Source organism: Mytilus trossulus, chromosome 9 (genome assembly GCF_036588685.1).
Source record: "Mytilus trossulus isolate FHL-02 chromosome 9, PNRI_Mtr1.1.1.hap1, whole genome shotgun sequence".
NCBI lineage: Eukaryota > Metazoa > Mollusca > Bivalvia > Mytilida > Mytilidae > Mytilus > Mytilus trossulus.
This window is the reverse complement of record NC_086381.1, coordinates 48,477,595-48,549,683: the sequence shown is the minus strand read 5'-3', so window position 1 is coordinate 48,549,683 and position 72,089 is coordinate 48,477,595. Positions and strand designations below refer to the sequence as shown.

At 32.2% G+C, this 72,089-nt stretch overlaps 1 protein-coding gene across 7 annotated transcripts; it reads right to left on the bottom strand.

Annotated features, from left to right (window-relative positions):
• Positions 1-24,296: 24,296 nt before the first annotated feature.
• Positions 24,297-56,476, bottom strand: LOC134683042 (uncharacterized). Of its 7 annotated transcripts, none has more exons than XM_063542071.1 (4): positions 56,212-56,476; positions 37,714-37,932; positions 28,192-28,257; positions 24,297-25,645 (listed from the first exon to the last, which is right to left on the bottom strand). In XM_063542071.1, exons 2-4 carry the CDS (start codon positions 37,910-37,912, stop codon positions 25,509-25,511), a joined length of 402 nt encoding a protein of 133 aa, XP_063398141.1. In that variant the 5' UTR covers positions 37,913-37,932; positions 56,212-56,476; the 3' UTR covers positions 24,297-25,508. The 7 variants fall into 7 exon arrangements, with proteins under 7 accessions (XP_063398141.1, XP_063398137.1, XP_063398136.1 ...); XM_063542067.1 differs by lacking the exon at positions 56,212-56,476 and adding an exon at positions 47,947-48,150; XM_063542066.1 differs by lacking the exon at positions 56,212-56,476 and adding an exon at positions 47,847-47,938.
• Between the last annotated feature and the right edge of the window lie 15,613 nt (positions 56,477-72,089).

Genomic DNA, 72,089 nt, shown 5'->3' with positions numbered 1-72,089 from the left:
CATGATTTTCTTGATAGAGGGTTACTGCTCACTAGGAAGCTATTAAACCAAGAGTTCCAAATGGTGAAGTTGAAATCATCCCTTCGTAAATTTTACGGACGCCATCACGAGTTGGTTGACCGTTATGGAATAACCGTTTCACAAATGATATCGGATATGTTCCTTGCGTCGTAAATACAATCCCCTTCCCTTTCATGAATGTGACCTACCAAATTAGACCGGATTTGTAATCACATAAGCGACACGACGGGTGCCACATGTGGAGCAGGATCTGCTTACCCTTCCGGAGCACTTGAGATCACCCCTAGTTTTTGGTGGGGTTCGTGTTGTTTATTCTTTAGTTTTCTATGTTGTGTCATGTGTACTTTTGTTTTTCTGTTTGTCTTTTTCGTTTTTAGCCGTGACGTTGTCAGTTTGTTTTGGATTTATGAGTTTGACTGCCCCTTTGGTATCTTTCGTCCCTCTTCTATCGATTAAATAAACAGGAAATGTTTTGTTTCACCTAGATAAACCTCAATGAGACATGTACAGAACACTTATCGACATATAAACAGGAAATGTTTTGTTTCATTTAGATATACCTCAATGGGACATGAACAGAACACCTAACGGTATATAAACAGGAAATGTTTTGTTTCATTTATATATACCTCAATGGGACATGTACAGCACACATATCGATATATAAACAGGAAATGTTTTGTTTCATTTAGATATACCTCAATGAGACATGTACAGCACATATATTGATAGATAAACAGAAAATGTTGTGTTTCATTTAGATATACCTCAATGGGACATGTACAGCACACATATCGATATATAAACAGGAAATATTTTGTTTCATTTAGATATACCTCAATGAGACATGTACAGCACATATATTGATAGATAAACAGAAAATGTTGTGTTTCATTTAGATATACCTCAATGGGACATGTACAGCACACATATCAACATATAAACAGGAAATGTTTTGTTTCATTTAGATATCACTCAATGAGACATGTACAGCACATATATTGATATATAAACAGGAACTTTGTTGTTTCATTTAGATATACCTCAAGGAGACATGTACAGCACATATATTGATATATAAGCAGGAAATGTGTTGTTTAATTTAGATATACATCAATGGAACATGTACAACACACCTATCGACATATAAACAGGAAATGTTTTGTTTTATTTAGATATACCTCAATGAGACATGTACAGAACACTTATCGATATATAAACAGGAAATGTTTCGTTTCATTTCGATATACCCCATTGGAAAATGTACAGCATATCGATATATAAACAGGAAATGTGTTGTTTCATTTAGATATACCTCAATGGGACATGAACAGAACACCTAACGGTATATAAACAGGAAATGTTTTGTTTCATTTATATATACCTCAATGGGACATGTACAGCACACATATCGATATATAAACAGGAAATGTTTTGTTTCATTTAGATATACCTCAATGAGACATGTACAGCACATATATTGATAGATAAACAGAAAATGTTGTGTTTCATTTAGATATACCTCAATGGGACATGTACAGCACACATATCGATATATAAACAGGAAATATTTTGTTTCATTTAGATATACCTCAATGAGACATGTACAGCACATATATTGATAGATAAACAGAAAATGTTGTGTTTCATTTAGATATACCTCAATGGGACATGTACAGCACACATATCAACATATAAACAGGAAATGTTTTGTTTCATTTAGATATCACTCAATGAGACATGTACAGCACATATATTGATATATAAACAGGAACTTTGTTGTTTCATTTAGATATACCTCAAGGAGACATGTACAGCACATATATTGATATATAAGCAGGAAATGTGTTGTTTAATTTAGATATACATCAATGGAACATGTACAACACACCTATCGACATATAAACAGGAAATGTTTTGTTTTATTTAGATATACCTCAATGAGACATGTACAGAACACTTATCGATATATAAACAGGAAATGTTTCGTTTCATTTCGATATACCCCATTGGAAAATGTACAGCATATCGATATATAAACAGGAAATGTGTTGTTTCATATAGATAAACCTCAATGAGACATGTACAACACATCTATCGACATATAAACAGGAAATGTTTTGTTTCATTTAGATATACATCAAAGATACTTATACAGAACTCTTATCGATATATAAACAGGAAATGTTTTGTTTCATTTAGATATACCTCAATGGGACATGTACAGCACACCTATCGATATATTAATAGGAAATGTTTTGTTTTATTCAGATATACCTCAATGACACATGTACAGCACACCTATCGATATATAAACAGTAAATGTTTGTTTCATTTAGACATACCTCAAAGAGACATGTACAGAACACCTATGATATATAAACAGAAAATGTTTTGTTTCATTTAGATATACCTCAAAGAGACAGAACACTTATCGACATATAATGTTTTGTTTCATGCTTTGCCTGTAATGATTTCCAAATATTCAATATTTATTTCGAGATTCAAATAAAATTCAGCTTGATCATAACTGATGACGTTTTTGGCTTAAACTAGATAAATCATTCTTTGGGTTTTCTCAAGATGTATTTATGTGCGTGGTATATATACCACCTATTTCATCGAGCCACTATGATCATTATCTTATATCTCTGGAAGAAGAAATATGCTCTTTTTCTAGTAAAGGTAAAATACTACTTATAGGAGATTTTAATGCAAGGATACACAAACTCCAGATTATATTGAAGAAGACTCTCCTCATATTAACTTATTTGATGGTAAAAATGTTCTACCAGATGGATACAAATCTGATAATAAACTTGTTAGAAGAAATCAAGATTTAACTCTAAATACACAGGGTTTAAATTTACTAGAGCTGTGCTTATCGTCGAAACTACGAATACTAAATGGAAGATATGTAGGGGATTCCCTTGGTTATTTTTACTTGTATGTCAAATAATGGTTATAGTAGTGTAGATTATGCAATTGTCAGTGATAGTCTCCTGTCCTCAGTGAAATACTTTAAGACAATTAATTTTACATATTTGTCAGATCATGTACAGATAAAACTATATATAGACTGCTTATTAAATTTAGATAAAAAGAAAGTATTAGATGGACAAAATGGAAACAAATGAAATCTTACAAATGGTTCGAAAATTCTAATAAATTATTAGTTGACGAATTAATAAGAGAAAATGTTAAAAGGGAGGTAATAGATTTAGAGTTAAAACATGCAAAGAGAACCAATGTGGGGTAGAGGAGTTTACATATAAATTAACTAATATTTTGGAGGAGATTTCAACTGCTGCTTGTAAAACTATTACTAAACCTTATAAACTCAAGATTTTGACACCACTAGGTGAGGCAGACCATGATATTGTATATTTAGAATGTTTACTATCACTAAAAAGATGCCAAACCAAGCCACGAAAAGTATATAAATATAAAAATGCAAACTGGCAAAAAATAAAAGAGGATATAGACGGCATATATCAAAAGATCATACATAAAAAAGATAGTGAAGATACAAACACACTTTGATTAATATTCAAAAACTCATTACAAAACACTATCACTGAGAACATACCACAGAAAATGATGAGAAATAGTAAAAATTTACCTTGGATAACAGACAGTATTAGACGGCAAATGAAAAAGTACAAGAAAAAGTATCAAAAGTACAAATTAAAAGGCAAAGGGAAACTAGACCAACTTAAAAAATTAAAACATGATATACAAAAACAACAAAGAACATCTTTTTGGAATTATATTGAAAATATGATATGTGGGATACCAGTTGATGAAAACCCTACTACTATATCAAAGAGTTTCCCAAAAAATCTGTTCAGTTACATAAAAACACAAAAGTCTGAAAGCTCTTACATACCACCACTCCGAAAAGAGGGCTCACTAACATCTGACTCAAAAGCAAAAGCTAATATTTTAAATGAACAGTTCAAAAAAGCATTTACACCTGTAACAGATGACCCAATACCAGACAAGGGCGTCAGTAAACATCCGCAGATGCCTGATATTAAGATACAAAAACAAGGCATTGAAAAACTCCTAAATAATATCAACATCAACAAAGCTGCTGGGCCTGATCTCATCCATGGTAAAATTTTAAAAGAGTGTAAATCATCTATCTCTCCCATCTTATCAATCATATTTCAAACATCACTGAACTCTGGAAAGATCCCAGATGACTGGCGTCACGCAAGTGTATGTCCAGCATTCAAAAAAGGTGACAAACACGATCCTATAAACTATCGTCCAATATCATTGACTTGCATCTGCTGCAAACTATTAGAACATGTTGTAGCTAGTAGCATTATGAAACATCTGGAAAAAAATAAAATACTATATGACTTACAACATGGTTTTCGATCCTCCCGCTCCTGTGAAACTCAGCTAATATCATTTATTCAAGATCTTGCAAATTCAAATAATAAAAACATCCAAATAGACATCATAATAATGGATTTTGCAAAAGCATTTGATAAAGTTTCACACCACCACCTCATGTATAAAATTGGTTTCTATGGTATAAATTGTAATGCATATTATTGGATTCAAGATTTCTTAACAAACAGAACACAAACAGTAGTCCTTGAAGGTGAAACATCAAATAAAATTCCTGTAACATCTGGGGTACCCCAAGGCACAGTGCTTGGTCCAATTTTATTTTTAATCTTCATCAATGATTTGGCAGAATATATTGAACACAGTACATTAAGATTGTTTGCAGATGACAGCATTATTTATAGGGAAATTAAAAAAACAGATGACACACTTAAATTACAGTCTGACTTAGAAGCGGCCGGCAGGTGGGAGCAGGACTGGCTCATGCATTTCCACCCTGACAAGTGCAACATTCTCAGTGTAACTCCAAAACGCAAACCTTTAGACTTTACCTATAAATTACACAATCACTCTTTAGAAAAAGTTGACTCTACAAAATATTTAGGCCTAACTCTTCAATCAAATTTAAAATGGGACAAACATATAGATAACATGACATCAAAAGCAAACCAGTCCCTTGGATTTATTCGTAGAAACCTAAAAATAGCATCACCGAAAGTTAAAGCTCATGCATATAAAGCTCTTGTCCGACCAAAATTAGAGTACTGCTCAACAATTTGGGACCCACATCAAATACAACAAAATTTACAAATTGAAAAAGTTCAGAAAAGAGCAGCACGCTTCTCATGCAACCGCTTCCATAACACCAGCTCAGTTACTGAAATGATGACAGACCTAAATTGGTACCCACTCGAAATTAGGCGTTTACGATACAGACTTGTTTTCTTTTACAAAATTATTCATGAAATTGTTGCAGTTCCTACACATAATCTTTTGATCCCACTTGACAATAGAACCAGACATAGCAATCCACACTCATTTAGGCAAATACAAACATCTAAAGACAGTTATAAATATTCATTTTATCCACGAACAGTTATAAATTGGAATCATCTGCCACAACAAATAGTATCATGCAGTACGGTAGAGGGATTCAAGAGTATGATCTCAGAATCTGCTCTAATCCCCATATTCTATCCCTAACTATTCTGTTATCAAATGTATATAGTTTTATCACAATTTATTTTTTCAAATGTACATACGTTATGTTGATTTTTTGATTTTGTTATTTTTGATTTTTTGTTGCTAAATTAGTGTAAATTATAAATTTTATAGTCGACGCCCGGCGAATAATCTTCAATAATTGAAGGATCGCTAGAAACCAAAAGAAGAAGAAGAAGAAAAAATACAAACAAGCATGGTCAGATGAAGCAATTTATGAGACTAAAAGAGAAATTAATGCATTAGGATATAAAATAAAACATAGACCAGACCAAATTTTTTAAAACAAAGATATATTCTACTTTGTAAACAACTAAAAAAAGCTGTTAAAAAGAAGAAGAGAGATTATAAACAAAAGATATATGACTTATAAACAAATAAAATAGATAAAGACCCAAAAGAATATTGGAAAATATTAAAATCATTAAAAATTAAAAGATGATGAAGAAGAAATGCCTGAAATCTATCAGGAAGAATACAATATAATTTAACATATCCAAAATCAGGGAAATCCTCCAACAGTTGATATTGAGTTCCAAAAGAACATTGAAACTATTTTAAGTACCCTGGGAAAAAAATGGATTTTAAAAAAGAAACTGATCAACCTATTACCTTTTCAGAAATTAAACAAGTAATTTCTCAATTAAAAACTGGAAAATCAGCAGGACCGGACAGAATTTTAAATGAAATTATTAGATATACATATCAAGTGATAGGAAATTTATTTCTTAAACTTTTTAATCTTATTTTAAAATCAGGTAAATATCCAAATACGTGGAATATACGTATTTGGATAGCTCTTCATAAATCAGGAGATCTCAATGATCTAAATAATTACAGACTTGAGGTATTTCTATAACTAATTGTCTTCCAAAAGTTTTTAATGCAATTTTGATTAACAGATTGAATAAAGTTATAGATGGGCAACTCAGTGAAAACCAGTTTGGTTTTCGAGAAAACCATAGGACTTCTGACAGCATTTTTGTATTAAGATCTTTAATAAATAAATACATTCATAAAAAGAAAAAAAGGTTATATATTTGTTTTATTGACCTCCGTAAAGCATTTGATTCTGTCTGGAGAATAGGTCTTTTGTATAAATTAGTGAAAACAGGTGTTGGAAAACATTTTTTTAATGTTATAAAAGAGCAATATAATGATACGTAATCTTCAATTAAATATAAAAGTCAATTTTCTAAATATTTTAACATTTCAAGAGGGGTAAAACAAGGGGATTCATTGAGTCCAACATTATTAAATCTTTTTATTAATGATGTAATCAAAGGGTTAGATAAAAGAAATTCAGATCCAGTTTCATTAGTTTCTTCAAATATTAACTCTCTTTTATTTGCAGATGATCTTTTTTTTAATATCTGAAACTAAAGAGGGATTACAAAAAACTATGATTTTAAACCAAAACTGTTCCAAAATAGCTAAATCATTTGCAACATACAAAGATATGCCAATATCAGACACAAATGAGTAATTTTTTTTAGGAATGTTGATTAAAGATAATGGAAATCTTTCGCACAGTACTATAAATCTAACAAAAAAAGCTAAAAAGGTTCTCTTTGCGATGAAGTCATATACTAGTCCATTTAATAATAAACCAGTTAAAGTTAATCTCTTTGATTCATTAGTTAAACCTATAGCTTTATATAATTCAGAAGTTACATTTTTAGACTCCTATATAACATATTTTAGGGCCAAAAAAAGAGCAAATAACAATGGAAAACAATTGGACCCCTTTTATTATATTGATAAAACACCTATAGAGAAGTTACATCTTATATACTAATAAATGTTATTTTATTATTGTGTCACATACTGATTGAACATTATATAAATAACACATAGCTGAGAGGGTGATAGAGCAGATGGGAACCCCTCGAAAAGGCATTCTCAACCTTGGCTTCGCCGCGGTTGACAATGTTTTCTCGGGATACCAATCTGCTCTATCACCCTCTCAGCTATGTGTTATTTACATAATGTTCAATCAGTATGTGACACAATAATAAAATAAAACTTATTATTATATAAAATGTCAAATATAAAATCATCAGATTTAAGAGTTGAAAGATACATCATTGACGTTTTGTAATTTGAAATGTGTGAATTAAAATCATGTGGTAATAGAATAATAATTTGATAAATATGCATACCTTGAAAAACTTTATTCATTTATTAGAATGTCACATCTAATAAAATATAATTGAAAAATGACACTCTGAACATTACTTGGTATTTAGATTGCAGGAAGGAGTTGTGCGAGAGAATTATAAAGTACAGAATGATTTACAATCTTAAACAGTGCAAAAGGTTCAATTCCTATCTTTTTATGAAGCATTTTCAGTTTGTAAAATGCTATCATATAATTATGCAAACGTCTGTCGTTGGCCAATGTGTTACATTGGCAATATTATAATCAACAGTTGAGGCAATCTTCACACTGTTCTGCAACAAACTACATGTATACTGTGTTTTCGAAAACAGTATTTATTAATTCGATTGAGATAAAAAGGTGTGAAATAAACAGAATGAATTATATAATCAAAACTGATCTTAATTTTCGTGTTTGCTGACGTCTGTATTTGATGTACAATTGACCTGTAATTAAAAATTGCTTTCCTTTTTATCTCACCTGACATGAAAAAGCAAATTAGCTCCTCTCATCACTTGACGTCCGTCGTCCGTCGTCGTCATTTACTTTATCAAAAAAAAACATCTCCTCTAAAACTACTGGGCCAAATTTAACCAGACTTGGCCACAATTATCACTAGGGTATCTAGGTTAAAATAATGTGTCCGATGACCCCGTTGAAAACCAACATGGCCGACAAGGCTAAAAAAAGAACATATGGAACAATAAAGAACATATTTTAATGTTTGTGTCATTTTGGTATTTTGTGGATAGTTGTCTCATTGGCAATCATACCACATCTTCTTTTTTATATTTGGGTTAAATGCAGTTTTTCGCTTAGATCTCTAAAACTTAAGCCTTTTAAGCAAATCTGACATGGGGTAAAATTGTTCATCAGGTAAAGATATCGCCGACGTGAACACTTTAGACAAATCCAATAACGCGTTGTTTGGTTGCTGTACTTGAATTGGTGATTTTTAGGAAATTTAGCATTTTTTGGTTATTATCGAGAATCTTATTATAGATAGAGATAACTTAAAATCAGCAATAATGTTCAGCAAAGTAAGATCTACAAATAAGTTACCTTGGTCAAATTGTCAGTCCACCCCTTAAGGAGGTTTTGCCTTTTATAGTCAAATTTTAACACTTTTTCGTAATTTTTTGAAATCTTTTACAAAAATCTTCTTGGCCATGATCACCATTTTGGTATCTAATTTTAAAACTGTGTCCTGATGACCCCGCTTTACAACCAACATGGCAGACACAGTCATCTTTCTGTTGAAGTCAATTGCATAGTATCTATTGATATAAATAATTGTATGTTATACATTTTATTTTTTTTATTTTTTATGTTTATGGCCTCATAATAATGAGGTAACAGTATAACTGACATCTCCTATCAAAGTCGTGGAGATGCTATCCGATTCATTTTGCAAAGAATTACTTTGTTTTGAAGGAGTCAAAGAACATTACTATTTTGGAAAAGTAAAATAATACGCTCACTTTGCTCATCTCAAAGTTCACATTTACCGGGTTTAGAAATTGCATGCATTACAATTCATTCAATTCATTTTCAAGACTAATAATTTTGATCTGTAAATCCTAAAGTAAATGAATATTCATAAACTAATTGAAGATGTACGTTAAGCAAATAACAACCATTCAGACAATTTATTTCAAATGGTTTTTGTTTACATTGAGGATGACTTAACCGCTACAAAAACTATAAATCAAAAATTGATTATCAGACTTAAAATTGAATAATCTCTTATGAAAATGAAAAGAGGACTGGTGTTAAATAGATTTAACATTGAACGAACTTGTATCTAAGTTATCAGACAGTTATTTTAAATCGTGCTATTTCAAGAATGAATTGTTGATTTATTTCAAACTGAATTATATGTATAGTAGGTGGCTGAGCAACTCAATTAAGTGTTTGGCTTTAGTTTTAGATATTCAGAATATAACAGAGTTAGCAGAAATATAGAAAAAAAACATTATTCAATCAATGTGTCTATTTTTACATACAGTTTAATAGTGAGAAGGTTGAAACGAGTGTTCTAAGGAAGACTTCTATGCAATTCTTTCACATTTCTCTGTATTTTTAGACAATCTGGCGCAAGGTCTACTTATTCTTTTGGATCACCCGAGACCTCGTTAAAAACAATCACATACACAAAATCCTTTAAGTTAAATATTTTATTATTATCAAATATAAAAAAAACCATACTTGATCTGTTTATATTTTTCAAAGTGTAACAGCTGTGTAAAAGCATTAGTTTCAATAATATTTGAATTTATATAAAGAAACTGTTTAGATAGTGTGAAGTAATTAATGATATAACAATCCAATAAAACTTTGATTTCCATTTCAATTTGAAAAGACAAATACAAATACATCATAGAAAATATATCAAACCTTGTGGCATATAGTTTCTCTCTTTCCTGTTTCAATTCACTTACATTTCCAGACAGTCAAAAACAAAGCTTTGAAATCTGATTTTGAAAGTAGAAATTGGAATCAGTAGGAGTAATTTATTGTTGCTATATACTGACAATTTGCAGATTTTTCAAAAAGACTGCTAAGTTGATTGTCTTTGAAGTCATAGATTCTTTTATCTTCTTTTTCTGTGTGTGTCGCATTTTAATGTTGTGTCGTTTGTTTTCTTTTATTTTTGAGATATTAAGATAAGACGTGGCACGGTACTTGTTTATCCCAAATTCATGTATTAGGTTTAGATGTTATATTTGTTATTCTCGTGGGATTTTGCGTTTCGGTGTTGTGTCTTTGTTCTCCTCTTATATTTAATGCGTTTCCCTCGGTTTTAGTTTGTTACCCGGATTTTATTTTTTGTCCATGGATTTATGAGTTTTGAAAAGCGGTATACTACTGTTGCCTTTCTTTATACCAATCATTTGAAAGATATCGAGGTTATGTTTTAAATGAATATAAGAAACAATCTAAAATCTTATATACGCTTAAGGATGTATTCTTCTGACTTTCAAGTCTCATTCAGTCTCGTTGAAATCTCGTTTTTGAATTATTTCCATAACATGTGATACAAGTGGAAAATTTCAATGAATTTTAAAAATATATTAATCAAACATTACTCTGTAAAAAAATTGTTTATATACAATGAATGGTTTTTGAGTAATCCAGTTTCAAATTTTACGACAAATCAAGTCATTAGTTTTAGCCGAAATTTTGAGAAAATGGGTGAGGGATACAAAAAATTGATTTTACAAGAATCATGAACATCCCATATCATTTTGGTCTTGTCCAATTTCTTAGATATGTATTTTTTTCGATCATTTATAACAAAAAAGTTGAAATAATAGGCATTTTGTTCTTAAAACTGAGAAAAATCATGAATTTAGAAAATTGACAACATGGTAAATTTTACACAAGAAAGCGTCAAAATATGATAAAACTTTCTTATATTAACACCTACCTATAGTTTTTTTAAGTAAAATTTATTCAGATTGGTCCACTTCATCTTTATAGAAAGTATGAAAAAAAGTTTAATTGTGGAACTGTGATTTTTTTCACGATAATAGCCCAAAAATAGGTAAAAGTCGATAAAAAATGGGAAAATCATCAAAATTAGACATTTTCAAAGGGCCGTAGCAAAAGAAGTAGTGCACCACCATATGATTCTTTTCTTCACCAATTATTTTGTTATAGTCTTTTAAACCCAAAAATCAGGTTAAGAAAAAAGTTTAATTCTAGAAATGTTTGGCTCCTCAGAGGTGTACATCCTTAAGGTGTAAGAATATTCATCTTTTTATTTTCAACAGTTAGCATGTTTTGAAGGACAAACAGTTTATTAGAAAGTATATCAGCTGATCCTTTATTTAAACCAATTTGTTCACAATATTGATATGATTCTGTGATGAAATACGTGAGACACATAACACAAATAATTACATTAATTTTCGATGTAATATTTAAACAATGTCAGATTTAGCAGTATGAATTGTCACTGATCTTGCACTAAAAGGATCATAAAACAATCATTAATCCATGTTATTAACAGGTTAATTTACTCATATATGCAATAATTCACAAACATATTATTCTTTTCGAAAAGGTATAATTCTGAAGTCAGAAGTAAAATCTAAAAAATACTGAACTGCGAGGAAAATTCAATTGTAAAGTCCCTGATCACATGGCAAAATCATATGACAAAACACATCAAACAAATGGTCAAGAACTGTCATATTCCTGACTTGGTACAGGCATTTTCAAATGTAGAAACTGGTGGATTGAACCTGCTAAACATCTCACTTGTGTAACAGTCGCACCAAATTCAATTTTATTGACAAGAGAAACCAAAAACAGCATTGCAAAGTACTTTAAAAAAATGGTAAGACAAATAACTGTTTCTGAAATTGTGTGCTGCTCCTCACCACATGATGAACTAATACTCTTAAAACAAATCGGTTGTAGGGAAATTTGGCTCAGAATTTGTGTTGCAATTTAACATTTGAGACTCTAGGAAACGCGATGAGAAATGCAATATTTCAGTATTGAATACTTTTATTTCGGATGAACCGTGTTTAGCGTTTCAACAAAACTATATTGAAGACTTTATACAAATTTAATGGACAAAAATAAATAGCAACTAACTATTAACCTGAGTGGTACTGTGTATCGCAAATAATATTGGAAGAGTAAATGGGAATTCATAATGTGAATATGATGATTCAGATCATACATTTTTGATAAGGTAAAATGTCAATAAACAGATGTTACTCAATGTAGAAACAGAGTTTTAGTTGATGGTTGTTTATAAGAAAATGATTGACTGGACATTCAGAATCGATACCATTCTAAATATTAGCATATGTTTAGAGTGTACAGCTGCTTGAATACTAAATTTAGTAAGTCACGTATGGCCGTATTTGGCACAACTTTTTGGAATTTTGGATCCTCAATGCTCTTCAACTTTGTATTTATTTGTCTTTTTAACTATTTCGATCTGAGCGTCACTGATGAGTCTTATGTAGACGAAACGCGCGTCAGGCGTATAAAATTATAATCCTGGTACTTTTGATAACTAGGCATAATAGATGCTTCGAATGGATATTGCAAAGGTCTTTACCGCTTAGAAACTTATCAGCTTAACGGTGTCCGGTGTCACCGAAAGCCATTATATATTGTCGCTTACGATTGTTGGTAAGAAATACAGCAACTTCTGAGAACAGGGTTTTGTCTGTTTTGATAGGATGAGTCTATGTTACTTGGAGAAACTCGTAGCATCTAATTTGTGGCATGGCAATTTAATATTAGATATTTTGAAATTAATTCTTCGAAATAATGGAGTAATTTTTGCTTACATACTCCAAATAAAAAAACTCTTACAATACATCTTTCTTCCTATTCTTCCTCAGTCATAATAACCTTCCATCATTACCGAACTGAACAAAGACATAACACGACTGGTGCCGTATACAGTGCAGGAAATGCTTACCGTTCCGGATTTCATTCCCAGTTTTTATTGGAGTTCGTGTTGTTTCTTATTTATTATTTATAACTGTTGATGTAAAGGTCCTTTGGTCTTGGGAGTCTTTGTTTACTCCTTGATTTTAATTGTTATTGTATTTCTTAACACATATACTGTGTCCTGTTGTATCGATAATCAATATCGATCTTATCAACTTAAATGCGGCAAAGCTTAGCGAAAGGTAGTGCGACGTTATCAGTCAAAACAAACTTTATTAGATTAACTCGTAAAGCAACGATCGTTTGCATTGGTCAATTCAAACATTCGACCTCACACCTGCGAAAATAGAACTATAAGTTGAATGGACTGATCAGTATTCACGTAGCCGATCAAGGTTGTTATAACCTTCCATCGTCGTATTCACGTAGGTGATCGTGTTCTTGATTATCCCATAGCAATTCTAGTTTTTATACATGTGCATGTAAAATTCATTGAATTCATAGTTTTGTGCAATAGTGAAAATTTTAAACTTATTAGTTACAGGTTTCACATGGAAATATTTAATTCTTCAACTGTGTTCTAATTTGGTTCTGAATTAAGAGATCTACCATTTTATTTTGATGGGAGGGGGGCTTGGATGAAACATTTTGTTTCTTTGTTTAGTTGTTATCTCTGTCCTTAGATATAGGAAGATATGGTGTGCGTGCCAATGAGACAACTCTCCATCCGAATAACAATTTGAAAAAGTAAATCGCTACAGCCTGTCTTTTCATTTTTCGGTCTATTTGGTCCTGCCGTTTTTAATTAGTTTGTCCGGATTTTATTTTACATAAATCGTCATCCGGCCTTTTTTTGCCAAGTTGATCATCCTGCTGTTCATATCTTTCGCAAGTTTTAGGTATTCGACTAAGAAAAGTGTGATTTTTTTCTGATTCAGTAAACTTAGTTTTTAGAAAAATATCCGAAATTCTAAGTAAATTCAGAACATGTAACAAACCATATAAAAACCAATCATACTTTGTTTAGAGAAAAATGCAGATGGCAAACCATGGTACAGAAGAAGGAATATACTTTATGAACTCCAGCAATATACTTTAAGATTTTTTAATTAACCGTTTTGCTATTCCCGGTTGAAAAATGAACGTAAATTATTTATTGTAAATATTTAAAAAGTTACATAGAAAACAATCAGTTTTTAAAAGCGTGTTTATTCATTAAATGTATTGATAAAAAGCGGATGGGTCCCTTCTTGTACATGCATCTTATTAGTGGTTTCTTAATAATTCGATTCTCAGTTTATCTTACATAAATGATTTTGTATTTCATTTTAACTACGCTTGCATACTACACGTCACTTTGGTGGATAGTTCAACTTTTTTTTTCAATATGAAATTGAAAGATAAGTTTTCAGCCGATTGAAATCGGGAAAAAGTACATTTACATTGGTCCTTATAAACTAGTCTACGATATTTATTTATTATTTTAGTTCAAGACATACAAAAGAAAAAACTTCGCCAATGTAACAAATCAATCCTTTTTACACCAACATACCTTCACTGAATTCATTTGAATTTCGTGGTGACCATGACAGTACATGACAGTACATTCACGTGCACAATTGATACGATTATTGTTGCTTTGTTTCTATGTTTCGGAGACAATTTGCTCCGTAAATGATACGTAATTTCTGAATGACCAAACGCTTAGCTACTGTAATTGTAACGTTCTACCGGTATGTTCGTTTTATAGCATTAATACACTATAAGAGGAATGTGAAACCCATCATAAATAATTCAAACTATTGTAATAGATCAGTATTATGAGATCATTATTATAAGTAACTACGACATTGGAAGAAAATAAAAGTGGTCCGTATCAAAACGGCACATTTGTTTTATTTTATCCATATATTTTTCATTATGTGGTACAAGATAATTAAGTTGCTGCGGTATAATATTTCGACACAACTATTTGAAATTCACATTTATTTAATTCTTTTGACAATAGATTTGTAAACTATGCATTGTCAAATCCTCGTTTTTTTATGTTCGTAGTAACATAGTACATTCCATAGTCAGTCACGTGTGTCAATTCACGTGCAATCTGTCAGCCAATGAAATGAGGCGTTACAAGTTGCTTGTTTGTGATACGCCATAAGTTGTCTATGAACTCTCAAATGCTAAATTTCAATGCACTAACTGTATATCTGTCTTTGTCATTAGATTTGAAATATTGAAAAGAGATGATTATGAGCATTGGTACGTCTTAAAGATGTTTTCATTGAAAATCGAAAAAATAAAAAAGTAAGTAAAAAAAATGATCCTTTATTGTCAAATATGCAGAATATGACTTGTTTATGAATTCAAAATGGCATAAATAATAGTTCTGACTTTATCTTCACAGATTGCATAAATGTCCGCATAAAAGCAACCGCAATGCCATAGAAAATAGAAATAGAGCTATAATGTGTCTGACCATAAGTAAAATTGAGATAGGAAATTGGGAATGTGTCAAAGCGACAACAACCCGCCATAGAGCAGACAACAGCCGAAAGCCACCAATGGGTCTTCAATGTATCGATTAACTCCTGCACCCGTAGACGTCCTTCAGCTGGCCCCTTAAAAATATGTATACTAGTACAGTGATAATGGATGTCATACTAAACTCCGAATTATACACAAGAAACTAAAATTAAAAAGCATACAAGACTAACAAAGGCCAGGACAGGCGCAAAATTGCGGTAGGGTCAAATATGTTTATGAGATCTCAATCCTCCCTCTTAACCTCTAGCCAATGTAGAAAAGTAAACGCATATCAATATGCACATTAAAATTCAGTTCAAGAGAAGTCCGAGTCTAATGTCGGAAGGTGTAACAAAAGAAAATAAATAAAATGACAATAGTACATAAATAACCACTACTAGCCGTTAACTGACATGCCAGTACCAAACCTTAATTAAAATGATTGACAAGTTATGTATTCATCATATGAATGTCAGGCACAATCTCCTCCGTTAGGAGTTTAGTATCCTACTTTCATACAATATATGAGAAAACATAACCCGTATCATACCAACAAATGTTTTTTTTTAAATAAATTTGTTTAGTTCCGAGGCAAAGACCCTATGAGTGAATCAAATTTAAAAGCAAAATATACAATCTTTAATGACCTGACAACAGTATCGTAACTATATTCATTCTTTATAAGTCTGTTAAAAGGTTTTGTAAGTTATTGAGGGGAAAACTGACATTGTTGTGCTTTGTAAAGAATATTACGATAAAAGATTTGATGTGAAATACCTGAACGTAAGAGATGTCTGCATGTTGAGTTACATATACGAATTATTTCCTTATACCGATGATAAAATTAAGTAAATGTATTGACAACTTTGTGATATCGAAATCCTGGTGTAATAATTTTTCAGTAACACATAAAAAAAAATCGCTAATTTTTTTAATACGTTGTAACATACAAGAGCTAGAGAATAGTACAAGTTGAGATAAATTAACACCATAAAGGGTGACAGGGAAACGTCACCATCTAAAAATGGATAATTAACGATAGGAAATGAAAAATCATCTTTTTCATCATAAATTACTGTATTAAGCTTCCCGTTAGTGATATAGATATCAAGATCGAGGAAAGAGCAGTGGTCATTGTTAGTATTAGCTTTTTTTTAAAGTTAGTTCAACAGGATAAATTTCTTTAGTATAAATATTGAAGTCCTCATTATTGAGAACCAATATATCATTTAAATATCTAAAAGTATTGTTGAAATTTTGTATCAAATGTTGTTTCGATGGGCCTTTGCTAATTTTTGTCATGAAATGTAACTCATAACAATACAAATGATGATATACGGAATCTTCAAAGCGAACAAAGATGTTATCAAGTAAACATTCAAGCGGATATATAGCATCAAAGCATGTCCAATTAACATAGTTATTTTGTTTGTTACGACTAAAAATGACCTAAAAGAGTTTGAATATGTGTACTCGGATTCTGACTTTTTAAATGCCCAGTACTTGTTACTTACATATATATTTACGTTTATAGCATACACATAGTATCATTTTCACTTAAAATAAAGATCATACCAGTTAGAAGGGAAATCAAGCGATTATAAAATCTCCAGTTAAACATGTGCCTGCCTAGAAGATATTTGCCTTCCACCTTCCATACAAACACCTATAAATTTATCGTCAACTCACCTGACATAATAGAATAATCTTTAGATAATAGCTTTTAAGAATTATGCTTTTATTGATGTAAGAACAGGATCTAACAAGAAGTACTACTAATTGACATTCGTGCAGTACACTTAATGAAGTAATTAATCACTAGTTAGATTTGAGTGCAACACTTATGAGATTTTAGTACAAAAGTTCTTATAACGTTACGATAGTCTTGCTTCAGCATGTTCAGCAGAACTAAAAAAATGCAAGATTTCTTATTTTTTTTCATTTTTGCTTTGGAACGAATGAGAGGAATTTTATCAATTATAAGCATAGAACAGAACCAATAATGCTGTATTTGGACAAAAATTACCAATAGTTTTTAAAGAGTATTATATTTATATCCATTTAAAGAGCATATTATCGTTTAAACGTCATGCAACAAGAGACAATAAGTAATAACGTAATCAAATGAATAAATTTCATGTATACACGAACATTAACTAAAATCTGTAATTATCATTCATTTTAGTCTTCATTAATATTAAATTGTAAATTAATACATTTCTTTATATATTATGGATACATACTTTGTCGTTAGCTGATGTGTTAAATGTCAAAATTCATGCTTGCAATTTCACAGATTAACCAAATGCTGTAACATTTAATATTTAACATGAGGATATTTTATGAACAGTATCTGATTTGAAAGATTATCAGTTTTTGACTATTTATGCTTCAAATGATTTAAAACCAGAGAAGAAATTTAGCACAGCATATTCATAGTCTCATTGTGTCTTTGCTATTCCATATCGGCAACCCGATAAAGATATATCAATTATATTTCTAACAATTTAATTAAAGGGTTCCGCCCATTAGCCATAGATATAATATGATAAGTGGCTTTTAACATAAAACAATGTACTGTCAATTCAGCTTTAAATTTAATACGTTGATTGTTTTACGTTTAATGCCGCTTTTATCATCTTGTTTCCACATACAATATTATTTAAGTATAATACTTAGTTTATCTTTTTTATAAATCAATAAGGCTATTGTTTTCGTTCCTTGAGAGTGAACATAAATATTAATAGTCAATCTGTCAAACAGCTTCCTTCCGAATTTTATCATATATGAGTATTCATATTTTAAAATTGAGTAGCAAGACTTTCACATATTTATATTCAGGTTCAAATGTTTACGTAATGTGATTTCTAATTACTACTGAACAATTTGATAACTGAGGGAAAGTTTATGTTATCTTATTTTGTAATTTCATAGGTCTAATTCTTCTTTATAACTATTTTTTTTATCAAAAAAATAAATAAAACAAAATGACAAATATCGTTGATCTTGGAATCTTAATCTAAATCAATTGTTCAAAATAAAGAAACAGTCTATGCTGTCTACATCATGTATATAAAAACATCAAAGTTTTATTTTTTTCAACAAACATTTACATATATAAATATTATTTAAATATTATTTCCCCGTAAGAAATATGTACGTTCAATGTCTAATATAATAATTAATAGTATGTTATCAATTAGATATGAATACAAATGTCTGTGAATTATTGTCTGAAGTATGAATAAACATGAATTACTTTTTTTGTCGATTAACAATAGCAATTTTAATTATACGTAATAATGTGTATGTCTTAAGAAATGAAAATATTAATCGGTAAAATAATGAAATATGTAGTTTACATTGACACACATAAGCCAAAAACAGAACTGGCTTCACTTGTAACATTTTGAAACTATGGAAAACAAAGTACAAATGAACAATAAAGCAGCCGGTGAGTATAAATAATATTACTTGAAATTTTCCTTCATGACATTCTTTATGGGGAAAGGAAAACGTGCGTAGACATTAGAAGAAAGTATCAGGGTGATATAAAAACGGCTATAGTGAAGATAAATGCAGATAAAATATTCAATGTCTGTATAAATAATAAAGTAGTGAACAACCCGTATTTATGTGTGTTGTTTTCATCAAGTTAAATGCATCGATTTCCTTGAGCTCATCAAAAACTAAAAAGAAACCATTCGTTATTTTATTTTATTTTTGATTGTACTCTTGTAGTTGTATAGACCACACATATATTCGTAGAGGTCATATTTGGAAGGACAGAACACACGACAATTGTTTTCGTAGCATTCAGCATAAGATTCATATGACCATTAAGTTCTGGAGAAAAAAAACGTGTGTTTATATTTGATATAAAAATGTATTAAGTCCGAAATCAATAAATCGTTCAATTGTTTTATTGTTTATTGTCTTTGTAAAAGTTGGGCTTAAAACTCTTTAAGGTGGTGGTGTACTTGAAGTTAATGCACTCGAAAATCTACTGTCAACTACATGAAAATTTACATTTTTGTGCACGACAATGTACACAATTATCTTAATCTTAGAAAATACATTTCCTGTCCTCGCTTGGTCTTGGTTTTGTGTGCAATTGTGGCCACTAGATCAACATCTTTGTCAGTAGTATGCTATCTATTTCGTAAATAATAACATAAAATTTACAAGTTTAAATGCAACAGATGCGCAATTCGACAATAAATCTATCTACATTAATACTAAATTATATTTTTATTTAAATGGCAGATGCAAGTTGACCAGTGCATCTATTGAAAAAGGAATTGCTTACTTTTCCAGAACTTATGTTGTACCATGGGTTTTGTATTTTTGTCTAACCTTTTTTTGTGAAGAATTTTAAATTGTTATGTCTCTGTTTGTAATGGTGTGTTTATTTTTTACTCTGATTAAGTTTTAAAATGTCACTTTGATACATGCTCCTTTGTATTCACACACTCTCTAGCAATCCAAAATATATATATATAAAGTTCTGAAACAAATTGATATTTCAGAAACTGTATTTTAGCCTTCAACAGACACTAAAAGTACAAACGCACTTTTTACAAATACATATACATACTTTAGTGTTATTTAAACACGGGTATTTGTTTCTCTTATTATATGATCTGTATGCCTATTACTGGGGGCATTTTTGCAGTGAATTAGTAAATAATTTAGTATTTAAAAAGGATAAAGTTCTCGTCTGAATCTGTTAGTCTAACATCTGGTGAATTGATCTTAAAATGATACTGTCATATATATCTACAATGATTATGTTTAAGGTAATATTTCCTGTCTTCATGCTTAACGAATTAGGTCAAATTTCCGCGATATTTATGTTTCCTGAACATTTATAATGTTCTGTTTGTCATGTTTGTATTTTGGGGAAAATATGCATGCTTGTTTGTTGAGTAACAATAGCAATTTTTATTATATACGTAGTACTACTTATTGATATACAAACATGAAATCAACTTGATCTGCTAAATATTTATCTATGCAAATCATATTCTATGCGGAAAATCGAAAACTATGACTTTACATTTAACGATGTGAAAACATGGACGAAAAAATGACAAATGAACCTAGCAGTCAGAGTAAATTGATAAACGTCTACGTTCCATTTCGTTTTATTTGAAATCGGGATACAAAAACATACCAAGACATTAGAAGAAAGTTAGAGGGGTCAAAAAAAGGATACAGTAAAGATAAATGCAGCATAGAATTTTCTGTTTATACATGAATAATAAAGCAACAATCCACAAACCTGGTTGTCATTTGTAGATGTGGTTCTCGTTTCTCGTTATTCCATAGATACATGTAACACCGTTAGTTTTCCAGTTTGCATGGTGTAACCCTATTCATTTCAGGGGGCCCTATATAGCTTGCTGTTCGATGTGTTCAAGGTCTTACTTTGACCTATAATGGTGTACTTTTACAAATTGTGACTTGGATTGAGAGTTGTTTAATTGGCACTCAACCACATCGTCTTATATCTAATAATTAACATTTATTAACACTTATGAACTTGTTATAGAATACAATAAATCAGTCTTGAATGTGAACACGTATATCGCGGACATGTTTAATCACATATTTGCGTAGAGGTCATTTTTTTTTTAGAAGGATGACAAAATTACTAATCTTTAATGTTGTATATCAGCAAAGATCATTTGGTAAATATTGAACTAAACTGCTGTGTTTTCATGTCCGGTAATATTTCCAAAATCAAAAATGAAATTGGCATTATTGGCATTGTCATTATCGTTAATGTGGTGTCTACATATCTTTATATTCTCCTGAAAGTCATAACAATGTTCCACCCAAAGATTCTCCATGATTTTCGCGACCAAATTTTTTTTTTTATGGGTTTGATTTTTATTTGATTGAGTATTTGGCCTGTTGCACATACTAAGCAAGATTCAAAATGCCTGATATTTTTTTTCTTCAATTTAATACCAGTAAAATTTGTGCGTCTTTTGAAGCCGGAATTGATTACTACTCCCGAGCACTTGAGTTATATTGCTGTGGTTCGTACAACTCGATCTTGTGAAGTGCTTTTTAATTATTTTTTTGTTTGTTTTCTGTTTGTCATAATGGCCGTCGACTTTTAGTATTTGTTTGTCACTTTGGTTTGCTCTTTCCAGTTTTCACACACACTCTTCCAGTCTAATTTACATATATAACATTCTTCAACAACTTTTTAATTTCATAAACTCTTGATGCATACACGCTCCATACACTTTATGTATAAATATGTTTTAGTGTTATTATTTAAACATAAATATATTTGTAAAGGCATGTCTGCGATGCACCTAAGTTATTTAGTACTCGAAAATGATATAATTCTCTTATGAATCTGCTAGTCTACCATCTGGTGAATTGATCGCAAAATGATACTGTCATCTATATCTCCCAGGACGAGGTTTAAGGTGATATTTCATGCCAACGTGCTGAGCAAATGAGGCCATATATCAAATTAACTGTTATATTTATGATTATCAATAGTTATTTATTCATTGATTTTTTTTATTCATTGATTACATCTATGAGTATATTAGTCGATATTTTATTACAACTGATCTCTTATATAAACAAGAATGTGTCCAAAGTACACGGATGCCCCATCCTGACTATCATTTTATATGTTCAGTGGACCGTGGAAATGGGATAAAAACTCTAGTGTGGCATTATAATTAGAAAATTCATATCATAGGGAATAGTTGTACTAAGTTTCAAGTTGATTGGACTTCAACTTCACCAAAAACTACCTCGACCAAAAACTTTAACTTGAAGTGAGACAGACATACAGACGAACGGACAGACGAACAGACGCACCGACCAGGAAACCTAATGCCCATAAATGAGAATAAAAATATAATTCTCATTTGTGTAGATTATGAGCGGAAATTCTACCTGCTTTTGTTGTTATACATTGTTGTTTAAAGATTTGTACAAAAGTCTACTCCGTCTGTTTTGAATCTCCAGTACCATAATTTCAATAGTTACTCTGGTAATGAAATGCCTATGATATACTTTTCTTGCATTTTCCGTTGATAAATTGTTATGAAAAAAATCTAAAGTTTTAAACTGCCTTAAGCGAATCGGCCTTCCAGTCAATTCGCTTTCGTTCGGTTTTTTTTTGGCAGGGTTCGTCTGGTTTTCGTCTTCTTTAGAGTAATTGTATACTATTGATTACACTGTATATTGTCCAAGCAACTCATGCTTTACATTGTCCATTTAGAGCCTTCTGTCTTTTTTTACCATGAATATTGCAAGTTACATACTCTTTGCATTGAATCAAATAAGGATACTGTTTGTGTCTGCTTGTTATTTTCACACATCGATGTCTATATAATGGAACTGTGTGCAACTGTCATACAAGTGAGAGGTTTTGCTAGCTATACAATCAGGTTTGATCCACCCTTTTCTACAAAAAGGAATGTCTTTACCACGTCAGGAATATTACAGTTGTTATCCATTTGTTTTATGTGCTTGAGATTTATATCTTGCCATTTGATTACGGACTTTCCGTTTTAGATTTTCTTAGAAATCAATAATTTTGTTATTTTACTCTTTCATAGTTTCATTTACCCAACTATGAAAACAATGCTAACTGAATAAAAAGAGACATTTCAAAAGAGAGGAAAAGTTTTTATAACTTCCACTTTGATTCTTTATCTTTTCATATACCAAGGGGTATCAGAATTGAAAGAAAAAGTAACCGAATATGTTACTTATGTAAAAGACAGGTCTTAATATTCTAAACGATAGTACAAATTTTTTAACGTTACAAAACATACGTTTTCAAAACAAATGACATTTCTGTCAAACAAGAAAGTAAAACGCAGTCAATAAAAATCTGAATGGTCTCGAAATATAAGATTGCAAATCAATCTGAACTTGAAATTCTAAAAGAAATTCAGATTTGATAAGGAAAAGGGAATGTATCAGTGTATATACACAATATAACAAATCACACGTGGAAGAAGTTAAGATACTGTACAAATGTTTGAAAATGTACTAGGTAACCAATCCTTCACTACAACCATGCCTTCACACTTTGTATATTTTGGGGCTTTATGACTATTAATGATAGATGTCCGATTAATTTATCTTTGTTTTAAATGTGGAACGAGAGACATATTTTTACAACTTTTTAGCTTTTTAGCAACACTGGAAACCAGTCTCTAACAATGAGAAATTTCTTCTAATGTTTCATGACCTCTTGACAAAAAGCAATAAATAATGTAACCTATTGACGCTGGAACTGCTCATCCTCTCGTTGCAACTGAATTCAGCTTCGTCTTTTTGTGATTTTGCTTTTGCATTATCTTAGTGACGTTTTGTGAATTATTGTTTGTCTTTACGTTCTTTTTTTTACTCCTGCTATTTCGCATGGTTTTTCTACTCCTGCTATTTCGCATGGTTTTTCTACTCCTGCTATTTCGCATGGTTGTTCTACTCTTGGTATTTTGCATGGTTTTTCAAAGTATTGTGTTAAAATATTAACACAACACCAAGAATGTGTTGATTGATAATGACAGGTAAACAAATGTTTAGATAATGCCAGTAAAATAAAGTTTATTTCTATAAAAAGAATCAGTAGATTTTCAGATATTTGCTTCTACATTGTAACACGAATAATAAAATGTAAAAAAAGTAGCACTTGATGTCGTGCAACGTTAGTATATCACAAATCTTATATTTCATGTACAGTGGGTATAATAAAAGATTAAAGTATTGTCAAACAGGAATTGACAGTCTGGTAGAGTTGAAAATGGCTGGCATCGTACAGCTCAGCATAATAAAGTTTCAGAACAGATATAAAATCAGTATTTGTATATCTCTAACAATCCAGTTTGGTATTAAAGACTCTTGGTTTGCTTTATCATTGTTAAGAATGTTCAATGTTCTTGTTTTATTCAAACTTTTTATCAGATATTCAGAACTCCCTGATTTTGTTGATTTTGTGTCATGAAAGATTCTACCCGCTAATCACATATTTTTTAATCACTATTTTTTTCTAATAAAGATTAGACCATTTAGAATAGACCATTTTCAAAAATCTATTTTACCCAACTTTCAAATTAAACCCAAGTTGCAATTAAATTGTACAGCATCTCCATTTATTATTTTGATGGAATGTAAGACAAATTTTGATTACTAAGCTCATACCGAAACTTTTATGTTTCAACATTATAAATTATGTTTACAAAAACAACTTAAAAAAAGAACAAAATCCAAACAGAACAGAAATTCGACTTGTATGAAATATACAAAGTTATGGTCTTTTAAATGTTGTTTCCTAATAACAAATTTTCTGTTATCAAACAAGTAAATTAATTGATTAATAAATTTAGCATTAAAGATAATTTCAACTATTACAAGCAATTTTAAAGCTTATATAAAAAGTATTGGTTTTTCTAAATTCTTTAATTCAGCCAAATTATTCAAGTTAATATGTTAATATCACCTAAAAATACAACTTACCTAAGTAAAATCACTCTAACATGAGAATAAGATAGAGAAACGCAGGATTTGTTTTAAGAACTAAAATGGTGTATCACAAAAATGTAAAATCACTCTTACATGAGAATTAGATAGAAAAAAGTAGGATTTTAAAAGAACTAAAATGGTGTATCACAACTGTTTCTAACACAGATATCAACCACAATTTTATAATATAGAAATATAAAGTAGACGAAATTTAATATCTTTTGTGGTCATAGTCACAATATACTCTTTGAGTATGTAAACGTGCAAGGCTTTCGTCCTAACGTCCAGCTTTCGACATCATATTTCTCAAATTTGCAAAGGAACCGCCGACGGATAGTGCTGGTCTAAATCTGTTTTGTCGACTGGATTTCAGGTGATTTAATATCATATCAATGTTTTCGTGGCCAGCAATTCCTAAAATATAAAACAAAGAAATGTCACAAAAATGATAACTTGCTTTGAAATCACATTGTATACCGTGTTTCCTTATTTGTATATACATGTAGTTCTAATTAATAAGTAATCATTTTTGTATTTTAATGTACCGTGTAGCAGGTTATTTTCGCGAGTGTAAAATTTAGCGATTTCCTTTCACTTATGTAGTAACACCATAATTCCAAAATTCATGTTTTCTTTAATTCCTAGACATGTGTCCTTTTGCATTATTTTATATTTCTTCGACACTTGTACCTTTGTATTAATGTATAAAGTCTTTGTTCTTCTGTGAACCTTTGTATCTACATTGGTTTATCAGAATAAAGTATATATAGATATAAAATGTACATATATATATCAAACGCTGGAGAGTGTCGAAGTCTTAATAAAAATATTGATAGATGTGTCTGCATATATTTTGGATCGTGTGGATTCATTTTTTGTCGTGGGAACCAATTTTCGTGAATTGAGGAAACTTGCATATTCGTGGATATTTAAATTCGTGGATTTAGCAAAGTCTGTATACATTTCTTTAGAAAATTTGTATTTCGTTGGATATTTAAATTCGAGGTTCCCCTGTACTAACTAGATCCACGAAAATTGGTCATCAACGAATATTAATGAAACAACAGTTATGTGGAGATGGTTCGAAGTCTTAAAGACATTTTACCACCGATACCTTTTATTAATATCACGAATCGATGAGAATGGTATGGTATCTCTTTAAATTCATATATTGATAACAAATTTGATATTACTTGATTTTGTTGTTAGATAATAATTTTTGTATTGTATGTCTTTTTTTGTGTAATTTATATATTGCAATGTACTGTTGATCCCATTAATCTTATCAGAAATTAAAATTTAATAAATCTGTAATTTCATCTTATTAAGTAACCTTGAACATGAAACAAAATGATTTTTTTCTTAAATTTAATGTATTACCGTTGTATGAGCAATACAATTATGAAATATTGTAAACGAGAAGGATCACCAATACTTTTCCCTTCCCGATAAAAAAAACCCAATGATTAAGAGTTAAGTGCGTTCAACTGTGTGGGATGTATGTACATACGCAACCACTGTCTGTCCGAAACTGGACAAAACATGACGTTAAATGTAGAGAGCATGCAACGCATACAATACACCTTATCGCTAATCCCGGCTGACCCGGCCGCTTGAACTTTTGACACATACAACAATCACTTGTCCATTGTGGCGTCAGATATTTTGTATTGTGACGTCAAAATTTTACGGACAAATAGCGATAAGGTGTATCGTGAATAAACAATTGCATTAACTCCCTGGGAGATCAACCGTTAGCTTTTTCAAAGGAAAAATTAGGTTTTCTACCCCAAACCCTCTTCTTCTAGTGAATCTGATCTTAAATAATTCTGGTCGGCACACGTCGATAATTGAATGTTCATCCCAATAGAAGAATTAAGCTTTCCTTCCAGAAAACCTAGGTCAAATGTTGGGTCGACACTACGCAAAGACACCTGGATTTTGAATTATTATCATATAACTACACGACCCTTCTGGTTTTACATATATTTAACTTGTGACGTTTACTCGTTTAGACACCCACCACATTATTAATCAATGACCACATCTCCTTATTTTGTTATAAATACCCGCACTTGAAAAAGTTGATTGTTATCAATATAGTATTTCAAACGGTTAATTGGACATCTTTTACAGCAGTTCGTTTTAACTTCATCTATATTTGTTACGTTATCAAGTTTGCAAACATGTCAATCTGTCCAAACATAGTAATGAAATATATCTGGAGTAGAAAACAGCTGTTTACATTGCTTAATATTTCAAAAACGTCTACTGGTTACGGAAATGTCAGTTTATGTTTAAACAGACATACGTTAAACTTCTCGTTATTGAATAGAAAATGTGTTAAAGGGGAGTGTGTTGTGCTATTCTTAAAACAAGACAAAGAGGGTTAAAATTTACAATAATGTGCCATTCGTGGAGAGAATACTAGACATATTATTTACTGTTTCTTGTCGTAGACTTCTCAATCAATCAATTATAACTCTTCTGATCCTCACAATATACCAATTTATATCTCGAATTCTTTATCACATATATATATTACTAGTAAGACATTACGCTTCTTACAATATATCAATATATGAATCGAATTCTTATTCATATATATAGTAGGACATAGTTGGTAACATTTCTCTTGGATAGATGATAAATTTAGCAATAAGTACTTAATGAATTTATACCTGCCATAGATATGTCAGCGTGGAACTGAGTACTTAGCTTGCAAAATAACCAACAACAAAACAAACGTTGTATGTTATATTCTGAAACGGTAATTTGTTGCCAGATGTTTTCTTCAGTTCTCGGACTAACTTAATAGAACACATTTGTCAGTCAAATACAGACAATTAATGAAATATGCGCGTACTTTTACGCTGAATCGTGTGTAGACTAGTTTTATCGACCTCTAATCAAGATAATTAACTTTCTATGGCACTTTTAAACGTGTTGTAATAACGTACCTAGTCGTTTTATTCTGTGTCTTCGGACTTCTGGGCGGACCTGTGATATATACGGTACTATATTCTCTGAAAATTAAAAAAAAATAAAAAAACATTATAATCTATTTTTGCAATACAAGCTATGAATAAATTGGCCTTAAGATCAACTAACAAGTGTGATAGGTCAAATAACATTTTTTTTTTCCAATTTCAGTCCATGAGCGGTACCATATGTTAAAACTGGTCGAAGAAGTCATAATTATTACTTTCATATTGACTTCAAACATAGTCTATCGTATCTACAATATTTAAACATATTGCTGTAACCTTTCTGAACTAAAGTTGATCGTAAAGTTTTCAATGTTCAGGATTTCAACATAATAGAATTTAAAGATGTGAAGTAAATTTTTAATGTATTTTTTATACCTATAATTCCATCTAGCTACGAAGAAGCTTACGCAAAGGCCAAACCTGCTGTCCAATAATTTTGTTAGTATCAATGAACTGTCTAAAATTGTGCACAAATTAATTATATAACGTACATAAATACACAAGTAAAGTAAGATTCGCCTGTACTCACATTGTTTGGAACAAAGATCATGCTGCCTATAGAGACTCAACATGCGTTTTTGTTTTGTTTGTGTTTGTGAAGATGGCTTTTGTTTCATTTCGACAAACAAAAGATAAAATAGCTTAAAATATAATCAGGATCATACTAGGTCTAAGGAATTTTCTTTTCGCAGTTTTAAAATTTTAATATAAAACCCTCATTAACAATATCTTTTAATTGTACTTAAACATAAAGAACATTTTGACGACCAATGTACATTTACAGTGAGACATACCGGCTTATAAACCAATCGAATCTTAAACAGATAATGCATAAACAAATTACAATGCAACTAGTTGTGTTCATTTCCTAAATATAGTAACACAGCTATCTCTATATTGTGCAAAGTCAATTTCATCATGGAACACTTTGTTTTACAATCAGAGGTTCATTAAGGGATAATGATAAGTTTTGATTTAAATTTACAATTTAAAAAGCCATCTAATGTATTAATCTAAGTTGCAGTATAAAAACGATATTAGGTTAATGTCAGAAAAATACAAAGTTTTTTTTATCGGCGCAAAACCTCGCCCTTCCCTATTTTCTCAATCTCCTACAAAAAAGGTGATATTTTTCTTACATTGACCTAATATTTGTATATATATTCGAGTTGTTCTCTTTTGAAATAATGGTGGATGCTGCTTTGGAAACATTTGAAGGGGCAGAGGTATGCATGCAAAGAACACATGTTACATGTTACATATGCAGGGTAACCAAAGCACCAAATTGGTAACTACCCACATCCGATGACAATCATTATCATTTTAAAATATCAATTTCTTAGTAAACAAGACATTCTCTTATGTAGATTTATAAATATTTGTCAAAATATTTTGCCATTGTGATAAAATGACTTGACAGCACTTCTTCGGTCAATTAAGATAATGATGTTATGATCTCTTATGTCATGAATAAATCTAATGTTGCTTCATTGATAGTCATATAATTAATAGATGAAGCTACAATAGAAGGGATGAACGCATGCTTTATGAATTTGGCTGTTCTAATGAGAATTACATAAATGTATATATTGACTATCCTAGAATAGTTGATGTAAATGTATTTACAATATTGAATTAATTTTATGTTATTAAAGGAGACTCGTTTAAAAATTAGTACTGTATATAATATATTGAAAATGTTTTAAATTGATATTAGCGTATGCATGAAACTTCAATAAGTTGAAATGGATTTGGCCCAAATTATATATTTTGAAGAAAAATCTAAAAAAAACAACAACAACAATTAAAATGAATTTCCATGAAATTGTCAAGCCTTATTCTCAGCCCCTCTAAACATCAATTGAGCACATTTAAAAAAAAATCTGTTGCTAAATACATGTTTTAAAAAAAAAATGTTGCTGTTTATAGTAATCAAATACACCACTATGGAAATCGTTGCATTTCCCTTCAATGTAGTTATAGTGAACATTATTCATGTGTTGAGTGGCATCGTCAGTGGCGGATCCAGGAATTTTAATCTGAAGACAATTGATCTAACCAGGCACGATATGACGCCCTAAGTAAGCATGTGCCAAAATGTCATTTCCGGTGTGTTTTATAGGTGACAATTTCTTCCACTACTAAAACAATCTACAGCAGTGATTTCACATAAAATACTAATGGTGGTAAACAAGTCTTGTCATTTAATAGCTAGAATTGTCTATAAATTTGTCGAAGATAGCGGATCAATAGCTTATATGAGATGAGTTTATTAGTCACTTAAGTTCAGAGTTGCGTAATTTTTAATGCGAAGTTTGTTTGTTATTTTACAGTGAATGATATATTAACTTGGAACACAGATTAAAGCTTGTTTTGTATCGCTGCAACCATAATTATAGGTTTGAAAATGGGACCTATGCATCAGCTTGAACAACTACAAGTGTAGCTGTCACGAAATAGAAGATCATTCATAATATAAATTCCAATTCCACGTGGAAGAAATATTTTTAAATATTGTTTCCGTTGGAATAATGAGTACAGAATATGTGTTCCAACAGGAACAGATATTATGACATTGTTTCTAACACAGTTTCCAGAGGAAATTCTGTTAGGAGGAACGACATACATGTACCAACATATTAAGTACTATTATTAACAGTTTCCATTCTGTTTGGACTGACAGAGTGATGTTCGACAATTGTCCTAGTTTTTAATTTTTTCAATCTTATTTATTTGTTGTGCAGGTCGGATTTCAAATATTGTCATATCTTGCCATTCATTCTGTCAATAACGTCATCTGAACAAACATCATCCTTTTTGAATGCTTTAGAAAGTGAAATAGTCTAAATAGTCATACTAAGTAGCATCTTGAAAAGGTGCATGACAAATTCCAGAGTTTCTATATCTGTGAGATGAGCATGTCTATGACCTCAAATGCCATAAGCAGACTCACAACTATACATATATCCCTCCGCAAACAACTATTTTTCGTTTAAAAGACATGTTCCTATATCATAATTAGATATTATTTGTAATGAAAAGAAGCACATTAAATCGATTTTGAATTACAGTTTTAAGTAGGTTGTGCGTAATGAACACAGATTCCTGTTAGTAATTCTGTAATTGTGAGATTACTATAGTATGATGTCGTAGGTTGACAAATAGAAAATAAACAAACTAATTTGTCTACAGTTCAAAAGAGATACTTGTTAATCAGGCAAGATGTGGCAATTTTGTTGCATTAAGGTCAAGTTCAAGTAAAAGAAGTTAACCTTGTAAATATTTGTCATAAACCCAAGGGCTTGAATAATCTTACATGAAAAGCTGTAGATATGAATGCTTATCCCACCATACTTCCGCAAAATACTTTGGATATGAAGAATGCACTTGTATTTTTGAGTATTTTTTTCAAAAATATTTCTTTTTCATACAAATATTTTATTTTCAACAAAAGAGTAGGACCATTAATACTGTTCTTCAATGCATTAATGTATCATGTTATTTTGTTATATTGTACACGAGTTTTATTTATCAGTCAAGTGTGTGCATTCACAAATAAGTACCATAGAATTAGCTATGTCAGCTCATATGATATTAGTTTGTCCTTGATTACAGTTAGTAATTTTTATATATTCAATTGGTATTTCAGTCTTCCTATATTTTTAGTCACCGACTTAACTACTACTGACATATACCTTAAAACAAATAGACAAAATTAATTATCATTTTATGTTTAACATTGAACGTGCTCACATTTACAATAAGATGTGGGCATTCTGATTTTTCATAATTATTGTTCTTCAGCTCCGTACTTCATCTGGCCTTTAATATTTGTGTAGGAGAAATGTAGGAGTCTGGAGTACAAAATGTAAATCCCGGCATCTATGAGGGGTTTATTTCACGGTTAAATAAACAACATAAACTTTTAAGGGAACGACCATTTAGCTTCAAGGTGGGTTTTGAATTTTTCGTAAAAAGAATATTCTGATTCCCAATTTGATATAAATAATATTCTGGTCAAGCAAATGACAAAAAAAATATTCTGATTATAGATATATTCTTGTTTCAAGTAGCTCCCAAGTAAGGCATATGGTACACAAAACATGCGCATTAATCATTTTTATTGAAGATCCGAGAAGGCTAGTTTTCGCCAAAGTCAAAACACGTAAACATTGTAAACTTTAGTCAGGCACCCAATAAAACCAATTACCTAAAAAAAACAAGGATTCCCTTGGTGGCATAATGGTCTAAGTTGCCACATTCAGGAAAACAATCTGAAACTTCTCAAAAAACAAACGTACACAGAAACATTAAGTTACTATTACAACATCATAATCATCATTAATACCTTTATCATAATCGTTATAATTAAATAAACAGGTCAGGTATTTGAGGTCACCAAAGTATCATATAGGTCACCGTCTTATATATCAGACAATACAAATGTACTCTATATAGAGCTTATAGTAACCTAAATTTAAATCAAGCTTAATATTATAATCCAACCTCGCAGATTTTAAATTTTTAGGTGTAAGTAAACTTAAGGCCGGTGACCTATAGTGGCTAATTTCTGTGTCAGTATGGTCTCCTGTGGAGAGTAGTCTCGTTGGCAATCAAACCATATCTTCTTTTTTTATATTAAGGTTTGACACAAACGCTATATTTTACAGGCACGTTTTAGTATACATAAATAACCTTACATTATTTCTACAAAAAAGTAAAATCACAAAAATACTGAACTCAGAGGAAAATCAATTTGGAAAGTCTATAATCACATGGCAAAATCAAAAAACAAAACGCATCAAAAACGAATGGACAAGAACTGTCATATTCCTGACTTGGTACAGGCATTTTCAAATGTAGAAAATGGTGGATTAAACCTGGTTCTATAGCGCTAACCCTCTCACTTTAATAACAGTCTCATCAAATTCCGTTACATTTACATGATGCGTTAAATAAACAGTCACAATCAATAAAATAGTCAAAATATGGGAACATCAGTCATCAAACTGCATAGTAGATAAGACTAAACAAACTACGTACATTGACCTATAATGGTTTACTTTTTTTTTTAAATTGTTATTTGGATGGACATTTGTCTCATTGGAACTCACACCACATCTTCCTATATCTATATATAACATAAGCACATACATGTATGTACCAGTGAATCTCTAGTAAACTTTAAGCAAAAGTTACTTATTTTATTTACTAGATCATATTAAGAAAGTTAAGTGTGGTATTGACTTTATAACTTTATAACAAATAAAAAAAAATTGATACTGTTAATAAAACTTTTTTTCATTTGTTATTCCTTGTATTGCTATCGCAAGTAATGTAATTTTAGCAGTCTGGTTTAAAAAGAAAGGAATAGAAGTATTAAATTCAAGACATGTACAAGTTCTTAACAATAGACGAAAAGGGTCATGCTATTCGAATTGATTATAAGCTACTTATACCTATAGAAAAAATAACGTGTAAAATCAGCAGTTTTAAATGAACATGTTTTCTTTTTTAGATTTGACAATTCCGGACTGATTTTCGATGATGTTCAAAACTAACAAGTTAATAAAACGAAATCTACATTTAATAGACCACGGAAAATTCAATTTCTAGCACTACGACCAGTTTTATTTATTGGAAATAGGAATTCAGAATGAAAAGGAATTAAATTTGTTTTTTAAAAGCAGTTTTGAATTTAATAAACGACCACAGATGTCGAAAATCACTATTGAAGTGTCACGAAATACGACCAACATAGCAATTGAATGTCTCAATTGCTGAAATCATATGATTAGAACGGCTTCTATAACATATTAGAAATTTCTTACTGACGCAATCCTCTTTTAATGGCCAGTTAAGAACATATTGAACAATAAAGAACTCTACATGCATGGCTTTCTGCGTAATCAAGTTTCAAATCGCCTTGATCATTTACAATTGTAGCAAAATTGTTCTTTATTTCTTTGACAATCACCTTAAATGGTATCCGAGTGCATAACCACCCCTTTTCAAATTGGAAATTTCATCCTTTGTAGTTCGATTTTTTGGTTGTAAACCAAATAAATAAATGAATATAGTAAAAGCTTAGACACACAAGTCAGCTTATTTGACACCAGACAAATAATTGATTGATTGATTGATTTATTGATTGATTGATTGATGTTTTAACATTAAAACATCACTCAATCAGTACTATTTACTGTTTTGTTGCGATGTAGTTTTGGGGGAATTCGGGGAGTTCAAAGAAAACTACAGATCTTCGGTATAAAAATAAACCATCGTAGTTAAAGCGCCAGTCCCACTAGACCACGCTCATCGCGATCTAAAATAAATTCAGATCGTTGTAAGGTCGCAGTATGAGTGGCTTGAAAATGTATATTGCTGCTATGTCCTCATTACGCTTCTACGACGTCCCAGCTAAGATTATTCCACGTTCTCACTGCGCTTATTCTGTTACCTCACTACGCTTATCAAGATCTTTCTACGTTCATCACGTTCTCACTACGACCATACCACGAGTTATCCGATTGCAACACGATCTTACCACGCTTCTACTGCGATTATACGCACATTCTTTCCACGATTATACTACGTTCATACCAAAATCTTACTACGTTCACAGCAATAGAGTCAACAGTGTGTTCCGTATCAATAAGATTCCATGGATTCTTTCTATTTCTGATTAATACGCAGATTTCTCGGATACAACATGTCATGCCACTAAAATATAAAAGAACACTTGGGAGTTGGGTAGGATGATAGAGGGAGAGGGAGCTTTGATAGAAATCCTGATCCAGCAGAGATGTCGGACCGACCAATCCAACCTGAATCGCAAACATATGGCTTGTCAATCAAGCTGAAATTACAATGTGAATGATAGCAGGGATGACACAGATGTATCAATATAAAATAAGACGATGTGATATGATTGCCAATGAGACAACTCTCCACAAGAGACCAAAATGACACAGAAAGTAACAACTAAAGGTCATCGTACGGCCTTCAACAATGAACATAGTCCATACCGCATAGTCAGCTACAAAAGGCCCCGAAATGAAAATGTAAAACAATTCAAACGAGAATACTAACGGCCTTTATTAAGCATGCTCGAGCCGTTAGAGAAAAGGGACAAGAGATCCAAAATACATACAGACAAACAAAACCTGGAGAGCTTTAATATATTTTATGTGACAATGAAAAAGAGCATGATGGTCGTAGTATAAACGTAGTCAGGTCGTAAGAAGAGCTTGATGAAGACGACATGGGGGTGCTAGAATCGTATTGTGATCATCACCAGCGTGGTTTAAACGTGGTCTAGTCGTAGTTGAAGCGTAGTTGGGTCGCAGTGAGAACGTGATGATCGTGGTGAGGTCGTAATACATTGTAACATCGCTGTGAGATAGAAGAACAGTCTGTCCAAATTGAATCACGCTTTCACTAGTCTACGCTTTCGCTACGATGGTACAGTGACCTTTGTAATTTTAGCACGACCTTATTGCGCTCTGACTACGCTTCTACTGCGACCTAATTTCTCCACGACCGCACCCTGATTGTTTTGAACATGTTCAAAGTTTGCCACGCTCACGCACTACGATCGTCAAAATTTTCATTTTTTTCACAGATCGTAGTGCGATCGTGGCCTAGTGGGACTGCGGTATTATAATGATTAGATTAGAACGCACCAGCCACAGGCGGGATTTGAAGTTTTATTTTTATTTGGCCAATTCGACCCACAACCGCTACTTGAGGCCTTTCCGGTTAAATAAAGAAAAAGCACACAATTAATGTAGTAATAATGCAGAAGGTGTTATCAAAGTCGACATGTAGATCAACAGATTACCGTAAAAAAATCGTGAAAACAAAACTATGAAACGAACCGAAGTATTTTGGTCAAGATAAATGTATGAGTTACAACCAAAAGTAATGAAAGTAAGATAGCGAGTGATTCGAGTGGTCAATATTTGCTTCTTTGCATCGATCACTGAACGTGGTGCATGGTCACTCAACAAAACTGATGGCGAGAAATAGCATCTGTTAAGAAAAGCATGAACCGTAAACAATTTAAATAATCAACATATCAAAACGAAACGATTTTTTTTGGAGCATGTCTTTGATTACCCAATATTTATCAAATGCTTTGCATCATCCGGTTTTTTTTTTAATAATCACGTGGTCAATTTTGGTCCATATACATGTAGTACCGTTAGCCAGGTAGTCAGATATCTTTTATCTTATTAAATTCTATATCTGGAAGAAGAGTCAACAAACCTTTAATTGTAGGCGTATTTTATTTATCGGCAATAATCTATATTAATGAAGGAGCAAGCTAAACAAATCATGACAGTTTTAAAGCGGTATATGATTTCTAATTGTTGAATAAAGTTATCAGTAGTAGCTATTAAATAGCTGATTGTGTAACATCAATTTATCAATTAATATAGTGTAAGATTTCAATAAAGTATCAAATCTCAAATTAAAATTCTAACAATAGAAAGCTTTAAAAGAAGCGATTGATTTGTGGTATATTTTCTGGAAAGGTCAATTTGACAAATAAACAAATAAAGTGTAATAATGGTTTGTTTGAGCTACAAAACGTCCATAGTGCATAAAGTGAATTCATAAGTTCTTTTACAAATTCGAATCAAATTTCAAAATTTTCAAAATCTATTGATAATGGTCGAAATTGGTTTATTCGAAACGCTTTGATAAACGATAAAAATCAAAGTCTTGAAATTTTGTAAAACCTTTTGTTCTCATCTCTCAAACAAAAAAGTTGACATTTGACTAGAATCTATAATACCAGTACCTTTAACACATTTAGTTCTGTCTCTTCTTATAAACTGTAACAGTTACTATCTGATAGCACTATTTGAAGGATATTATTTTTAACATTAAATATACACCTAACTTGACTTCAGCTAGGCATTGAACGTGTATTTGGTTTAAATGCTCAAATGTCTATTGAGTCTCTCAAATAGTGACGAGGGCAACAACAAAAAGCTTGTCTTTTTCCACTTTGAATCATCTATTTATTAAACATGTTTTAATTTGGCAATAATATTATAAGTTAACTACCAAGTACTCTCTTCAACTTGTATCTTGTACATCATTTCTAATAGGTATTGTACATCTGTGTAGAAGTAAGAACTAACGTGCTCGTGATCCTTCGAATTCGACAAACTGCAATAAAACTGACCCAGTTTGTGTTTACTGGCACCTTTTGATCTGTACAGCACCCTCCCTTGTAATTAAGTGCAGCGCTCACCGTTGTTTGACCAAAAGTGGCATAATAATCAGAATGGTGTCGGCTATCAAACGACACAAACAGAAGCAGAAATAAATGGCTTCCTTTTTTCTAAAATGTGACATTTTACATTGATGGTACTCGTTTTGATGCATATATGGTACTCGTTTAGAAAGCCATATAAATAAGTAAAACACACAAAATAAGTTGAATTTTCAATTCACATAAAAGAACCAATCACTAACCTTTAATATGAGAATTTTTAAGATCAATTCCATCCGTGAGACCATTTGAAATATCAGAATAAGTGTCTACATAGTACGATCGTATCAGTTCATTTAAATCGCCATCTTGGTCTGTAGGTCGTGTCTCCATGGTTACGAAGCATAGACATGCTATTCCTACGCTCAACAAAGTGTTTACGGTCAGGCTGATGGACACCATTCTGGTCACAAATTTACACGCTACAAATAAAAAACAAATGCATTTACAATGTGGTGATCAACTTATATTATCGTTACATAGAATAGATGAACTATAAATGTATATGCACGTGTGCCTTACATTGCAAGTCTTGACAGCGGAGAGAAGTAAGGAAGATGTGTTCAATCCAAACTTGATGATATTGACGATTACACAGAATGAAAAGTCAGCCTGGTAATTGCGATTCACGTGAAAAAGGAACAATTCTAACAGCATTCTAGTTGTAACACAACTTCATGTACGAGAACCGAATAAACATATTTTCAATAGGATGATCGAGTTAAGCACATCTAAGAAACTACAGTCTTTAGAAATTTGCATTGACTATATTATATATACTATTAATGCATGCACAAGCAAATGAAATCAAATAGTCCAATACTCCGAGATTAGTACCTATTTTATCATCGAGCATCTCTCTTTGGCAAAAACACAATTTTAATCCGACATGTTCAAACAATATGAGCATAACATAAAAATCGAAAACAAATCAAAATATTTTTCACACAGTACTGCAAATATTTATGAATAAAGCATTTAAGCTATTTATACAACATAAAGTGTATTTATACAATGTACAAGTGATATCACAAGTGTTCTCCACTCTGGTATTGTTCTGTTTGTATAACGTCGACTTGTATATAAAAAATGAAAATAAAAAAAACGAACTTCTTGATTAAAGGGGAAAGTCTATCACGGGATGATCTTGACAAAATCAAACGCTGGACTACATCAACTACAAATTAAATAAAGCGTTCATTAATTCTGACTTGAACATAATATATTAAAAGATACATCACAGTACTTTCTCCTCAATATTCACCCACCATTATATTTATATTGTAACAACTAGTATTATGATAACTTTAGTTTACTTGATAATATGAATACACGGAGACTTGAAGATTACATGTACCTTACAAGGACATCATTATGAATGAAATACAACTGGAAAAACAACGAAGCAATTGGTAGTACTGACAATGAAAACACAAGAGCTATCTCTATTTTCCCATACAGATACGTTGTAGTAAATGCATAGCCAGGAAACTTGTGGAAAACATTTACTTTACACTAGAATAAGCCTACGTGGACATGGAATTCTTAAATACCTTTTCGTCATTTGATTAAAAATTACCGAACAAGATTGTACTTGTCAACACCCTTGCTCATGATATAAGGCTAATATTCAAAACGTGTTTCATTACCCTATTAAACCGACCAGAGTTCTACGAAGCTAGGTTTCGCGTGTATTATATACGAAACAAATGTTGACAATAGAAACAACTATGCTCTAGTGTTATTTATCTTATATTAAACAAGTTTACAATGGTATTTTTAAACAAGGGTTAGTAAATCTGTGTGACTTCAATGGTCAATTTAGCATGATCCCGATTTAAAAAAAAATTATAATCCTAACTGCTTTTATAAACTCACGTCTATGTTATGCCTACTGTCTTATAGATAAAAAGATCTGTTTTAACTTCTATTTCCATAAACACAAATTAGCCTCCTAGAAATCGTTTTATATAATATAATACCAGAAAGCTTGTCCACATCAGCCTACAGAACAATCACGTCTATAGAACCATCAGCTTACAGAACCGACAGAATCTATTCTGAACACACTTTGAGTAACATGCATGTCAAAATGACGTATAGTTAATATTACAAACAAAGAATTTATATACATATGTGTCAGTGCCCTTAATATAGTTACAAATGTGATATAAATACGTTATCAATAATATATATACATTTAAATCTATAATGTCAAATTGAAAGGTATTATGTAGAACAATGGACGAATGACCCTTAGCGTGACCCATTTTAAATCCTTTTTCTTTTGATAGCTTATAATAATTTTGATCAGCGTCTTTTTACTTGCTACAGTAATATGATATCTAATATGCAATGAGGACCCGGTGGTGGCCTTCGGCTGTTGTCTGCTCTATGGTCGGGTGTTGTCTCTTTGACACATTCCCCATTTCCATTCTGAAATGTATGGGTTATATAATTCAATCATCTTTTATTTGATCTACACATCCATGATCATGATCGTTTTCCCATCAAGTCTTTGCTTTCATTTATAATGCCCCATATAAATTCCCAATACGAGATCAGATGAACTTTCCGAAGTGAAAATACAACGGCATAGTTTTTTTTCTTCTTTCGATTGTACATAAAAACTTTGATAATCAAAATATACACTAACCCAGTGTCTTCACAATTCGTCACAGTGAGATTTCACTTACGTGAGTTGAATGTGACTTTCAATAAGGAACGATAAAATTTGATTTGATCTCACGAGTGAGAGGTTTAGCTAGCTACAAAACCAGGTTCAATCCACAATGTTGTACATTAACAAATGCATGTACCAAGTCAGCAATATGTTAGTTGGTATCCATTCGTTTGAAGTGTTTAAGCTTTTGATTTTGCCATTTGATCAGATACTTTCCGTTTTGAATTTTCCTCGGAGTTTAGTATTTTTTTATGATTTTACTTTTTGTTAGTATTCATTTTTTATTTCTGTCTTTAAACTGTTATTATCGCTATTTTGTGCATTTTTCGTTTGATCTTTTTTTGTGATAATTTTCATATCATGCTTCTCGCTTGAGATGGAATAATTATCACTAGAAACTAAGGAGGCCACGTGGCGTTGCTAACGAAATTGACATGAACATGATGAAATTGACAACGTCGTCATAGGTAAAATAGCGATAAATAGATTATCCTTGGTCATCTCAACTCGATTGCTTTTCTCACTTTCGCTGTACCAGCTCAAGCGAGAAAATCAATCTCGTTGAGATGATCAACGATAATCTATAAATATGTGCTGCATATGCTATATGTAACCATATGTTTTTGGTAGAAACTTTAGTTAAAATTGAATTCGTGTGCACCAATTTTACATGAAAATGTATCTAAAACCAATTTTACATGAAAATGTATCTAAAACCAATTATTACATTGAAAATTTTCAATGAGATAAAATTTATACAAATAACACCAATTACGATCGAAATTTCAATACGCTGTCATAGCAATTAGGTTTATATAAAATACATTTCAAAACAATTATCGGAGGGAGTATGACTTAACTTAGTTTCTGACGAGTTTTAAAATTGATTAAAATGAAAGTGAAACTAATATGCTCAATCGTCTGCTTTATAAAATTTATGATATTATTTAGAAAATAAAAGAATAAATAAAGACATTACGATAAAAATTATCTTTAAATATTTATGCTGCCATCTTCGACGAAATTTCTTTAAGTAGATAAAATGTTAGTAGAAATTTCCATTTTACACGAAAAATCGTAAACACAGTCTTTGTGTAGGTACCATAGTCCAGTCTAAAGAATCAAGCTACATGTATTTACATATTTCAAATTGTTTTACATTGTCTTATCGGAGCCTTTTATAGCTGACTATGCGGTATGGGCTTTGCTCATTGTTGAAGGCCGTACGGTGACCTATAGTTGTTAATGTCTGTGTCATTTTGGTCTTTTGTGGATAGTTGTCTAATTGGCAATCATACCACATCTTCTTTTTTTATATAAGTCGGCCGTGAACATATATTGTAGTTTTCATCTTACATACCTGATGACCTCTAAGAGTACTATTAGCTTGTGTGTACCTATTGGTGCATGTAACTCAATTAAGCTCTTATAGAGATATATCTGATTGTTGTTTCTCATCTTGTGGTTAGTTTTAAATAGAGTTTTACCTTATTTTTGTTTCTCATCTTGTGGTTAATTTTGAATAGAGTTTTACCTTATTGTTGTTTCTCATCTTGTGGTTTTTTTTTAAATGGAATTTAATCTTATTGTTGTTTCTCATCTTGTGGTTACTAGTAGTTTTAAATGAAATTGTATCTTATTGTTGTTTCTCATCTTGTGGTTAGTTTTAAATAGCGTTTTATCTGATTGCGGTTTCCCATGATTTATACAATTTAAAAACTAAAAACTTCATAACAAAGGTTATTGTCACAAGAAGAAGTAACTTGTATCGATTTACACATGTTATGTTGAAATATAAAATACATGCATACGTATTCCATTTGTTGTCACGATTTTCATAAAATTTTACATTCGTCCATGAAGACAGGCCCAAAAATGAACTATGGCATTAACAGTAATTAGAAAATTATCATTTGCTTGAATAATGCCGGACACAAAATAGACGATGCATATAACATATAGTTGTTAACTTTTTATACACTTTGACTAAGATGGATAGTTGTATCATTAGTACTCATACCACATATTCTTATCATATTATATTCGAATTTGAAGAAAACATATCAATTCATTTTTAATTGACTGATTGATTATTGGTTGCTTAACGTCCAGTGGCAATCATTACATGCGTGAACATGGTCAATTACAATGTAAGACGAGAATAAATTAATAATAGATGTAATAATAATAATAATGTAATAGAGCCGGTTCGGGATGAAGCTCGACAAAAAAATGGACTGCCACTCGAGAACAGGTGTATTTTGAATAGAGACATGAAATTTGCTATGTAACTGGCTACCAACAGACCCCTCAATGACCCTTGTTTCAACGGTTATTAACGTGCACAGAGGGTGGCACTGTATCACAAGAGGCATGGAAATAAACGTCCCAATTCTAGCAGGACGTGGCTATGTACATGTATATCCTGTACAGCGACTCGGACGCCCTCCTTTTACAAGGATTTTACAGAAGAAGACCCAAAGTGACCACATTTATATTTTTTTGGTAGGAGTGTGCCATTTTTGCCTCAAAAAACGTACCCATTTTAATATAACATTCACTAAAATTCAGTACCTATAGTTATATAAATATTTAAGAAAGAATGACCTATACTTATATACAATATTTAAAATATGACCCATGCTTATATAAGAACCATCACTCATAATTCATAAATAAGGTGAACTTTCAAATGAATTGATTTAATTTAATATAATAATTGACCATTAATAATGTAAGATTCTCAATAACATATTTATATATGATATGTAGATCATACCCCAAATCAATATACAGTTATCAAACGTAAATGCATTTTAATATAGGATGATAGGATGTCATTAAAAAGGAGGGTCATTTTATATAAAATCTCGCAAAATTATGACCCATATTTTTGGCACATCCCCGTATACCAAATAAAAGGAAGTTACCCCCACCCCCCGTGGCACTAATACACCCGCTAAATGTATTGTTCTTCTTTATCTTTGGGTTCAGGAGAAGTCGAGCTGACAACCCTTTTGTTTTAGTTCCATGCTTGCAATCCACTTAATGTTTCATTGAAGTATCATTATTCTTTAAATTATCAAGCGAAAAAGTGGTAATATAAAAAGGTCAACGATTCTACGAAGCCTGAAAGTACATGACGGTAATCATAAGACAAAATTTAATCAAGATTCTGAATTGTAACCCGATAGTCTTCTGCCAAATAGAAATCAACAATATCAATCGTATTGCCACTCTTAAAACAATTCAGAGCAGTTACTACTAAATGAAAATTTAACTGTATATAGTTTTCCTTTGTTATTCGTAGTATATTGTGGAAATCGCCAATTACTCCCTGGTAATACCATAGATGAATAACAATATATCCGTCTGGGTGTAATACGCACAGATAGATCTATAAGATATTAAACTGCAATAATAAGTAAAGGAGGAAAACAAATAAATCATGTTCAGAAGAACAAAAAAGATTTATATATTGTACGTCAATGTAAAAATAAAGGCATTACAATACGTCAAAGATATTTGTTGTCTAAATATTTAACGTTTTCAGCTTACATATGAATATAGTAACAAATACTTAAAATATAAGACATGTATCAATACGTATATATGATGTCAAGATTTAAACCGGTCCCAAACTTTCTTTACTGCTAGTAATAAACCATAAATTTAACAAACAAACCTTTTAAGAAATTTCTGTGGATATCAGCACAGTTAACTATTAAAGTGTCAATGATTTTAGTTGCATTTAAAATAATTGAAAATCCTCATCATAATCATTATTTGTTTGTTAGTTACCGTATGATCAAATTACATATATGTTTCATGCGTATCTGCACTTTTGATTGGCTGAATGCATTCGCTAGGCTTTCCAATAACAAATTGTATTTCTCAATAAAAATCAATTAACATGCATGACAACACTTCTTCTCATGACAACTACATTTTTTACATGTACATATCAATGCATAGGAAAACACCCACAAAACAATTGTATACGTAACAACTTATTTTTATTGTTTTAGCATACGCAGTTATTGTTTATACAACATGGTCTTCGGTCAACGCTTTTACTTCCCAATAAAATTACCAAAAAAATGGCAATTCATAAAGAACAAATTGAATCAATATTATCCTGATTTGTGTTATACCAAAAGACAAAGTCGGTTTTGTTACTTGATGGCTCACAATACAATTATCCAAATCATCTAATGAGATTGTAATTGTAATTGGCACATATGCTGCACATCTCGATTTTAAAGTTTCTGAATAAACAGCGTCTAATCCGTAATCTATTTGTAATTAATAAATAGCCATTTACTTTTTTTTTATACGAATCATTTGCATACAAAGCAGCAAATTAAAGTTTATATAATTCTATGGGATTTGAGGTTTCCTCAATGCAGTCTATTAAACTCTCAACTTAGGTCAATTGTCTCCCTTCTGTATTATGAAGTTATCTGTGGAATTAGCAATGACCTAAATGCATCACAAACGATTGCTTCTAAATCTACTAATTAATGAAATCGTGATTAGTGGAAGAGAATATAAAGGTCAAGGACAGCTCATTTCAGACGTCCTTGACCCCATATGAGATATTAGAGAAAACTAGAGATCAGAATAATTTCACTCTTAAAGGACCGCCGATGACACGAGAGCGTTGATTTTTAAAATTGAACACTTTTTTTTTATTTTGACGTATTTATTTATTCTTTGGCAAGAATAATAGTATTAGTGATGCAATTTATCAAGGAACGATTAGATGAGCGCTATAAATGGGATAGTTTCAATAAAGTTTGTGGCAAATAAACTCGTTATTTCAAGTCATTAAAGTAGCACTAGTTGCTGTTTTGTATTACATGACATTTCTAGTTCCGATAGTTCAAATAAAATGATAGATAACGGAATAAAAAAGGATAAAGACATCACAATGACGAGGGGAAAAAAACAAGTAACACAATATGAGGAACACTTTAAGAAAAGCGAAAATTGAGCAACAGAAATATATTCGCCATTAATCTGAATGAAATCAGATGTTAGGAGCCTTAAATGATGTGACTATGTCCTTCTCCACTTGTGCATGGCACCCGTCATGTTGCGATTATATCTCGCTATCGTCCCGTAATAGTCGTAAATGAGGACAGCAAGGGCAGGGTTAAGGTTAGATAACATGGAGCTTATTTATGTTATCTTTGACACAGGAATACCATAACGATCAACCAAATTATGGTGTCGTCCGTAAAACTTTTGTTTGGTTGACTTTGATTTTTATCATGAAGAACTCTTTGTTCAGTGCTATCCTGGATACTGCACTCATTACTGTTCAAGTTTATCTTGCTAAGTTCACTAATCGTTTTCTGGTTTCAAATTGTGCTAGTAGAACCATTTAAGAATAACAAATGCACGTTCAACATCAAGGTGTATTCTAAAAATTCACTGTCAGTCCAAAGCATACACTTTCAAATGAAATGGTTTTTAAAAGGGTTCTACAATGCGAAAAAACCTTCAACATCTACGACAGTAATTTCCGGTTCAATTTATTTATGCATCTGGAAAAAGAGTCCTAAAACAGCAGTCATTAAATTATTGAGTATTCAAACACCATAATGAATATCTATATACGTCGAGTGCAATGAGCTCGTGAACAAAGTGAACCCCCGTGCATCAGCATTAATTTAGCGTCTGAAGTCATTTCTGTCGAATTAATCGCATTTCTATTCTACTATTGTAAAACCATACAATATTAGATGAAGCATTATTCTTTCCTATAGGTAATACCTGTCAATGCACTTTAGATCAATGGAAGAAACTATAGATTACATTATTATTAAGAATTGTTAATCATATTGTTTTGTAATTATTGCCAGTCGAACGAAGAGCAATAAATATAAATACCAAAGTTTATTCGAAACAACAATTCGGTATAATTATCACTCGGGTCAATTAAGTATTAGGTAATCGGTTTCATACTGGCTTCAAAATAAAGATATCAGTTTCCGAATAGGATTTATACATGGGAGTTGGTGAAAATATTTCTTCAACGAATACTACATGTACGTGTGTTTCAAACGTAACCTCAGTCAACACACACTTATATAGATATACCAAAGGACCCCCTGGTTTTTGGCGGATGTTGTCTTGTTTGATCAGTTTTCTTTGTTGTGTTTTATACTGTTATTTGTGTTTTGATCCTTAATTGGTTTTGCCATACCGTTGTCAGTTTATTTTCGACTTGTAGGTTTGAATTTCACTTTGGTATATTTTGTCTCTCTTTTTCTGTAATTTCTTATCCTACCAACCCTATAGCAAGGTTCATCCTTATGGTCCGATTGTGCAAACAAATTAAGTTGTTTTGGTATCGTACTTATTCTGGTCAAAGAAATAGTGCGATATGTTGTAATTGTAATACGTCGTGGATAGATCTACTTAGCAATTAGATTCAGAGACGTAGTCCTGGTTTTATATGGTCCAAATGACGCAAACGTAAGCAGTGTACTATAGGTCCCCGTACGCCCTCCAACAATGTAAAATCTACCTCATAGCAATCTTAAAAAGGTCCTGATTGACACAAAGTCATATACAACAATTTAAACGAGAAAACTAATGGCCTGGTTTACATGTATGTACAAAATAATAAACAAAAGACAAATATGATTTACAGTAACACACGACAATTCAACCCGCTGAATTACAGGTAACAGAATTCGGGCAGGCACTTTCAGTATGCATGGTTAATATAAAAATATGGAGATCTGATACGCTTGTCAATGAGACGACTATCTTGAAGTATAGAGAACTGCAACATATTTACGGAAGCCCAACTAAACAAGTAAAAAGTTCATTACTAAAGCCGGGGAATTATCTGCCTCCAAAAAACTGTAAACCTAATGGCCAATTTTCTAAATAATCTTTTCCCCAGAAATCATCAGTTCTACATATTAGACGAGTACTTTTTTAAAATAATATCTCCAAGAAAAATGCATTCTTGCAGTCTCACGACCTGTAGTTAATAAAAAACAACACTATATAAATGTCAAGCTTTCGAAGACGCTTTTCTGTACAAGGTGATGTCGAAAAAGCACTGGCACAACTTGTTAAGAATTCTTGCAGTGTTTAATGATATATTTCCTATAATAAGGATTTGAAATGTCAACCGCATTCGACGTAAACGTTACGGCGATCTTTTAGTGAACTCATTAGCTTCCTTATGATTCTTGTTTTTAAATTAATATCAATATAGTGTTGTATATTTTACCAAGAATATAATATTAACGAAAATGTAACAGTTTTGATTTATAAAATGTGGGAGAAAATAATAGAATTAAGGAATATATATATTTCTGAATATTACTTGATAACGTTAAACATCCAACACTGATTATATATAATTTGATTTATTATTTTTAATTCTTGCGATTGGGTTTCAATTGGTTTTAAATATGTTTATAATTTTGATAAATGTCTTTCCAGAAACTTCCGTTTGTAAAAATTTTACATTAATGTAAAAAATAAAGATGTGCAAATCTGCTGATTACTTTTTTTAAGAGAGCTTAAAATGATAAAAGATTTTTTTTTTAAATCCAAAACGCAAATATCAGTACTATTTTTTTTTTTAATTTCAAATAATAAAAATCATAATTATTTTCTTACCTTTTTCTTTGTTTGAATAAAAATCGCTCTTTCATGTTAAATTACAACTGTGTACATGTCACTATACTAAGCAAGTCAATAATGAAATAGTGGTTCTTACCTGATATTAAATCGCGTGCTTGCGTTAGCGCTTAAAACATTCAAAAGAGACAGAGTATCTGGTTGGTTCGTATTTTCAAGTCATCGAAACGTTTTTTTTTTATCACGATCAAATCGCTGAAGACAGGTGTGGGATGGAACTGTTATTGTCTAATTTATCACCAACGTTCGTTGTTCTTTTATGTAATACAGAAGAAATTAATTTCCTCGACAGAAAGATATTATTTACACTTGTCTTCCTAGAAAATGTTTAACCTCACGTTGGGTTTGTATCTTAATAATCATAGCCAATGGAAATTTACATAGAAATATGAAACAATTGATCTTTTTGAAATGAAATTAATGAGACTCGATGTCTTTGTGTCAAATATCGAAATTTGATATAATCCCGAGTTTAATGACTTTGAAAACTGGTTCGATGAATTTAAAACCTCTAAGTTTGCAACATTCATGAGTAAGAGCAAAGACTGATAGGATTGGGGAAATGTGTCCAGTTCGTGTTACATGTTAGGATTCCATGGAGAGAAAAAAAAACAGCAAACGTGTCTGCCATGTACAAAGCATGGCTCATATGCATTTCATAAAGTGCTCTTGTCTGGATATACACGTAATGATTTGCAATGTTTGTCACTGGACGTTAAATGCCAATCCATCGTAATCACTAATTCAAATATTGTTCCACGAAATGAACCGTATTATATTTAAAACTCTTTGATAAAAAATAAACTGATTAAATTTAAAGTAAAAAGCCCCATATAGTCATCTTCCATATTATTTTATATAAAGTAATTGCTCATTGTTTAAGGCCATACGATGTCCTATAGCTGTTAACTTCTTTGTCGTTTTGGTCATTGGTCGATTATTGTGTGAATGGCGAACATGCCACATCATCTTATTTTTATATAGAATAACAATATATAGGTAGACCGAGATTACTCTGACGTCCGACGGCTGTTTTGCCAGACAAGATGGGGCCGTGGGACGCACCAGCTTGTCTGGCAAAATAGACGTCGGACGTCAGAGTAATCTCGGACTATATATAGGGAACGTTACGCATATGGTAGTTTGAAATCATTTTTCGTGCAAATAAAAGGGTAATCGACATACGACTAAAGCACCAAGTCTTGAACCTCTTTATAATAAACCTCACTCAAATGAAAACTTAAAAAAAGGTTGCATTCGGAACTAAAGAAAACTGACTTTATACGAGATGTGTCCTTTAAAATGGGGATCAAAATGCATAATGGACAGAAGGACAATGACCCCACAACATGTCATTGCTTAATAATGTTGTTGGCCCTTATTTCAGGTTTATAATTGAGGTGGCCATATTAGTTGACAAACGAAACTTTAGTCAATACTCTAACGTACACGAAGCGAGTACTCGTATTACATTTGGGATAGTCTCAAACCTACATAGAAATTGGATTCCTGTCTAGCATGTAGCATATCTTGTGGCATTGCACGTGTTCTTCGTAATATTGTGTAAATGGAAAAAAATATTCTAGTACAATTTTGTTTAATGTTTGATCAGTAAGGATAAGTGAGGGGCGTACAAAAGGGGGGGTATCTGCACTGAAGAACGCGAAATAAAATTGCCAATTCACGATGGAAGAACAATTAAAAATGTCTTGCACGATGACCTTTTTACCGATTTCACGAAAAACGGTGAATAACGAACCTTTTTCACGGCTGCACGTGATATAAGAATGGCAAAACACGTTGCACGAAAATAACCCTTTAACACCCTCATGAGTATTTGATACACAAATGAGGGTGTTAGCCATATTGGGTGTATCGACTTCACACCAAGGTATTTTAATGGTTTATTCAAAAGGGTAAGTTTCAAAAAATTAGGCGGGGTCTTTCAGCAATTGACGTTGTTTTATGGGTAAAATATGATAAATGCTTGATATCCAATTACAGTTATTGACATATCGGTATTAGCTAGACTTAATATTTCTAAATAAGAGTATACTTTTAGCATATGCTATCCTCTTATTATAGACCTAACGCTTTGTATGAATATAAGAATAATAAAATGTGGTACATGTATGATTGTAAATGAGACAACAAGATTTTAGAACCAATTATAGTACAAGGATATAAACCCCTGTATCTGAAGAATTATTATGAAGTAGAACTAATTCAGTGAATAAAACTAAAATAAAACGGATTCATTGTATACAATAGTTGAATATACTTGCTATAACCGTCATTGGCACTCAAACCACATCTTGCTACATCTACATGTATATACAACGATTTTTACCCACAGAATATTGTTAATAATTTTGTGCGTGTTTCACAATTATGTTATTGATAAAAGCCACACAAGACTTACTTAAAAGAGGGACGAAAGATACCAGAGAAACAGTCAAACTCATAAATCGAAAATAAACTGACAACGCCATGGCTTAAAATGAAAAAAGACAAACAGACAAACAATAGTGCATATGACACAACATAGAAAACTAAAAAATAAGCAGCATGAACCCCACCAAAAACTGGGGTAACGTATTCTCTTGAAAGAACTGAATTCATATAAATCTTTTTTTCTAGCGTACTACGTTGAAAGAATTCAATTTCGCGATAGCAAGTACAAGCTATCTTTCAATTTATACAAATGTTAGATTCGCTTAAACCCCGTTAACATTTTCAGTTCTGATAAGCCATATTTCTTTCACGTTAAATACATCATTGTAGATTTCGAAAAAAAGTAGGCTAATGTCGCGGTTTATTCCCGATTGTCCCACTTTTTAAAATTTTAGAGTTCTGATTGTCCCACATGAAAAGTTCTGATTGTCCCACATTATTTTATTTAATATAAGTTGCAATAACTTGTTTCCCAATCCACTATAAATAAATATTTTTAAAGTAAACAAATCACCATATTGACAAACAACTGTTTATTTACGACGAAGAAGTACTCTAATAGAAAGACTACATGATATTGTGTATCTAAGCATTATCAATATGATGGGACTGCTTACTTTTAATAACAAATATCATATGTAAGACAACAGAACACATACAAATCACTAATAACAATTGGAAACACTGTAGAATATGGGCGGACTCTGAATAATTTAAGATTTTTCCCTTTTACAGGTTAAATGACAAATGAGTCTAGCGACTGTAATTGATATTCATAAGCTGCTTTTAAATTACCATTTGTTCAGAGATTTTTTCGTTAATTTTTAACCGCACCGGTCCATTCATTGAAAAAATGGCCCTCACCCAATTCCCCTTTTAAAAAAAGAATGCATGGTCGGAACCACATTCAGCCTACAATGAAATCTATATTAAAAAAAGGTTATCCCTTTTCAGCCTATGTTATTTTGTACCTATGTAATTGATATCTGTCATGTGGTGAGAATTGGTTTATTTGATAAATGACTTCCTTTGTAGACGCGAAATGAAACAAAACATAACGTGATAAATGGCATACAACATCTCAGAAGTCAATCACAATTCTAATGCAACAACGTTTGTAAAGTTCATTTTGATTGGATAACGTCACTTATTTACATGGCATCAATTGGCAAGCGCAGACGGCATATGGCAGATTTTAAATACATGTTTTAACGTTGTTTTTCGTCAGTTTCATTTGAATGTAGATACCAATATTGTATTTTAAGCTCCGACGGCATCAATTGGGGATTTAATGGTCGCAAATACCCGTTTACTGTCTCCGCTGACGCATCGCCAGTTAACTCATTTTGCGACCATCAAATCCCCAGTTGATGCCGTCGGAGCTCAAAATACAATTACAGTTATCTCCTAAGTCACGTGTCTCAATGAAGTCATCCCTGTTTTATGATGTTACAGTAATGGCTACAAATATTATGTTTTATGATGTAAAAGCTACACACATAATGGAGGTATTTGAAAATATTATATATATTCTGGTCATTCTAGAATTCAAAATTGCCAAGTACACGATTGCGTAAACTTAATTTCTTAAATTCAAAATATTAGACTTTCGAGTTCATTTAGTGCGTTTGTGTCACGTCCTAGCTGCAGCAGGGGCGGTATTGTTTCTCTTTATTGTTTGGCTTGCTTTTCATCTCTTTTGCCTTATTTTTTCTCCTAAGTGTTATTTGTTTTTAAATTAATCTGATGTCTTCAAATCATTCATCAAAACATGAATAAATTTGAAAATTTCTTAGTTAATTTAATATTGACTTTTTATAAATTTTAAAAAAGTTTATTCATAAAATAAATAAATCAAAATAATGGTATGATCGGGTCTTGCCATTCTGTACATGATGTATGCCGTTTCCTTCAAACGCATACAAAGGGCGGTGATATTATTTTTTAAAAGGAACTTTATGTGCAGTTTGTCCATAGATATAATAAATGATAAAAAATCGAAACATACATGTAACTAGCAATTTATGCGCATCTGGTGCAGGAAAATTGGTACCGTTAATGTTATTACCACCAGTAAATTCTTTTGTAAACGTATTGCAATAGGTGATTTGAAAGAATTGTCGTAATTAGTGTCTTTCAACGGTGTCTTCAACCTATGCCAACATTTGATAAAAACATATTCAATCTATGCCTACAAACAAAATACAATAGGTGTTGTTATAGCAATTATTAATTAATAAAAGGTAAATTACAGTCAGTATATTTAAGCATTAAAAATACTCTTTGAAATTGACCTATACTGGTTTACTTTTATAAATGATTAAATTTTTTTTATTATTTTTTTTTTTTATATAAATGATTGTTCCTTTACGCCGCATTAGCACAAAAAGGCTATATCGCGGCGAACTTTTATAAATGTTATTTGGATGGAGAGATCATGTCTGATCATTGTCACTCACACCACATCTTCATTTATCTATATGTTAGAATTTATAGTGAACATTTATAATAGATATTTTACATGATTCAGTGCTTATTAAATACACGAGTATCAATAGTGTATTATGCCATTGTATTTAAAGAAAACTATTTTATATAAAACTTAATATTTTTGATCATATATTTTATATTACATGTATTTATGAGAATGACACTGATATATATTTAATATGACAAGATGCTTGCTTCTTTAATAAAAATCCATAAAATTCTTCTTTTTCCTCATCATTTCATTATATTAATTTTTAGCTAGTTCTTATTTAAAAAAGAGATCCTCAACAAACACAATTATAACTACATTTTCACTTGTGTTGTACTTGTAAAACCTTTATACTTTAACGGTAGGTTTAAACTGGTTGTAAATTGATTAGCCCCTGATTAATTTATGTTTTTATAACACTTTATCTGTAACAAATTATTCAACCTATGCCAACATTTTTTCATACAATTTTATACCTAAATTTCAAAATGTTGGCATAGGTTGAATGAACCCTTTCAACACCTAATTATAACCAGTAAGTAAGTACCAAATCCTCCAAAAAGCATACATTTTCTCAATCCTTTTAGCTCGTTACTAAGATTTACTAACAGGAACAAAGGATTTGATTTTAAAAGGTTGTTGTTTTATTCAGTTTTGTATATAGGTATAATCTAAACTACTTCGAAATAAGTTTATTTTCAGCACTTAATTTTTAAATCGCATGACGTTGCATGGGTCTTATCATAACAACCCGGGTGTTGTATTATTTTTATTCCACTGAGATGCAATTCCACCACATATGGATGAATTGTCTTCTCAAGTCAAATATGTACATGTTTAACTAGTTATAACTTTATCCTAATTTCTATTCATATCTCAGAATCTATTTTAAGATAATATTTAACTAGAGTAGGAAAAAGTGATATAAAATCAACACTGCCGTACATCACAGCTTAAATAAGCAAATTTTAATTGATACACGTATACTATTTTTTACGTCTCTTTTTTCATTCATCTAAAAGAAAATTAAATATGTACTTAAAGTTTTATTTGAAAAATCATCTTTTTGAGTAGGGAGCTATACACATAAATTGATATTTTACTATAAAAATAGACCACAAAGTGACAGACCCGTTTCCTCCCATATTTGTTTAAGAACACAAAGATCTGTAATGACACACTGAAAAATTATGAGTAAAGCAATCAGGGCAAACAATGTTGTGTGACGTAGATAGTGACACATTTTAAAATAGCATTCACAAAAAGGTTTTTTTTTCGTGAAATGTCGATGCTATTTATAGATATATACTTCAGGTAATGTTAATTCTTCTTCGTCTAAAGAATTATTTTAAGATTAATATGAATAATATATTAAATATTTTGCAGTGTAATTTTTCTTTTGTGACATCACATGTTAAATGATTGATTGTAAGTTCCTTAACGTCCAGGGGCAAGTATTTCATGCATGTTCAGGACGAGTTGCATCAAGTAGGTAGGAACAATAAAAAATGATACTAAAAAAATGGTCGAATTCGATATATAATACAATTATTAAAAAAAATTCCATTGTACGTGTAAAAAATTGTAAATTTTAAAGTAATGCGAGATACAAAAAGAGGAATTAAAATAAGGAGAACAATGCAAAAAAGATATAAACATTGAAATCAAACGTATCATTGACTGAAACTGATTTTTCGAATGTTAAAAGCTTAAGGATTCGATAGTCGACATCTTAAAACGTAACAAATAAAGTCGAACGCGTCAAAAAGGCAACACTAAACCAAGTTTATAGACAACACCAGTTGCTCAATATACTTCGGCCTAATTAATGATATTTATTATAAATTGTATAAAACTTCAGAAGCTAACCCATTAATAAGATCATGAACAGCAAATGACTTTTCCTTCTACATCCTATGGAAAATCTATATTTAGAGCATACAATTTTGATTGGCTTCAAACGTTTAGCTTTTTTACAGAAACATGTCTATATTAAAATATCTATTTCACCTGTAGCATGCAAGGATGGCATGGACTTCAATCCACGAAAGTGTGATATACAAATGTGTTAAAAAAATATCTGTTTTACCTGTAGCATGCAAGGATGGCATGGATTCAATCCACGAAAGTATGATATACAAATGTGTAAAGCATGGACTAATAGACATTTACAATTAATATGTTCTGCATGCGCACTTACAATAAATGCTTTCGTTTAGTAAAAGACATATGCAAACACTGTTTATAAAACGAATCTTACCCAACGGATTGGACATTTTTGGTACTTGATAATAATTACAGTAAATGTATGTTTCATTATAATACGTTATTCTGATTGGCTAACTAGTAATCTCGTGATATTCCGTAATCAATTGCATTACACAATGCAACTTTTCATACATGATGACACGAGGTCCCACAATAGAGTGCACAGGTAAATGAAATAAAAACTTGCTTTTATGATCCTATAGGTAAAAATGTAATTATTAGTATTGAATGCTTTTTTTGTAATTTTATAGGGTTGTAAAAGCGTTGACCGTGCGCACATTTATAGTATGAAGCGCTTCCGCGCTTCATACAAAATGTACTTCGGTCAACGCTTTTACACCCCAATAAATTTACAAAAAAAAGCATTCAATTCTTAAATACATATATGAGATGTTTTTCTCGAATAGTTATACCGATAAATTAGAAGCTACTTTTATCTAGTACATGATCTGTTCAAATTCGGAAGTGTAGTAATACTTATTATGTAATACACATTTAAGTACACGTTATAATTTGTGATTAGCTTCAATATTTCTTTTTGTGGAAAATTAGAAAAATAAATTTGAACTCGATTCCCTCAAGTAATTTCGTTTGAGCGATAAGGCCATTCATTTCGTGTAACGCCGTTAAATCAACCGCAAACTTTTTGCGAATGGATTAGCAAAAAGTAGCATTAAATAACAAATAAATATTTTGACGCCTTTTTCTTAATTTGATCAATACAAAAAAAAGCGTCATTCACAGTTTTTTAGCAGTCACCAATAAAGCACAGTGGATTTAAATTTTTACTAAAAGCTATATTCAGAATCACGACAGACTCTACTTGTTGATCTAATTAATGCATAACCCATTTCCCTGAACGAATAGTAAATTTAGATCAGATTTAATTAAAAAAAAAAATTATCAGATTTACTTTTTAAGTGGATAGTATTAATTTTTCTCGGTAATATGTGATGATAATCGTAAGAACATGCTCCAATCGCCAAACAAGAACACAAAAAAAAGAGCATTGAAATGAAATGACATATGCCAGTATTCTAACTTTTATTTTTGTTGTTCTATTAACGAATCATTCATTAATATAGAAATGTTTACACAATAAAGAGCACCCACAACTATAAAAAAAAACTGGAAAATACATACCTATGTTCCAAGAAAGTAATGTATGCTTTTATTTCACTAGATGTGCACGTTCACCGTAATGTATCTTCCGAAACACCTCCAACCGGATTGAATTACGAATACACTGTGCCACGTACGAACCAGTGAAAATGTTTTCAACCTTGTTCTTTTGTCTTTGTTGGATAACTGTTTCATTTACAATCATATCGTTCAATATTTTTATACTCGTTTATTTCTCTCTCAATTAACAGACTTGCTAGCAAACATCCAGAAACAAATATAGCTAGGTAACTGACCTTATTTAGAATTATTCCATTTAAGGAATAACACACGCAAAGTTAGTTGACAATACTATATCATATATAATAAGAGTTAAAATGATACATGCTTGAGATTGGTGTTAATTTAGAGGGCCTTTTTACAATGAATGTCATCGAATTACCACTGGGAGTATATTGTAATGATATGCGTTTTAACACATAATAGAAATCATTATCGCTATTTTACTCAATTTTCTTTTGATCTTAATAACTGATAATCTCCTTTATCAGCACAGTAGAGTGATATTAAAAATTATCGCTAGACACAAAGGGCGCACGTGCCCATTGTCAATGAAATAAAACGTCTTCATAGGTAAAATAGCTATACAAAGATTATCGTTGGTCATCTCAATTATATTGCTTTTATCACTTTAGCCGTACCAGGATTATAATTTAGTACGCCAGACGCATGTTTCTTCTACACAAGACTCACCAGTGACGCTCAAAATGTCTATAAAAACAAGTACAAAGTTGAAGAGCATTGAGGATCCTAAATTCCCAAAAATTGTGTCAAATACGGCTAAAATTCAAAGTTTTGTATAGAAATATTCATATTATAGCCCTACTTTATTTTAGATATTTTACCTCTAAAATTGAAAACTTTCCAAATGTATTTTCAGTCTAAACCACAAGATGCATGATATTGTTAAAGAGTATAGTTGTAGAATTAACATTCTTATGCAGATGTCGATATCTATATCATTTTGTGCACAAGATAAAACTGTGAATGGAAATGGGGAACGTGTCAAAGAGACAAAAACACGACCAAAGAGCAGAAAATAGCATAAGGCAAAAGGGGTCTTATAACACCGCGAGATAATCCCACACCGGAGTCGTGCTCTAGCGGGCTCCAAAACAATAATAAAAAAAAAGATGCATTGAGACGTAATCGATTTCTCCTGGTTATTTATTACAAGATCGTTCAACATTTCACTAAGCAGAAGCAGTTTGATAAATTGTTTTTAATGTTGCGAAATATACCATGGCCGTCTTGTCTCTTTCTGTCATGTTCTATACCTTGTTTATGTACATGTATAATTGAGAATGGAAATGGGGAATATGCTGAAAAGACAACAACCTCAACATTTCTTTAAATTCGAGCAGTCGAAAAAACATTGTACAAATAAACTTCACATACATTATATATAATATATAAGCTTACTTACTGAAAAGCAAAAAAACAGCAGAATTGGAAGAAAAAGATAATACTGTTCCACAGCTCTTGTAAGAAATAGAAGGACAAAGATCAATCGTTTTTATATAAGCCTGTCATACAGACGTGTAAACAAAGTCTTTGGTTTCAAGGTAGTGTATCAACTGACAGTCTAGTCTATTATTAATTATTTTTCGTGAATATATCTATAATTTCTTTACTAGTATTCATTAAATGATTTTTTTCTTGCGAATAATTGATCTATTTGAAAATATCCCGATACTAACAACGAAAGACTCGACCCCTACAGAAACTAATACGACTAAATAAAGTAAAATATGATTTCAAATACACAAAAACATAATAAATCATCAAACACATCGTAACCATAGAAACAAGGAAACAAAACAAATTAACACTTAAAAGTCTGCTAGATTTGTAGCTAAACCCGCATTTGTTTACACTTGTCCTAAGTCAAGACTCTGATGTTCAGTAGTTATTGTTTGTTGAAGTGGTTTATACGTGTTTCTCGTTTCTCTTTTTTTTTATATAGATTTAGACATGTGTTTTCCCGTTTGAATGATTTTACACTATTCATTATTTATTGGGACTCTTTAGAACTTGCTGTTCGGTCAGTGAACCAGAACTCTGTGTCGAAGACCGTACTTTGACTTATAATGGTTTACTTTTAAAAATAGTGACAAGGATTGAGAAATGTTTCATTAACACGCATACCAAATTTTCTTATATCTATATTATACTTAATTCGAACACTCACCTCTTACACATGCTTGGAAATCATGTAGTTTGCAAACTTATGATTTTTAAACGTTCATGAACGCAGCATATTTTTGCGGTCAAAGTTTGTTCATTGCTGAAATCCGTACGGTGACTTAATATGTCATTTGGACTCTGGTGGATAGTTTTCTCATTTGCAACCATACCACATCTTCTTATAGTTATGTCGATAGTAGATAAACTCATCATTGATTCCCGGATAAAGATTAAATATGCTAGACGCGCAGTTTGTCTACAAAACACTCTTCAGTGATTTTCGAAACTGACAAGTTAAAAAGGCCAAGTAAAACACGAAGTAAAAGAGCATTGCTGACCCATATCCGAATAACGGGTTGTGCAAAATACAACTAAAGCAATCAATCCCTAAGCTAAAAAAAACTCCTTAGAATTTCTAAAATGTCAAAGTTTTGTACAAAAATAATTTATGGTTTTGACCATATCAATGATAATTGAAGTCAATCTTGAAGTGCTGACTATGGGACTAGTGATACCCTCGGAGAGAAAATCTCCATCAACAGTGGCATCAACCCCGCTTTTCATTAAATAAATAATAACTCAAGATTACTTACTAGATAGTCCTAAAAGGGAGGAAAGGTACTACTCCAACTGCCTCAGGAAAATAAAGGACAATATGAATTAGGTCTTTTGTTTTTATAATGGTTGTATCATGTGTATAATCACGTCAAGGATTACGAAGATGTGTAAACTATATAGATAGACCAACGCCATAGAATTGAGTTATTTAAAAGCTTCACATTACAGTCTCGCTGGAGATTAATTGTGTTTTAGTTATAGACTTGTTTGATCGGGGTTTTTTTATAAATCAGAGGCCACAAGGGATAATGAACTCAGTTGATGAGTATGACGAACCCAGAGGAAATTCAAAACGAAAAGTAAAAATAATAATATGCCGAAATCAAACGCCCAACACATCAAACGAACGTATATCAACTGTCACTTTCCTGACTTGGTTCATTCATTTAGAAAATTAGAGTTAAACCTGGTTTGTACAGCTTGCCAAACCTCTAACTTGTATGAAAGTCGTACAAAATTCCATTATATTATATAGCAAACTAAACAATCATAAAAGGTAAAAATGTCCAAACTAATTGTCAGTTTAATTTCTTCATTCCCTTTTACAAAATTATATATAACAATATTAAAATATTTCACGGCTAAAAGCTTAGAATATATATTATGAAAATTATTGACTAAAATTTACCAATAACTTTTGAGAGTTGAATATTTTTCACATTGCAGCCTCATAAAACTGTTTAAAAAGGAGGCGGAAGATATTAAATTGACAACCAAGACTCATCGGTCGAGATAATTTGTCAAAATCATGGCAATAACCGAACCCACAATCACCTGTACAAACCACAACATTAAAGACAGTAAACAAAGCAACAGGAACCTTAATATCCGACTATTTGTAATATCCGATGCTCCCGGAGAATAATATTAGTTATATGTTTTGCTACTAACCCCCTAAGGAACCATATACGATATAGGGTTAGGATTTTACTCACTCATCATCCATGGATTGGTAGGGGGTCAGTAGTGTACTGTAAAACGAATTTATCGAACGCATGACTTTTCCTGCTTCGTTTTGTAGAAAAAATAAACAATGAAATAGAACAACATCAATAGACGACATCACCATTAACAGAAGACGTGACGTCATGAACCGCCTATGAAATTAACTAACCCCCTACGGATGCATAGGGGTCACCACGTGAAGGCGTTAAACCAATCACAGCGTGATATTTTACCAGTGGTGCTATAATCCTGTAACAGACAAGAAATTGAGGATGAATACCATTTTTTCTCAATCTGTCCATGCTATACACCATTGAGGGATATACAAAATATTAATAAAAATATTAATTTCAATTTTATTAAATTGCAGTCCACTATAACACTGAAGCATTTGACTGTACTTTTAAATAGCAGTCTACCAGTCATTATAAAAATCACCATAAAGTATATTTATTAAATGATTGTTTTTTATTGAGAACATCTATATAACTTGTATTTCTTTTAATTGCAACCTAATTTTTGTTTGTGTTCTTTTTTTAATTGTACATGAACATTAATAATGTGTTAACTGTTGATATTTATAGTCTTTTTCTTCTTCGCTATGAATACCAATGTCACTCTAATATAATTATAATCAATTTAACTATTGTCAGTTTATTGTCTTAATTTTGTATGCCTAACCATTTAATGTAAATGTGTTTGTGCTAATAAAATATTGTCTATTGTCTATAAGATGACAATATTTTCGGTGCCTTTTAATGATGCCTCTTATTAATCAAATCACTGATGAGATCACATTATGACCATATTAATTTAGTTTAATTATAATGGGGTATACCAACGTTTTTTTCTACTTCTACTCAAGATGGACAGCTAAATTTTGTACTAGTGACATTACCATTAAAATGGCCAGATACGCGAGGACAAAATGACTCAACTTTGAAAAAGTTGAGGAGCATTATGAACACATGTATCGTACCTTTATCAATTACAAGCACTAGTTTAACTTGCAAGTGAGAACAAAGCAACACGGGCCCTATATAACAACCAACTATTGTATAATATCCGATGCTCTGTAAGAGTAAGATGACAATAACTGTGCTCATTATCTTCATCAACATTTAAAAAGTTGAGTCATTTGGTGTGGTATAGGTGTAAGATATGATGTGAATATACTGGTGTTAGATTGGTATTATACATGAAGTTTGAGATTGTGTACATTTAATGTCTGTTAATGTCTTACTGCTTGGTTGACAAATGATAGGTAAAAGAAAGATAGTGTATCCGTTAATAACATACTACTTTTCCCATCTCATACCTGGCCGGTCTAAAAGTCAATCTGTAACGTACTGTTACATTCTAGTTACTTCAAGGCGCTTTTATTGAAGAAATAATTTCTAACGTTTTTTTTTATTATGCCCCATTTATGGGCATCATATTTTCTGGTCTGTACGATCGTCTGTTCGTTCGTTTGTTTGTTCGTTCGTTTGTCCGTTGTACCGTCCGTTCGTCCGTCCATCTGTCCAGCTTCAGATTTAAGTTTTTGGTCGACTGGAAGTAGTTTTTGATGAAGTTGACGTCCAATCAACTTGAAACTTAGAATAGATGCTTTTTTATGTTATGATCTTTCTAATTTAATGCCAAATTAGAGATTTCCTCCCATTTTCACGGTCCACTGAACATAGAAAATGATAGTGCGGATGGGGCATCCATGTAAAATAATAATAAACGACACTCAAATGAAAACAAATGAAGTTGTACTTCAAGTGTCGTACCAACCAGACGTGTTTGCTTCTTTTATTTAAGATACTAGAGATTTGCTAAAATCAATCGAAAATAAGGTTTCTTGTATGTGCCTGTCCAAAGTAAGGAGACTGTAATTCATTGGTTGTCGGATGTGTTATATATTTTATAAAAAAAAAATTCGTTCATATTTTGTACATAAATTAAGCCGTTAGTTTTCACGTTTGAATTGTTGTAAATTATTATTATATTGATGATTTGGGAGGCGACTTTCCTGATATGGAACTTGCGCATTTCGGGGCCTTTTATAGCTGAATATGCGTTGTGAACTTTGCCCATTATTGACATTTGGTGACCTACACTTGTTAATTTCTGTGTTTTATTATTCTGTTGTGGATAGTTGCTTTTTGACAATACGCATCTTCTTTTTTTATATTTTATCTTCCTTATATCAACGTAGCTTATGTATCTTGACTTTGAGTTAAGAAACATTAAATAATATTCACAAATGTGCTAATGAACCTTAAGTACTATGCTAAAGTGGAGTACCGAAGGAAAACTGTGAATATTGACCGTATTGTATTTCCTTTAGAACATACATACAAGCAAGAAACTTTCGTACATTGCTCTCTATTATTAATTTTTAATTGCGGTCTCATGAAATATAAACCAGAGATTTTTCGTGTGCTCTATTTCGTGTTTAAAGTGTTAACCTAACGATTAGATCTGTCTAAATATTAATGAAACCAAAAAGTATCACTTATAAATTCACACATATCCTGTAGTAATTATTTACTACTATTTCACTGAATCAGCAGAATAAACGGATTCAGTGCTAATATGGGGGGGGGGGGGAGGGGGAGGGGATTTGGATTTGTCTGAACATGGAACGCTCAAAACCAAGAACAGTATTCGAAAGCTAATGATGCATAAAAAAAACTTGCATACCACCAGAGTAATCTGATTCAGTGCTAAAATATGGTGGAAAAGGGGGGGGGGGGGTAGACTTCAATGAGGTTGACTTAACTCATTGTTATTAATTTCTATTTAAAGCATTCGCAGAGTTTTTGGAGATTTTGATTTGTCTGAATATTAAATGCTCGAAACCAAGCAAAGCATTCGAAATCTAAAATAATGCATAGACAAAGCTGCAAACATGAGGATCAAAAGGTAATTAACATTTTGTAGAGATTTTAGTTTGACTGTATATTTATTATTATGTAATATGTCTTTCTTTTAAATACGTTTTGGTTGAATTACATTTCTATAGGGCAATGCCCGGTATTTTTATGTATTTGAACGGTTTCTATATCATTTAAATTCACCGCCAAGTATCTTAAGAACCGCCCAGTATCTTAAGAACCGCCCGGTACCCCATCTTTGGAACCGTTGGGGTACCGTCCGGTAACCTCATCTTTGAAACTTTCAGGATACCGCCCGGTAGCCAAGCTTTAGAACCGTTGAGGTACCGCCCGGTATCTTTAGAATCGCCCGGTACCCCATCTGTGGGACCGTCGGGGTATCGCCTGTAAATATGTATATAAAGGGATGCCAGAGAGATCAGAGGAGGATAGAAAGAGATAGAATTGAGATTGTTAGTGTTAGAAGTGTTGAGAGTAATATTGTTTTAGTGAATTAGGATTATTGTTCAACTGTTTTATTATGTCAAACTGATATACATGTAACAGATTACATAGTGATTTGATTTGAAACTTTGTGTTGTGGTTTGTTTTCTTTGTGCCATTTGAATATGGATTTTACGTAATTTACGCTACCAAAATAACACATCGACAAACACGAATCCATACAAAAAAAACGACAACGCTACAAATGGTGGCAGCGGTGGGATAGCCATACACAAGGTTTTAGATTCATAGTGAGAATAATTGTTGGAATATCAGTGAGACTTAAACTATTTGGATACATGTTACAATTTTCAGTTCAGGTTGTGTTTTTTTATTAACGGAGATGAATCGAAATAGAACTGACTATAATACTTATCCAATGGATTAGGGTTAGGGTTAGGAACATTGGAGAAGAGCAAACTGTTTCTGGAGAACACAATATTAGGAACAGAAGTCAGTATTCACCAGGATTATTTTCACCATCTCAAGAATTCCAAGGGGTACCCGATTCCATTCCAAGGACACCGAGAGATGCCAGAACCGCACACCTGATGGTCCCTGGAACCCCATTTTCGACGGTGCCGACAGCTAACAGGTGGGGTGGTTTCGACGGTAGCAGTAATTGGAAGGATGAATCTTTTATTTCGAGCACACCAATAAAATTGAAAATGGAAATGGGGAATATGTCAAAGAGACAACAACCCGACCATATAAAAAACAACAGCAGAAGGTCACCAACAGGTCTTCAATGTAGCGAGAAATTCCCGCACCCGGAGGCGTCCTTCAGCTGGCCCCTTAAAAATATATACTAGTTCAGTGATAATGAACGCCATACTAATTTCCAAATTGTACACAAGAAACTAAAATTTAAAAAATACAAGACAAACAAAGGCCAGAGGCTCCTGATTTGGGACAGGCGCAAAAATGCGGCGGGGTTAAACATGTTTATGAGATCTCAACCCTCCCTATAATGTCTGATATGAACAAGAGACAACAAAATGCTAATACAGCCGGAATTGATCATAAATCGAAGAAATTTGTTCTAAGATGGATCTGGTTTATCTTAAGTTTGATACTTGTGATCGGATTCTTTTCTGTAATATTTCCATTTCATGACATTGTTTGTTGGCTGAAGCAAAATGTTATATTATTGGTGGTTACTCTACTGATAACATTTCTAGTTTCGGTAATTGTGAAGTTATTCAAAAATGAAACCACAAAACGTCTGGAACACTTTGATAACCAAAATGAGTATAGAAGAAGACCAACAGATTCCGTGCGTAAGCAATTGAACTTTGACCAGAACATTCCACATAGTCGAGACAATGCAAGGAATGTACCGATGAACTCATCATCATCTCTGCAAGTTAACCGATCCGAAGTTCAGGTAAAGCGGACATTTAGTGGCAGTAACGATGATGTGTTAGCAGACTTTCTACGTTACTTTGAAAACATTGCGACACTAAATGCGTGGAATGAAGAGAAGAAACGGTTAGTGTTCTTTACAACCTTGCGAGGACAGGCAGAAACATTTGTGCACGGATTACCTTTAGATATCCAAATGAGATGGGAGAGTTTGATAGTTAAGATGGAGTTACGATTTGGACATTCAAACATGAAAGAAAGCTACCTTGCAGAGGCAAAACTAAGGAGAAGGAAACCTGGGGAATCGTTTAGAGATTTGGGGCAATCTATTGAAGATTTGTACAGGCGTGCATACCCATCTCATCCAGAACTTGCCCAAGAAAATAGTATCAGAATCGTTTCTTGACGCTTGCGGTGAGTCGGAGGAGTTCCGCATGTTTATATGGCGAACTAAGCCTAGGACTCTCCAGGAAGCTGTTGCAAGTGCCATGCAAGGAGAATGTATTCGAATGAATGAAGGAAATGTGAACAAGGTTAACAAGAGAAATAATGTTTATACAGTGGAAAAAGAAAGGGATGTTTATGAACCGAGTTCAAAGAAGAACAATTATTCAGAAAGTCCGATAAACAACCGAAGATTTCAAAATATTAAGATATATAGACAGTGTTCCAATTGTGGAAAAAGAGTACACACAAGATAGTACTGTTGGAGTAAGACACATTCAAACAATCAGAACATTTCAAATCAGACAGTACCAGAGGAAGACACCGCCCAGATTAGCGGTGTTACCGTCTAGCAGTTAAACAACAACCGGTCGGAGCGATAGGCCCTGCTCCGACCGACGGTACCTGGTGGCCTAGCAGAAGTTTAAAGGAGTGTTCCTTGGATAAACATAGGACGACACGTTCCACTCAAACTGAAAGGGGTGATATGGAGATTGACTTGGATCACTTATTAGACCAAGATTTAACTCCAGAGTATCACATAACACTTAAGCGGTTGAGTGGTGGTGCGTTTGCTTATCTACGAGGGGAACACATAGACAATGAATTATTGTCAGATAATATTGGGCAAAACAACGTAGCTATGTTAACGAAAATACCTGGAAAAGTTGCTTTGATGGTGGATGGTCAAATAGAAGGATCATCAATTAGTTGGAAGATTGATACCGGTGCAAGATGTACTTTCATAACAGAAGAATGCTACAGAAATATTTTGCCTGATAGTAGACCTATGCTAAGACCAGTGGATACCAGATTCATCACAGCTAGTGGTGGTGATTAAAAAGTTTTAGGAACTGCTGTGATGACATTATCATTTGATGAGTTTTGTGTTCAATTTCCAATTATTGTTGAAAGAGTCAGAAATAAATTACTTGGTGAAAATTTTCTCCAAACCTTTCGATGTGAATGGGACTGGGATTCCTTATCTCTAGAAATAAGTGGTAGAAATATTCCGTTTCACGAACAATATGAATGCGTTCGTTCTAGTAGAGTTCTATCACTAGAAACAATGACAGTACCAGCTAAACATGAACTAGTTGTAAGATCGGGATTAACGAGGAAAGTTAGTACAAGTTCTGCAAATATAAATGGTATCTTATCTCCTAATAGAAATTTCATGACGAAATATGGACTAGCGCTAGCAAGAGTACTAGTTAATGCATCACAAGGCATGGTGTATGCAAGATTGTTTAACCCAACCAGTACAGACATTATATTGTACAAAGGAACACATATTGCTGTGTTTGTACCAGTTGTGAATATCGGCAATTCTGTTGAGGTGGAAGATGAAAATGAAGATGTTTGTGAGATTGTTGAGCATAGTAATTCGTCTAATAGTTTGTTGCCTCAATATATGGAAAAGATGTACCAAAGCGGTATACAGAATCTGACAATTAAAGAAGCCGATGAGTTTAAAAGGGTATTGCTGCAAAATTGTTGTTTGTTTGCTGACCCTGATGGAGAAACTGGACATACATTATTGGGAAAGCATGAGATTAAACTGGAGAAAGAGATACCGATCAAGGAACCCCAAAGAAGAGTCCCGTTATTTAAGAGGAAAATATTAGAAGAAGAGATTGAAAAGCTGGAAAAGAAAGGAATTATTGAAAAGTCGTGCAGTCCTTGGTCAGCACCAATTGTTTTAGTACAGAAAAAGGATTCATCATGGAGACTATGTGTTGACTATCGAAAGTTGAATGATAGAACAATTAAAGATGCATATCCGATTCCGAGAATAGAGGACAATTTAGATGCACTGAACGGCTCGAAGTGATTTTCGTCTTTAGACTTAGACAAGGCGTACCATCAAATTCCAATGAAACTGTGTGATAAAGAAAAGACTGCGTTTGCCACACCAATGGGAGGATTGTACCAATATACTGCCATGACCTTCGGGTTATGCAATGCTGCTTCAACGTTTCAAAGGATAATAGAATCTGCCTTACATGGGTTACAATGGCATATAGCAGTATTGTACCTGGACGATATAATTGTGATAGGGAAAACATTTAAAGAACATTTGGATAGTATATGTAAAATTGTAGATAGACTTAAACTTGCTGGGTTGAAGTTGAAACCAAAGAAATGTACGTTCTTCAGGCATGAAATACAGTTTTTGGGCCATATAGTGTCGTCCAGATCCAAAGAAAGTAGAAGCAGTTAGTAAGATGGAGAAACCTGAAAATGTGAAAGAACTTCGTTCATTTCTAGGATTGGTTTCGTACTATAGAAAATTTATCAAGAATTTCTCATTGATAGCGAAGAGTCTATTTGAATTGACAAAGCCTAGTGTGACATGGAACTGGTCTGAAGAATGTGATATGGCGTTCCATACATTGAAGGATAAATTAGTGACATCACCGATTCTGTCTTACCCTGATGTTAACGGCGGGGAATTTATTTTAGACACTGACGCAAGTAACTTTTCTATTGGTTGCGTTTTATCACAAATTCAACAAGGACAAGAACACGTTATAGCGTATGGAAGTAGGACTTTAAATAAACCGGAAATAAACTATTGTGTTACTAGAAAAGAATTACTAGAAGTTGTGTATTTCATGAAGTACTTTAAGCATTACCTATTGGGACGTAAATTTACAATCAGGACGGACCATGGATCCGTAACATGGCTTTACCGATTCCGAGAACCAGACGGTCAGATAAGTCGCTGGATACAACAAATAAGTGCATATGACTTTAAGATAGTGCACAGGCCTGGCAAGAAACATAGTAACGCTGACGCTCTATCAAGAATCAAGATAAAAGAACAGAACTTTTGTACTCAGTGTAAATTGCCATGGGATTATGAGTTTGAGGCACCGCCTAAACAAGATGAAACTGAAGAACAAGTTGTTATTGCACCAGTAAATAGAATGAATACAGAAGTTGACAATTCATTTAATGTGCCAATAAAGAGGGGTCGTAAGCCAAATACTCATAAACGTCCACAAGCTAAGAAGCAACCAGATATTACTTTGACGCCATCCTTGATACATGAAATGCAACGCCAAGATACAGAACTAGGTGATTTACTGAAATTAAAGTTGGATAGTGCAGAGAAACCTACCTTCGATAATTTTATAAGTAAAAGTACGTTATTTAAAAATTGGATTCAAAAATGGAAACTCTTATCTGTTCAGGATGACATACTATGTTACTATTGGGAAGACCAAACTGGAGCTAAAAGATGGAAAATCTGTACACCTAAAGATTTACAGGGATATGTGCTTTGGCATCTACATGATTCCCCAACTGGTGGGCACCAAGGTATCAACAGATCTAAAAAGCGAGCTGCCCTATGCCCATTTTTCTGGCCACATATGAATCGAAATATTCAAGATTACGTTACATCCTGTGATATCTGTGAAGAAAGAAAACAACCTGCACGATCAAAAATACATAAAATGAAAAGTTATGTTATGGGTACAAGATTTCAGAGACTCGCAAGCGATATTGCAGGCCCACTTCCCACTACTGAACAAGGGAATCGATACATATTGGTTATTCAAGACTATTTTACAAAGTTTACGGAAGTTTATCCGTTGTGTGACATAAATGCAGAAACCGTAGCTAATGTGTTTCTAAAAGGATGGATTAAAAGATACGGATGTCCAGTTGAGATCCATTCAGATCAGGGTACTCAATATGAGAGTCAGTTGTTTCAAGGTATTTGCAAACTTCTGCATATTTCAAAGACGCGGACTACAGCTATGCATCCAAGATCTGATGGTATGGTGGAGAGAGGAAATAGAACAATAAAAGAAATGTTATCTAAGTACATTGACCGAAATCAGTCCGATTGGGATAAAAAAACATCGACTATATGGTGATGGCATATAACTCCACACCCCATGACAGTACTGGTATTACGCCGTATAGAATGATGTTTGGTGACGAAATGAAAATGCCGTTAGATTTGATTGCTGGATCACCGTCAGATGATGACGAGGAGACTCATTTTAAGAATGAGTATAGTTTTGTAGCTAAAATAAGAGAGGAGTTAGAAAAAGTTCACGAGATAGCCCGTGAAAAATTGAAAAGGACTGCAATCCGCCAAAAGGATTATTATGACAGAAATGTGAAAGTAATAAATTATGCTAATGGCGATTTGGTAAGGAGATGACAGCCTCAAGTAGTGAAAGTTGTACAGAAACTGGACTGGCCCATTGGTAATTATCGAAAAATTAACGGATGTCCTGTTTAAAATTAAACATTCAAAGAATTCGCCTAATGTGGTTGTGCATGCAGACAATTTGAAAAAGTATACATAAGGGAAGTCTGTTTCGTGGTTGAAACCAGAGAAGACAATCTTACACGCCCAACCACATTAATAAATTATTTCGACAGTGACCATGAACAACGGAGTAATGGTGCATCGGAAAATACGCAAGACACCGAGCCGACCCTCATACAATCCGATGAATATCAAACAGATGAAACAGTGGAACCGCCGGAAAATTGTGTGTATAAAACATTGGAACCGGCGGACAGTTACCCAAATATAATATTGGAACCCCCAAACGGTTCTTTAAATAAAACATTGGAACCCCCGGAACCCCTCATACACCCGGAACCCCCGGGCGGTACCGGGAACCGTTCAAAACCAGTGACACCATCTATAATAACGACAAAGCGCGGGAGAATGGTCAGAATACCTTTGCGCTATCGATAAGACAATTCTTCAAAATAAAACATTGGAAACACTTGGAAATTATTTAAATAAAGCATTGAATACAAGGTTCGTCACAGCTTATGTTGGTGATTTAAAAGTGAAGTTAGGAACTGCTGTTATAACTTTATTATGCATATTGAAGTGAATATACAACATTGACTTGAGTTGAACTATATTGTGTTTTTTTGGATATTGAAATAGGAATTTCAATTGCTAGTTGGGGGGGGGGGGGGGGGGGATTGTAGAGATTTTAGTTTGACTGTATATTTATTATTATGTAATATGTCTTTCTTTTAAATACGTTTTGGTTGAATTACATTTCTATAGGGCAATGCCCGGTATTTTTATGTATTTGAACGGTTTCTATATCATTTAGATTCACCGCCCGGTATCTTAAGAACCGCCCGGTACCCCATCTTTGGAACCGTTGGGGTACCGTCCGGTAACCCCATCTTTGAAACTGTCAGGATTCCGCCCGGTAGCCAAGCTTTAGAACCGTTGAGTTACCGCCCGGTATCTTTAGAACCGCCCGGTATCCCATCTGTGGGACCGTCGGGGTATCGCCTGTAAATATGTATATAAAGGGATGCCAGAGAGATCAGAGGAGGATAGAAAGAGATAGAATTGAGATTGTTAGTTAGAATAGTTGAGAGTAATATTGTTTTAGTGAATTAGGATTATTGTTCAACTGGTTTTTTTTATGTCAAACTGATATACATTTAACAGATTACATAGTGATTTGATTTGAAACTTTGTGTTGTGGTTTGTTTTCTTTGTGCCATTTGAATATGGATTTTACGTAATTTACGCTACCAAAATAACACATCGACAAACACGAATCCATACAAAAACGATCAACGCTACAGTTTTTAGATTTTAGTCCCACTCGCCCAAATGTTGGCCTCAGGTAATATCTCAAATCGGTTATATATAATTAAAAAAATGTGAATATAGGTAAAACGTCATGGAAGAATTAATCCCTTGGCTTCGTGCTGAATGTGTTAAGGGCAGCGTTTATTTTTTTCTGAACTATATTGAAACTTAACATAATAAATCTGTTGTCGTGATCAGAGAACACGCTGGAGAAGCAGAATAAATTGCTGTGTTGGCTCAGGACTAAAGCACTTTAACACTTTAAAGCATCTGATGTATATTTAAGAAATATTTGATGCAAGCTATACTTTATTGTACTTTTCACATGAGTAGGCATTATATCCGTGATTATTTCTGCCCGAGCGATAGGGAAAGCTAAAATAATTTTTCCTACTTATGTTAAAATTACAATAACAATTAAAGTATAGCGTGTATCAATTATTTCGATCCTGATTAGGAAAACTAAGTTAATTCCTATGTCCGATGTGTATAAGTGTAGCTTGTTTGTGTTGGCTCTACCATAAACCTCCCTTTTTTGTTTGTAAACAAGCAAACGACTGGCAATAGTATTGTTCAGAGGGAGAAGTTTTGAACTGCCAGCATGTGACGGTTGTCGTATCTAGGTCAAATGTGTCAATTTCGAACTGCAACACATTACAGTCATGATAAATAAACTAGTAACAAACTGTGCATCATTTAAGAGTTTGGAAGTGTTTGAAATAAATGTAATATATCAAATGCATGCTTATTTGATAAGATTCATTATTCTGCAGTAGTCAATATACGCATTTTATTGGATATAGAGCATGGGTTTATTCACAAACCGTAAAAAGCACGCCATATTAGACTTCTTTATTTACACCCAATTGAGAACGCTAAAAACTAAAAGATAATGATGCGAACATATTTAAACTGTGAGAAAGTTTTAAATCAATAGGGGCGTCAAAAAATAGCCAAAAGAAACCAATAGGGAAAGACTGATGTTTTGTGTAAGTGCTTGAATTCTTAACAGAGAATTAAAGAAAGGAGTTCATAAAAATCATGCTATGTAAAGCTCAATTTCTTGAACAGTAGCTGGAATACGAAACAACATATACCAAGAGGCAATCAGGTTCTCTTAGTATTCTTGGTCCACTTCAATTAAAATATAACATTCAGCTATTACTTATATATTTCAATACAAAATTCTTTTAAAACGTATGAAAATTTATATGCAGTCTATTACCGATGGTAATATCACAATAATCTTATTTTAGATGTAACGCGTATTCTGTTTGGCTGACAGTGTTTTGTCTATCAGCTCATAT

Bases quoted from the DNA above. Each gene is read 5' to 3' on its own strand.
- LOC134683042 (XM_063542064.1), bottom strand. From the start codon at position 38,420: ATGCTCATATTGTTTGAACATGTCGGATTAAAATTGTGTTTTTGCCAA. The intron at 37,933-38,347 runs GTACTAATCTCG...TTTTATTTGTAG, and splicing joins GATGCTCGATGATAAAATAG to CGTGTAAATTTGTGACCAGA. The intron at 25,646-28,191 runs GTACGTTATTAC...TTTATATTTTAG, and splicing joins ACACAGAATAAAACGACTAG to GAATTGCTGGCCACGAAAAC.